The sequence below is a fragment of the Acomys russatus genome, chromosome 20 (genome assembly GCF_903995435.1).
Source record: "Acomys russatus chromosome 20, mAcoRus1.1, whole genome shotgun sequence".
Taxonomy (NCBI): domain Eukaryota; kingdom Metazoa; phylum Chordata; class Mammalia; order Rodentia; family Muridae; genus Acomys; species Acomys russatus.
The window spans coordinates 26,560,935-26,616,306 of record NC_067156.1 but is presented as its reverse complement, the minus strand read 5'-3'; the positions used below and the strand labels follow the sequence as shown (position 1 = coordinate 26,616,306).

Below are 55,372 nucleotides of genomic sequence, written 5' to 3'. Positions count from 1 at the left end.
AGAGACAGTTCCACTTTGGTTTCCATAGGAACACACAGATAACAACCACCTACATATTCCTGCCAACACTTGTGATTGCCAACACTGTAACTATCATCGTGGATGTGAGGCAGTAATGCCATGCGATCTGCACCTCAATAATGACCAGTGATGATGAGCCTCTTTTTATGTACCTATTGGCCATCTGTATGTCTCCTTTGGAGCGATACTGTGCTGGTGTGAATAAGAATGGTCCCTATAGGCTCATATATTTGAATATTTGGTTCCCAGTTGGTGGACTGTTTAGAAAGGATTAGGAGGCATGGGGAGGTGTGTCACTGGGAGTGGGCTTTGAGGTTTCAAAAGGCCACACCAGGCTCAGTCTTGCTTGCTTTCTGCCTCATGAGTGTGGAAAAGATGTGAGCTCTCAGCTACTTCTCTGGCACTATGTCTGCCTGCTGTCATGTCCCCTGCCTTTGTGGCCATGGCCCAATCGCCCAAAACTGCAAGCCCCAATCAAATGCTTTCTTTTATAAGTTGCCTTGGGGGGCTGGAGAGATGGCTCAGAGGTTAAGAACACTGGCTGTTCTTCCAAAGGTCCTGAGTTCAATTCCCAGCAACCACATGGTGGCTCAGAACCATCTGTAATGTGATCTAATGCCCTCTTCTGTCATGCAGGCAGAGAGCACTGGATACATAATAAATAAATAAATATTTTTAAAACGTGAAATGAATTGTCTTGTCTTGTATTTTCTTCCTTTCTTTCTTTTTTCTTTTTTTTAATTTTTAGAAAAGGTTTCTTTGTGTGTAGTTTTGACTGTCTTGGAACTCACCCTGTAGACCAAGCTGGCCTTAATTTAAACACAGAGATCCACCTGCCTCTGCCTCCCAACTGCTGGGATTAAAGGTACCATGTCAATCAAGGTGGAATGCGTCTTGATATATTCTGAATACTAGAAGTTTATTGGATGATACATGACTTGCAGTTAGAGTAGAAATGTTTTTAAATACTTTTTTTGATGTTTATTTATATAAAAGTTTTAAATTTTGATGTAGTCCCACTCTCTTTATATAACTTCCTTTGTTGCTTATACATATATATTTGTACATATATACATGTATTATGTACATAAATGTACTATATATATATATATATTTATTTATAAGTTGTCTTACTATACGCCCCAGCTAACCTTGAAGCTCAGAAATCTCCTGCCTTAGCATCCCAAGCACTGAGGTCACAGGTATGCACTGTCATTCTCAGCTTGTTGCTTGTAGTTATATGTTTTTTTATTAGATTGATTGATTGAAGGGCATGTGTGTGCCACAGCTCAGAAGACAACCTACGGGAGTCAGTTCTCTTCTGCCACCACGTAGGTCATGGAGAGCTCTCAGCTCATCGCACTTGACAGGTAGCACTTCCTTCTCTCATCCCACTGGCCTTGTTGCTTGTAGTTTTAACATCATATTTAAGAAGCAACTGCCAGTTGGCATGCACATGTCTGTGGAAATGGGAGATAGGAGCTAACTTAGGTTGGTGAGAGTTTCTCGAAGGAAAGGAAGGAAGGAAAGACAGAAGGAAGGAAGGAAGGAAAAGAAAGTACTGCTAAACTCAAAGTCATGTTTTAGTCAAAGAGGTTTTCTACTTCTTACTCTTATATTTAGGTCCATTGTGAGTTAAAGTTTTTGTAAATTGCTTTTTTTTTTTTTTAACCACAACGAAGTTGTGGCAACCTGCTACACAGCAATAGGAAACTTACACAAGCACTGAGCAAGAAAAGGTTTTGAAGCTGATGTAGGTACAATACAAGCCACTTTCAGACTCGGTCTTATGATCCACTGTGCTTGCTGGTTTTATGCCAACTTGACACAGGCTAGAGTCATCAGAGAGGAAGGAGCATCAGTTGAGAAAATTCCTCCATAAGATCCGGCTGTAGGCAAGCTTGTAATGTATTTTCTTAATTAGTACAATTGGGGAGGGCTCAGCTCACTGTGGGTGGTGCCATCCGCGGCACTGGTGGTCCTGGGTTCTACAAAAAAGCAGGCTGAGCTGGGCATGGTGGTGCATGACTTTAATTGGAGGCAGAGGCAGGTGGATCTCTGTGAATTTGAGGCCAGCCTGGTCTACAAAAGGAGCCCAGGACAGCCAAGGCTACACAGGGAAACCCTGTCTCAAAAAACAAACAAACAAACAAACAAAAGAAAAGAAAAGAAAGGAAACGAAAGATAGAAAGAAAGAAAGAAGACTAAGCAAGCTATGGAAAAGCAAGGCAGTAAGCAGCACCCTTCCATGGCCTCTGCATCAGCTCCTACCTCCAGGTTCCTGCCGTGCTTGAGTTCCTGTCATGGCTTCCTTTGGAGATGAACAGCAATGTGGAAGTGTAAGCTGAATAAACCCTTTGCTTCTCACCTTGATTTTTGGTCATGATGTTTTGTTGTAACAGTAGAAACCCTGACTAAGATACCCACCAACTCAACAATACTCCAACTGTCTGTTGCAAATAAGGACACTCATGGACCATCTAGGAAGCCCTGATAGGAAGATGCTGATCTCTCTCTCTCTCTCTCTCTCTCTCTCTCTCTCTCTCTCTCTCTCTCTCTCTGTCTCTCCCTCTCCCTCTCTCCTTATTGCAGATATGTTTCCCTACACAAATGTGTTCATACTTTGAGAAACCTACTCCTAAGTTTATTCCCAGACTCTGATAGAAACCAAATGCTTGACCGGGAATACCATATGGATGTGTAATGTTTAGCACTCTATGACTCAGTATTTTAAAGGACACATATGAACAGCTGTATGGAAGAGATAGATAGGTCACACATGTGGTTATAGAGAACACCCACACGCTCTCCAGGTGTGTCCAGCTACCAGGAAGCTTTTTAATGAATTAAGTTTTGTACACTGAGTCAGGTGGTGTGTGTCAGTTACTTCCTAAGACAACGCTGTGGCAAATACTTGACAAAATCTATTTAAGGAGGGGCTTACCCAGGCTCATGATCTGCCCCAGCAGGCAGGGGGTTGCGGCAGGGCTGGGAGGTGGCTGGTCATGTGTTGCCAATTGCCAGTTGCCGGTTAGAGATCAGAGAGCAAAACGCTGTGGCTCTGCTTTCCCTCCCTTTCGTGCAGCCTGAAGCTCCAGCCTGTGGGATGGCATCACCCAGGGCGGGTCCTCCCTTTTCCATTAAGCCTCTCTGAAAACATTCTCACATACAACCCAATTCAACCCATTCAATCAAACTGACAATCAAAATTAACTGTTGCAACAGGGCTAACAACTTCTATGGGATTCGTTATGTGTTCGTTTGTTTTGAAATAAGGTCCTGACGCACAGCCCGGGCGACCGTTAACTGAGACCATCCGGTTTCAGCCTGCCAAGCACTAAGATTATGGGTTTGCTATTAGGTCCGACCTTCAACTTACTTAATTCTTGTGTATAGATATCCAGTTGTCCCAGCACTGTAAGAGAGTCAGTCATCTTGGGCCTTAGAATGTTTGCTAAATACCTGTTGCCACAGTTGTATGAGTTTTTTCCTGAGCCCTCTCTTCTGTCATCTTTTGGTTTTTGTTTGGTTGGTTTTTTATTCATTTGTTTTGTTTTAAAATTTTATTTATTTATTATTATGTATACAGTGCTCTGCCTGCATGCACACCTGCAGTCCAGAAGAGGACATCAGATTACATTATAGAGGGTTGTGAGCCACCCTGCGGTTGCTGGGAATTGAACTCAGGACCTCTGGAACAGCAGTCAATGTTCTTAACCTCTGAACCATCTCTCCAGGCCCTTGTTTTATTTTTAAACTTGCTACGTAAACTTGGCTGTCCTCAAACTCACAGAGATCTGCCTGTTTCTGCCTCTCAAGTGCTGGGATTAAAGGCGTGTGCCACCATGCCTGGCTTCAATTCAAGTATCTTGACAGATATATTTGTCTTTAATCCAGGATTAGACTATTTTGGTAACTGTAGCTTTGAAATCAGTAAGTGTGAGTCCTCCAATTTTGTTCTTTTTCAAAATTGTTTTGGCTTTCCAGGGCCTCTGTAATTCCACATGGATTTTGGAATCAACTTTTTCATTTCTGCACTGAATCAAAAGATCTGCAGACAAAGCCCAGGAGTGATTGAAAAAATAAACATATAAGTTATGAGTAAAATACACATAACTTAAAGTTGACTGTTTCAACTTTAAAAAAACCTGGGAGTGGTGGCACATGCCTTTAATCCCAGCACTCAGGAGACAGAGGCAGGTGGATCTCTGTGAGTTTGAGGCCAGCCTGGTCTACAAAGTGAGTTCCATGACAACCAAGGCTATTACACAGAGGAAACCCTGTCTTGAGAAAAAAACCAAAACTTTTTTCACTGTGTGTGTGTGTGTGTGTGTGTGTGTGTGTGAGTGTGTGTGTGACACTAGCATATATGCTACAGTGCATGTTGGAGGTCAGCGGATGGTTCTCTGGATTTGGTTTTCTTTTTCACCTTTACATGAGTTCCACAGATCAAATTCAGATCCCCAGGTGCCTTTACCAGCTGAGCCAACTTGCCAACCTTATTTATTTATTTATTTATTTATTTATTTATTAAGTTCAGGCCTGATGGCACATGCCTTTAATCCCAGTGCCCGGGAGGCAGATTGCTGTGGGTTTAAGGCCAGCCTGATCTACAAAGTAAGTCCAGGATAGCCAAGGCTAGACAGAAAAAGCCTGTCTGAAAACCACCCCCCCCAAAAAAAAGACAGGGTTTCTCTGTGTAGCTTTGGCTGTTTTGGACTTACTTTGTAGACCAGGCTGGCCTTGAACTCACAGTGATCCACCTGCCCCTACCTCCCGAGTGCTGAGATTAAAGGTGTGCGCCACCACGCCCGGCTTGAGAAACACTGTCTTGAAAAACCAAAACAAGTTATCAAATTATTTATTTATTTATTTTACATCTGATCAGAGTTTCCCCTCCATCCTCTCCTCCCAGCCCTCCCTCTCCCCTCCCCTCCCCTCCCCTCCACCCGTCTTCCCCTTCCCCTCAGAAAAGGGGAGGGCTCCCATGGATATCAAGCAGCCTTGGCATATCAAGTTGCAGTCAGACTAGGCGCATCTTCTATTGAGGTTAGACGAGGCAGCCCAGTTAGGGGAAAGGGACCCAAAGGCAGTGTGGTCAGAGACAGCCCCTGTGCCTGCTTCAGGAGTCCTACATGAAGACCCAGCTGCACACTGTTACATGTGTGCAGAGGGCCTAGGTCTGTCCCACGCATGCTCTCTAGTTAGCAGTTCAGTTTCTACGAGCCCCTGTGGGCCCAGGTTAGTTGATTCTGTGGGTTTTTCTGTGGTCTATTCGAATCCTTTGGCTCCTTCTATCGTTCCTCACCTTCCACAGGACTTCCCAAGCTCCACCTAATGTCTAGCTGTGGGTCTCTGCATGAATTTCCATCAGTTGCTGGGTGAAGCCTCTCAGATGACAGTTAAGCTAGGCTGCTGTCCGCAAATATAGCAGGATATCATCAATAGTGTCGGGGTGGGCTCCCTCTCATGGCATGGGTCTCAAGCTGGCTCAGTCATTGCTTGGCCCTTTCCTAAAATTCTGCCCCATCTTTTACCTCTGCACATCTTGTAAGCAGGAGAAATTGCGGGTCTAAGGTTTTGTGGCTGGGGACAACCCTGGTTTAAATTGTTTGAGGGACTACCATCCTATGTTTTCATAGAAACCATACCATTTAACATTCCTGTCAATCATGCACAAGGTTTCCAATTTCTTCTCATCCTCACTAATACTTGTTATTTTCTGAGGTTTTTTTCTTCTCTCCTCCTCCTCCTCCTCCTCCTCCTCCTTCTTCTTTTTTTTGTATACCTTGAAATACCATGTTACTGTGGTTTGGCACACAATCTTCATTTTAAAATAACCCTTTTAATTTTGGAATAATTTTAGACTTACAAAGAAGTTGTAGACAGTAAGGAAAGACCCCTTTGTGTGTCTCATTCAGTCTCCATTTCTGCAAATGTTATCATCTGATCATGGTGCTTTATCAAGTCTAAGCAGGAGCTTTATTATCACAGGAGTGTATACTCATGCATGTGCATACACACACAGAAATTATTTTCTAAATTTTATTTCTTTGTGTGTATGCTAGTTACCTTATTATTGCCAAGACAAAACACCATGACCAAGGCAACTTATAAAAGAAGGCATTTAATTTGGGGCTCACAGTTCCAGAGATTCAGAGTCCATGACCATCATGGCAGCCAAGCATGGCCTTCTGGCAGTGGTTGAAAGCTTACATCTGATTCACAAGCATGGGGCAGAGAAAGAGAGAGACAGACAGACAGAGACAGACATGGAGAGAGAGAGACAGAAAGCTAACTGGGAATGGCCTGAGCTTTTGAAATCTCAAAGCCCACTTTATGACATACCTCCTCCAACGAGGCCACACCTCCTGATCCTTCCCAAACAGTTCCACCAACTGGGGACCAAGTATTCAAACATATGAGCATATGAGAGCCATTCTTAACCAAGCATCCCATGTGTCTGAGCATGCTAGCATGCATATGCCGCAGTGAGTGTGTGATGATCAGAGGGTGCCCATCATGCAGGTTAGAGGACAACTCTGTGACCCCAGTTCTTTCTTTCCATGTTAAATGTGGTTTCCAGGCATTGACTTCAGGTTACTAGGCCTGTGTGTTGCTTTTCACGTGTGCTAGAGAACTCCTGATCTAGAGGCCAGAAAAGTTTTTCCCGAGAAATACATCTCAGGTGTGACTTGAAAGACAAGTGTGAATGAACACAGGAACCAGGGTGTGATCCAGGCAGATGGAACAAACTGTGTCAAAGCCTAGGGGTAATAAAGAACCGAGGACACTTGAGGATAATCATAATAGCAATGTAGTAATTTATTGACACTTACCATATGCTGAGCATTGGTAAGCACTTTAGAATGTTATTTCACTTAATTTCTCACAACAAGTCTATAAAGTGCGAGATGTTATCATTTCTGTTTTCCAGATGGGGCAACTGAGAGTTGAAAGAAATAAGTTGTCCAAGGTCACCCAACCAGTTATAAAATGGCAGAGGCAAAATTTGAATTGATCTCCCCCACCACAGACATTCTCTCTTCTCTCTCTCTCTCTCTCTCTCTCTCTCTCTCTCTCTCTCTCTCTCTCTCTCTCTCTCTCCTCTCTCTCTCATACACCAACGTATCTCACCACCCACTCCTACATACACAAACACTATCATGCACACACACTCACAGACACTACACATACACACACAGAGCTCATCATTACCACACACTCACAGACACACACATACACACACAGACACACGTCAGACACACACAGCACAAGCGCTCATCATATACACACACTCACAGACACCACATACAACACGCGCTCATATACACACACACACACACACACACACACACAGCGCTCATCATGTACACACACTCACAGACACACACACACACAGCGCTCATCATATACACACTCACAGACACACACATACACACACAGCGCTCATCATGTACACACACTCACAGACACACACACACACACCACTCATCATATACACACACTCACAGACACACACACACACACACCACTCATCATATACACACACTCACAGACACACACACACACACCACTCATCATATACACACACTCACAGACACACACACACACACACCACTCATCATATACACACACTCACAGACACACACACACACACACCACTCATCATATACACACACTCACAGACACACACACACACACACAGCGCTCATCATATACACACACTCACAGACACACACACACACACACCACTCATCATATACACACACTCACAGACACACACACACACACAGCGCTCATCATACACACACACTCACAGACACACACATACACACACACCACTCATCATATACACACACTCACAGACACACACATACACACACAGCGCTCATCATACACACACACTCACAGACACACACATACACACACACCACTCATCATATACACACTCACAGACACACACATACACACACAGCGCTCATCATATACACACACTCACAGACACACACATACACACACAGCGCTCATCATATACACACACTCACAGACACACACATACACACACAGCGCTCATCATGTACACACACTCACAGACACACACACACACAGCGCTCATCATATACACACACTCACAGACACACACATACACACACAGCGCTCATCATGTACACACACTCACAGACACACACATACACACACAGCGCTCATCATATACACACACTCACAGACACACACATACACACACAGCGCTCATCATATACACACACTCACAGACACACACATACACACACAAGCGCTCATCATGTACACACACTCACAGACACACACATACACACACAGCGCTCATCATACACACACTCACAGACACACACACACACACACAGCGCTCATATTCTACACACTCACAGACACACACATCACACAACACACAAAGCGCTCATCATATACACACACTCACAGACACACACATACACACAGCGCTCATCATACACACACTCACAGACACACACATACACACAGCGCTCATACATACACACACACACACTCACAGACACACACTCCTCAGACACACACAGCAGCACATCATGTACACACACCATCACAGACACACAACATACACAACAGCGCTCATCATATACACACACTCACAGACACACACATACACACACAGCGCTCATCATGTACACCCACACTCCACAGACACCACACAGACACAAACACCACTCATGCAATCTACCACACTCACAGACACAAACCACACACACAGCGCGCATCTAGTACACACACTCCACAGACACACACAGACACACACCACGCTCATCATGTACACACACTCACAGACACACACACACCACACACGCGCTAATCATATACACCACTCGCAGACACACCACATACACACACAGCGCTCATATGTACACACACTCACAGACACACACATACCACACACAGAGCTCATTCATGTACACACACTCAAAGGACACACACCATACACCACACAGCGCTCCATCAAACACCACACTCACAGACCACACACATTACACAACACAGCGCTCATCATACACACACACTCACAGACACACACCATACACACACACAGCGCTCATCATGTACACACACTCACAGACACATCACATACCACACCACAGCGCTCATCCATATACACACACTCACAGACATTACACATACACACACACGCGCTCATCATACACACACACTCACAGACACACACATACACACCACGCGCTCCTCATGTACACACACTCACAGACACACACACCACACAAGCGCTCATCATACACACACTCACAGACACACACATACACACACAGCGCTCATCATACACACACACTCACAGACACACACATACACACACAGCGCTCATCATGTACACACACTCACAGGACCACACACATACACACACAGCGCTCATAATATACACACACTCACAGACCCACAACATACACACACAGCGCTCATCATACAACACACTCACAGACACACACATACACACACAGCGCTCATCATTACACACACACTCACAGACACCACACATACACACACAGCGCTCATCATGTACACACACTCACAGACACACACATACACACCACAGCGCTCATCATACACACCCACTCACAGACACACACATACACACACCAAGCGCTCATCATACACACACTCACAGACACACCACACAACACACACACCACTCATCATATCACACACTCAACAGACACACACATACACACACAGCGCTCATCATACCACACACACTCCACAGACACACACATGACACCACACCAGCGCTCATCTGTACACACAACTCACAGACACACACATACACACCACAGCGCTCATCATATACACACACTCACAGACACACACATACACACACAGCGCTCATCATACACACACACTCACAGACACACACATACACACACAGCGCTCATCATGTACACACACTCACAGACACACACATACACACACAGCGCTCATCATACACACACTCACAGACACACACATACACACACAGCGCTCATCATACACACACACTCACAGACACACACATACACACACAGCGCTCATCATGTACACACACTCACAGACACACACATACACACACAGCGCTCATCATATACACACACTCACAGACACACACATACACACACAGCGCTCATCATACACACACTCACAGACACACACATACACACACAGCGCTCATCATACACACACACTCACAGACACACACCACACACCACACACACACCACTCATCATTTACACACACTCACAGGACACACCACATACACACACAGCACATCATGTACACACACTCACAGACACACACATACACACACAGCGCTCATCATATACACACACTCACAGACACACACACACACACACACCACTCATCATATACACACACTCACAGACACACACACCATACACACACAGCGCTCATCATACACACACTCACAGACACACACACACACACACACCACTCATCATATACACACACTCACAGACACACACATACACACACAGCGCTCATCATATACACACACTCACAGACACACACATACACACACAGCGCTCATCATATACACACACTCACAGACACACACATACACACACAGCGCTCATCATATACACACACTCCACAGGACACACACATACACCACACAGCGCTCATCATATACACACACTCACAGACACACACAACCACAACACACCACTCATCATATACACACACACACAGACACACACACACACACACCACTCATCATATACACACACTCACAGACACACACACACACACACACCACTCATCATATACACACACTCACAGACACACACACACACACACCACTCATCATATACACACACTCACAGACACACACACACACACACACCACTCATCATATACACACTCACAGACACACACACACACACACACCACTCATCATATACACACACTCACAGACACACACACACACACACACCACTCATCATATACACACACTCACAGACACACACACACACACACACCACTCATCATACACACACACTCACAGACACACACACACACACACAGCGCTCATCATACACATCACGCACACGCACATATACACAGCATTATCATCTAACCCCCCCCCACAGAGCCCTAATTCCTGCCCCTCCACCAGCTCCATTAAAGTTTATTCACTTAACTATGGAAGAAGCAAGGCATTGAATACATAGCTTTCCCTGCCCAAGTCTACTGTGGCTCTGGCCTTCCCAAAACATTTCACCTTTCAGGGCGCAGAGCAGCACTGTCATTCCAAACCGTCCCTTACAGATATTATTGTTCTCCTATGAATCGATGAACAAACAGAAGCAAAATGCATTGGTAGCAATGTCCAGGTCTCTACTCATCTCTGTGCTGACCTGTTTAGTGCCTGCCTCGCCCACTGAGCTCTGTGCCTTCCAATGCTAAGGAAGGCTAAGGTCACTCTGTTCAGTGACTCTGATACTAGGAGAGTTTTCTGGGGAGTTTGGTGGTGCTAGGGACTGAACTCAGGACCTTGTGCATGCTAGGCAAGCACTCTACCACTGAGCTACATCCCTAGCCCCTTAAATATTTTTTGAATAAATGAAAATAAGAATTTCAGTATCTCTATGATGTCAAAGGAATGGATTAAAAAATATTTATTTATTATGTATACAATGTTGTGTCTGCATGTACACCGGAATGACAGAAGAGGGCACCAGATCTCATTATAGATGGTTGTGAGCCATCATGTGGTTGCTGGGAATTGAACTCAGGACCTCTGGAAGAGCAGTCAGAGATCTTAGCCATCTCTCCAGCCCCAAATGAGAGTTTTGTTTTGTTTTTTAAATTTTTTATGTGATGCTAACAGTTCTAGGAAACTTCTCTGCCACCAAGTACAACCACAGACCTGATGTTAATTTTTGAGGAAAAAGAAATAGATTGGTTTTGGAATCATTTATGATGTCAGCCATAGTTCCCTTTGTCTGCAGCCCCACTTGTCCATTGTCACATCCCATAGAAAGTGCTAGGGGATTTTTACTCTGCAGAAAGAGATACAGGAAATGCCTTGATCTATGCGACAAGAAATATCTCTTGGGGTCTTTGAGATGGCTCAGTAGGTAAAGGCACTTGCCACCAAGCGTGACAGCTGGAGTGAGTTTAATCCCCAGGACCCACATGGTGGAAGGAGAGAATTGACTCCTGTATGTTGTCAGTGACCTCCACATTATGCTACACACATGTACACACACACACACACACACACACACACAGAGAGAGAGAGAGAGAGAGAAAGAGAGAGAGAGAGAGAAGATTTTTAAAGAAATTTGAAGTCAAGCATGGTGGTGCATGCCTTAATCACAGCACTAAGAGGCAGAGGGAGGAAGATCTCAGAGTTCAAGCCCAGCCTGGTCTACAGAGTGAGTTCCAAAACAGCCAGGGCTGCACAGAGAAACCCTGCCTCAAAAAACCAAAAGAGAAGAAAAGATAGAAAGAGAAAGGAATTTTAAAGAAAAGAAACATCTGTTTGACTATTGAGAAGTCCAACTCCAGAGAGAGAGGAGGTCAGTCTCTGGTCAGGAATGCTGCCAACACGCCAGGTATGATGGTAGACACCTGCAATCCCAGCACCTGGGAGGTAGAGGCAGGAGGATCAAAAGTTCAAAGATGAGGCTGAGGAGATAGCTCAATGAGTAGAGTACTTGCTAGACAAGCACGAAGGCAGGAGTTCGAATCCCCAGAACTCATTAAAGACTCGGCCGGCATGGCGGTCTGCCTGTAATACCAGCACTTGGGAGGCAGAGGGCAGAAGCTCACAGGATAAGCTAGGTAGGTATACTAGGTAGAATTGGTGAGCTCTGGGTTCAGTGAGAGACTCTGCCTTAATAAATACAGTGGAGAGCGATCAAGGACAGCATCTGCCATCAATGTTTGGGCTCAACATATATGTACATATATGTGCACATGCACACACATGTGTTTACATAAATGTTTATACACATACACACATTCTCACTCAGACACAACATTGACATACATATATAAAAATGTGCGAGCTATATGAGATCCTGTCTTCAAAAAACATCAGGGAAAGATGGTAGATAACTCATCAGTAGTGTTTGCTTTGGAAGCATGGGACCTGAGTTGGATTCTAAAATGTACATTATGGGGCTGGAGAGATGGCTCAGCGGTTAAGAGTACTGATTGTTCTTCCAAAGGACCTGGGTTCAGTTCCCAGCACCCACATGGCAGCTCACAACTGTCTGTAACTCCAAGATTTGACACTCCCATACAGACATACATGTAGGCAAAACGCCAATGCACATAAAAATTTAAAAAGTAAATTATTTTTTAAAATATACATTAAACAGTCCGGGCATGGTAACATGTATTTTTAATCCCAGAGCTGGGAAGGCAGAGACAGTAGGTTTCCCTGGGGTTCAGACAATTTAGCCTACTCATCAAGCTCGAGGCCAATGAGAGACCCAAAATGAGGAATGACATCTGAAGTCGACCTCTAGCCGCTACATGTACATATGAATGCATGTGAGCGCACAGACTATAAGGAAGATGAAACCAAGCACATCTTCAGAAAGTCAATTGTATTCAAGGAGACAAGGAGGCCAGCGACCTCCCTAGCACTTTTCCTATTTTGGGAGTTGGCTTTCCGGTGCAGAACCAGAGCTAGCTGAAGACCATGCCGCAGGTGAAGGCGTAATTGCTCCTTACTCTCCCTGGCTCCTCCAGTGTTAAATTAGCTTTATGTCGATGCCACATCGGCAGCTGGGATGAATTATTGAAGCTCATTCACTGCAGTGGGCCCAGGCTCCACTCGCTTTATGGGATGGAGGTGGATGTGAGGTTATTATTTTTGTCTGTCTGGTTGCGGTCAGTACATTTTCAGTCTGTCGCTAATATGAGGGGACTTCAGGCCTGATGTGCAGATCATTCATTGGAGGTGGGCGTAAAGGGAGGGCTGAGCTCGTGGGTGGGACAGAGGAGTGGAGGAATGCCAGGGCTGACCATGAGCTCACAGGGGCTCTTAACCACCCTTCACACTGTCATCCCAGGCACCTGTTCATCTACACAGAAACACATACCACCAGCACATGTATGTGCGTGTGTACATTTAGAGTGTTAATAAACTGTCCTCTCCAGGAGTCTGGGGACAAAAATATATAGAGAATGGTCAACATTATAAAAGAATGGATTTACAAAAGATTGCAAATTTTAAAGCCTTCTTCCCTCCCCCTACCTTCAACACCAAAGCTTGTCTAGAAGTGCTTGGCTGGGTAGTGCTCTGCACTCGGCAGGGATGGATGACCTGGAATGCACAGTATCAAGGACATGGAACCCGACTGCTGGAGGCTTCTGTGTGTGTAAGGGGGTGGGGGCAGGCAGCTGTCTCCCTTCTCTGTTCTCCATTCAGCAGCTGGTGTGTTCCTGAATTCCAATGTATGGTTCTGGTGCTTGGTCCAGATAACTATTCTATCTCGGCATATACTCATGCACACCTGCACTGATGTTTACTGTCACAAAGACATATCTACGCGTCTGCTCTCTTACACACACACACACACACACACACACACACACACACACAGGCCATTATGAAGGCTAGACCTTCTGACCACATGATTTGGTTGGAAATCTGAGGATAAGTAATCTCCTGATTCTACCAGCAGGTCACATGCCTCCACACATCCCACCATTAAATATTTATTCCTATGGGAGTTCCCAGTTGAGAATCGAATACCTCTGGTCAAGGCAACACACCGGAAAGTTATCATCTAACATTTTGGCAGGAACTCCCTTCTGCCCAGCGAACTTCCTTCTCCTTGTCGTCTGGCTGAATCTTAGTTGGTCTTTAGGTCTGGCCGCATTTGAACCTCCCTGGTGGGGGAGGGCAAGTGGTCCCATTCTCCACCCTCATTAGTCCCCATCACTTCCCCCGGATGAAGCTATTATAATTGTAATTAAATAAATGCTTCTGTGGCTCTATTCGTTGTAGCTGTTATTCACATGCCTTCAATGTAGGTTAGGGTGTGTCTAACCTAATACTTGCCGCAGAGTAGATAGTCAATAATCTTAGATGAGGTTGGACAGTTTGGGGAAAGGAGAAAAGAGAACAGAGAGGGGATGTGAAAGGTCAGAGATGGTGACTCCAGACCCTGCTAATCTTACTATCACACCCCTCCCGTCCTCACGGCCAGGAAGTCACTATGCCACCCTCCACAAGGCGTGTTAAAAGCCCAGTGGGACCGCAGGGGACTGAGCGAGGGATGAAGAAGAAAGAGTATAAACAGGCTCCAACAGGCATCCTCACCTGGCTTGCATCCCCACTTATCTAGAAAGCGACTGGGCACGCACAGAATGAGCCTCATATGAAGAACGTTCTCTTACAGGTGTTTCCTTGTTATTAATAGGGAAGATATTAGCCAGGTGTGGCGGCGCACGCCTTTAATCCCAGCAATCAGGAGGCAGAGGCAGGTGGAGCTCTGTGTGTTAGAGGCCAGCCTGGGCTACAGAGTGAGTCCAGGATAGCCAAGGGCTACACAAAGAAACCCTGTCTCAGAATAATCATAAATAAATAAATAAATAATAAATAGGTGGCCAAGTGGTGGTAGGGGCACACATCTTTAATCCCAGCACTTGGGAAGCATAGGTAGGTGGATTTTTATGAGTTTGAAGCCAGCCTGGCCTACAAAACAAGTCCAGGACAGCCAGGGCTACACAGGGAAACCCTGTCTCGAAAAAACAAAAACCAAACCAAACCAAAACAAAACAAAAAATGGCCTGTTAGTCATGGCAAACAATACTAGCAGACACTGTCAAAAGCTCAGCATGTGTCAGGCACTGATGTTTTGTATCTATCACATATTAGCCAGCCAATCCTCGTAAGCACCTTGTAAGATAAGTACATAGTTATTTCCACTTTAGAGGAGGAAGAATAAGCCCAGAGAGAAGAAATAATTGACCTAAGGTCACACCACTAACAAATGACAGAACCATTACAACAGAACTGCAAGACTAGGCTTTTTGTTGTTTTTCTTTTTCTTTCTTTCTCTCTTTCTTTCTTTCTTTTTTTTAAGGCAAGTTTTCTCTGTGGAGCCTTGGCTGTCCTAGACTTGCTTTGTAGACCAGGCTGGCCTCCAACTCACTGCAATCCGCCTGCCTCTGGGATTAAAGGCGTGCATCATCACTGCCTGGCTAGAATAGGCTTTTAACCCCAGGATGTGTCGTTTGCCTTAAGCTCTTTAGGAGCCAGGGAACCAAGCCACCCCTTGTCCTTACATTTTCATATTCACTCAACGGACACACACTGATATCATTTAATGAACCTGTGACATATTCGTTGGTGTGTCAGCAGATGCCACTGTTTTCTTACAACCCCTAGGTCCTGTCTCCTTACTCTTGGACTCAGAGGTGAGACAATGCCTAAACACCTGTTATATCAGAAGGAAGCAGACACCAACAACAGCCAGGCATTATTAGCTCCTTGGTGTTCTCCAGCAAGATATTCCTAGACTCCTGGCCCTCCTGCTTAAAAGATGAGCCTTTAAAAACATTCTGAGTGTTTTCCTTCTATTCCCCTTAGGGGAATCCTGGGCCTGGTTTCAGAATGATGGTCATGAGGTAGGTGGCAGGTGGACTGCACAGAGCCACATGGACCCAAACCAGACAGCGGAAAAGAAAAGCTGCCACTATTCCCTGGGGACTGTGCTCAAGGCCCTGGATTGTTATGTACAGCTTGCTCCTTGTGGGGAGCAAGATTGTCATACCTTTGACTTTGAGGCCACAGCCTTATCTGTTCCTTTTTTTCCCCAGCGAAAAGCTTTGAGCTTTGCATTCCCAGGGATCCTCAGAGTCTGATCCCCATAGCTCCAAGTTAGAACTGGGGTCAGTTTGAGATGATTATGGCCCTAGATTTGTGCTGCTAAAACGCGGTAGGAGACAGATACTTTCTTTCACCTTTCACCCAGTCCTGGTCCTAACACTGCCTGCTTAGTCACCGAACTTCCACAGTCCAAAGGCAGGCAGGCAGGCAGCCAGTTCCTGCTTCCTTCTCTGGAGTGTGTGTGTGTGTGTGTGTGTGTGTGTGTGTGTGTGTGTGTGTGTGTGTGTGTGTGTGTTCTGGAGATTAAGCCTAGGGTTCTTCTCCCCGACCCCACCCTGGCCTCAGACAGGGTTTTCTTTTCTTTTCTTTCTTTCTTTTTGTTTTGCTTTTGTTTTGTTTCCAAGACAGGTTTTATCTGTGTAGACTTGGCTGACCTGGACTCACTTGTAGATCAGGCTGACCTCAAATTTACAAAGGTCTGCTTGCTTCTGCCTCCCAAGTATTGGGATTAAAGGCGTGCGCCACCACACCCGCCTAAGCCTAGGGTCTTAAGCTAGTACTATAACATTGAACTAGGTCCCCAGAATTCTCTCTGCCTTTTCTTTGAGCATGGCCTTGAACTTACTCAGGCAAACCTGGACCTCACAGTCCTCCTGCTTAAATCTCCCAAGTAGCTGGAATCACAGGTGTGTGCTACTGTGCTCTGCTCTTGCTTTCTTCCATCGAGAAGCCTAGAGATCTAGTGTTCATTCCTCGGACCCCCTTCGCATTGGTACACTTATGTCACCAAACGGCAGGAAGAAGGAAGAAATCTTTCTGTCATCTCTGGCTTTCCGTTTTCACTACATGCTACCTCTTTATTGTGTGTGCACTCGTGCAGGTCAGTGGACAACTGGCAGGGACCCATCCTCTCCTTCTGCCATGTGGAGGTGGAAATCAAACTCTGGATCATCCAAATGCTCTTACCCACTGAGCCGTCTCCCCGGCTCTTTACTGAGAAGGAGAACCCTAGACATGTGGAATTCTCTTGTAAGAGCCATTCCCGTGTGTGGATCTCTGCTTCCTGATTCCTGGAAAGTAAATTTCTGGCGAAGTGTTTTTTAAATCAATAGTTCCACCAGTGTGGCCTTTTGATTTCTTACCTTGCCAGTCATGGCAAACATACTAGCTCTCCTGGTGCAGCTTCTGGGAGTCCATTCCACAAGTCCTTTCAATTATTTTGGAATCACTAATTCCCTAAATTAACTCCCTCCAGTTTAAAAATACATAGACTCCTTCTGTGCTGAACTGAACCCTCACATAGTTATAAAGTGAAACAAACGGAAACAACAACAAAAACAAAAACAAAAAAAGCCATTGCTTAGGTCTTTGGTCTAGATTGCTATAACAAAAGACAGAATGACAGAAGATATATGTAGTCATTTAGTGTTTTATCTGACACGAGTCTTCATATGGAAATGAAGACCCAAAGAAACAGGGAGACCTGTTTAATAACAATTAAATTTAAGTAATTTAAATATACATTGTTGCTAGGGAAAACCATAGAGCTCAGTGAAATTGTCCTTAACACAAACAAACTGTGGGCCACAAACCCAAAAACGGCTCTCATAAACCTGCTTCCCTTACTGATACATTGTAGCTTTCTCATTCAGAGAAAACAAAGACATCTGAACTCCTCAAATTATATGTACTAAACGTGTGCAATCTGGGCCAGCAAAATGGCTCAGTGGGCAAAGGTGCCTGCTGCCAAATCTGATGATCTGAGTTTAATTCCCAGAACCCACATGGTGGAAAGGAAGAACTGATTCCCCCAAGGTATCCTCTGGCTTCCACATGTGCACTGTGGTGCATGTATACACACACACACAAACACACACACACACACACACACACACACACACACAGGAGATGGGTGGGAGGGAGAGGATAGAATAGAAAATATTTTTTGGAACTTATAAGTTGGACATGATGGCACATGCTTTAATATGAGCACATGGAAGGCAGAGCTAGGCAGAGATCTCTAAGTTCAAGGCCATCCTGGTCTACAGAGCAAGTTCCAGGACAGAGAAACCATGTCTAGAAAAAGCTAAATAAGGCAAGTGTAGTGGCGCACACCTTTAATCCCAGCACTCAGAAGGCAGAGGCAGGTGTATCTCTGTGAGTTTGAGGCCAGCCTGGTCTACAAAGAGAGTCCAGACCAGCCAAGGCTATACAGAGAAAACCTCTTGGGGGGGGGGGGGAGAAAAAGAAAGAAAAAATATCAGCATTTTAATCTCAATTATATCTCCATAAAAATGATTGATATAAGAACAATATATTCTTAAAAGATAGAGGCAGGCACAGAGAAGATAGACAGGTAGCCAAAACAAACAAACAAACAAACAAAAACAACAACAACAAAAAACAACCAACATTCATAATTCAAAGACTTATGGTTCCTATAGGAGACATGCAGACAAATAAGCTTACAGTTCAGATGTTAGCATTTAGAAGCCTGTTATTCAACAGTGAATGTGTAACACAATACAGTCTTACACACACACACACACACACACACACACACACACATCATGATAGGATATTATCTCTTCCTTTGAAAAGTCAACCCTTATTCTCCCCTCTTTTTACTCCCCCTCCCCCCCCCTTTTTTTTTTACTCTGCTGGCCTCAGTGACATGAGGAATGATGGAGAAGAGGAAAAGAGGCATGCATGTTAAGAGGGTAAAAATCTAGGTGACAGCCTGGTCTACATAGTGAGTTCCAGGACAGCCAGGGCTACACAGAGAAAACTGGGGGGTAGAGGAGGAGGGAGGGAGAGAGGGAGGGAAAAGAGAGGGGGGAAATATCCAGGGGAACAATAAAAGAAGAAGAAGACCAGAATGGGAACCAACCACATCATGGCAGAAAGAAGACAGGATACAACAGGAGTGAAGTTAAGCTGAAGTGAGGGATGGAGATGGGTGGAAGGGGTATTTGAGGGAACAAAGAGAGGCCCCAGGAGCAGGTGACATGGTGTGAGGCATACTACCAACAGTTTTGGAGTTTTACCATAAGCCAAACATTCTGCTGAACATTTAGTATTTATTTATTTTGGTTTTTTCAAGACAGGGTGTCTCTGTCCTGGACCAGGCTGGCCTCAAACTCACAGAGATCCACCTACCTCTGCCTCCCAAATGCTGGGATTAAAGGCATGTGCCACCACCACCCAGCTCAAATCTTCACCAATACCCCATGAGCCCATTTAATAGATGAAGAAACTGAGGCTCAGATAGGTTAAGTAACTTAATCACATGGGGAGTAAGTGTCAGAGATGAGTTGAATTCTTGTGCAAGCCACCACTGATGATGAGTTGAACTCTTACTCCATAGGACTTCCACTCTTTCTTTTTTCTTTTTTTAGATTTCTTTATTATTATGTATACAGTGTTCTGTCTGCATGTACACCGGCAGGCCAGAAGAGGGCTTCAGATCATATTATAGATGGTTGTGAGCCACCATGTGCTTCTGGGATTTGAACTCAGGATCTCTGGAAGAGCAGTCAGTGCTCTTAACCTCTGAGCTATCTCTCTAGCCCTTCCTAGGGCTTCTTACCAGCTCCGCTTTGTGTCAAGGGTCAGTCTAGGCTTCCCCCTTTCCTTACTACCTTAAACACCCAAAAGTCTAGAGAGGGCCTCAAAAGTCGTGGTCCTGAAAAGAGGATTAAGAGGAAAGATGGGGTGCCTTCCCCCACTGAGGAGGGACCATATTAAAGCTTCATCTTCAACAACAGAAAGAAAAACAATTTGAAACTTAATCATCTCCCAGAATTATGATCCCTCCCCGCAGCGGGGAGCACATTAGCAGAACTGAGAAATGATAATTCAGCAGCCCCCAACCCAGCAGGGATGGAAAGAGGAGGGAGGGAGGAGAGAGGGAGGAAGGCAGCCACAGGCAGAGAGATGGGGGAAGGGAGGCAAGGCCTGAGCTCCGAGGTTGTTCGCCCACCCCCCCCACCCCCCAGATCTGACTCTGAGTCGTGGTTGGGGGAGCAGTCTGGTAACACTCAATTCCTCAATTATACTCAGAGTAGGGGGCATGTTGCTTCCCTAGTCAATTCTGAGCACCGAGGGATCCCCACACCCAAAGCATTCAAGTCCATCTAGGACAGGTGTAGTCTGCGGTCTTAGCTTAGTCGAGGAAGACCTTTTGGGCTACTAGGGCTGGCTCTCGGCGCCCTCGTCTAAATGGCACCTAGGGGAATTAGCAGCCCATCAGATCTGAAGTGCTGGACAGCTCCCGACTCTGCACTGGTTTCCCTCAGCGCAGAGAGGTGGGGCCAGACTCTGCCCGCCCCTTCTCTGACACCGCAGCAGTCCCCACCCTCAAGGGATGCGCGAAGGCTGCTGGGAACTACTGGGGACCCAACTTAGGGTCACGAAAGGGTCCCGACTGAGAACTGGTAGGGACTTTGAGATTGGAACTACACTCCCCCCTTTGGGGGGGGGGTTGCGGGCCACTTCTCCAGACGCATTCTTTCCTTCTGAGTCGAGACTCCCCTCTCAGTCCCCATGTTACATGCCCCTCCCGCAGGGGGACAATGGTGCCTTCAGCCCCCAGACATGAATGGAGCCTTTGAGAGCTGCAAGCCATGGGGTCAGCAGAGGCCACCGGGTCCCCCGGGGCTGCCCAGCCTTCTAATTCCGGAATCCCTGGGCTAGGGAGGGTGAGGAGCTTGGTCGGGGAGAGACCGTGTCTCATGGTCCCTGTCTTACAGACTAATGGATCCTAGGAAGAAAGTCATTCCCAAGCAGGCAGTTTCTCTTAAAGAGGTGAAGGGGGAATCCCCTTTCCCCGTGCCAGGAGAAGACAGTTCTGTAGCCCCTTCTCAGAAGGCAGCAGGGTAAACTGTATGCAAATAGAATCTAGCAGGCATTTTCTACTTCTTATTTCCTTTCCCAAATCAGGGCTCAGGTCTGGATGGAGTAGAACCCCATCTTCTCTCAGTGCCCATGTTCCGTCATCTGGGGCTGCCCTTGAGGCTTAGTCCCTCTTTCCTTCTGTCTCCCCTCCCACTCCTGCACTGCACAACCTACCAGGTTTCTATGGAAACGGGCTAGGAAGGCTCTGCCAGGAGGCCAAGGCCACTACTGCTCTTGAAGGGAGGGGAGAGAAGGAATTGAAAGTGAAGATCGGAAGACAAGTTCTAACCATTCCCAGAGGGGATGCAGATGTGTTAGGAGTGAGGCTTTCTCCAGGAGGAGGGGGAGGGGGGCCACAGGAGCAGGCAGAGATGTAACTGAATGATTGAGGGGTTCCTTCTCATTCCCCCAACTCCCAGTGCTCTAGACATTTAGACAAGCTTCCTCAGAGGGAACATTAGTGGCTGATAAAGGAAGGGAGGCAGCTAATACCAAGATTTCTTATTCCTCCTCTCTTGCATGAGGCTCTCTTTCTCTCAGAGCACACCCATCTGAGAACATATCTCCAGGGAGCTAAGAAACGAGAGAGAAAATAAAAGTAGAGTGAGAGTATTTGGGATAGTCAGGAACCTCCCCTACGCAGGCAATGCTAGAGGTGTCTGGAGACCTAGGACTGACTGCTAGGTTTTTTTCTGGCATCCTAACCTACTCAGGCACCTTCACTGAGGAGCTGGGGGGGGGGGGGGGGGGGTGGCTAGGCTGGAGGATGGCAGTTTTCTCTCCTTAGTCCATCCCATCAGGATGTTGGGCTATAAAGAGAGGAAAGTGGAGATGACCAAGTGGACTTAGGAGCAGAGGAGGAGGAAGGGGCAAGGGGAGGAGGAAGAGGCAAGGGGAGGGGTGGGCAAGGGGAGGGTGGGCAAGTGCAAATGTATTTGACTAGGGCAGATGTGGAGGCTCTCCTCATATCCTAACCTCAAGAAAAAGCTATCTCTTGACCAGAGACTATTAAAAATCTCAGAGTTGCCGGGTGTGGTGGCTCATGCCTTTAATCCCAGCACTCGGGAGGCAGAGGCAGGCAGACTTCTGTGAGTTCGAGGCCATCCTGGTCTACAAAGTGAGTCTAGGACAGCCAAGGCCACATAGAGAAACCCTGTCTAGGAAAAAAAAAAAAAACCCTCAGAGTCCTAGGAAAGTATGTTATAAGGTCCCTTGGGAAGCAAGCTCCCAGGTTATCAGAAGGTTCGGAAAGCTTCCTTAGAGACAAGGGGGAGTGAAAGAGCTCCCTTGGGAATCTAGGGTGTGCAGGATCTTACCCATCAACCCTTCTTTGGCCGTAGCCCCCAGTATAGCCATCCTAGTGTTTGCTTATTTTGGTTATTTTTTGATCAGATATTTTGGCACTATGCACACTGCCTCCTGTTGCCATGGCAGCCGTGACAGGGGCTGAGGCACCGTGAGAAAAATACCAAAATTAATGAGTGAGCGAAAGTGCAGCCGAGAGAAAAACAAGGTTAAAAAAAGAGTTAAAACAGTAATGAAAACAGGCTTCTGAGCTCCACAGCAGAGCAGCTGCTGAGGCCTCCCTGGAGCAGCAGCTCCTGCCAGACCTTAGGGCCCTGACATCTCCCAGACCTCTAGACAAGACTCACCTGGCCTCCCCCACCCAGCCCGCCACAGACCCAGCATTAGCCACTGGAGGACCATCCTGAGTAAGATCAGCTCCCATCTCCAGTTGCATGCTGCCTCCCAGAACAGCATCTCGGGGAACAACTTCTCATCTCCTAGACAACGGAGTCATAGCGACAGCCCCCACACAACAGTGGTCCAGCTATATTACCAAGAAATGGCGTCCTAGCTATACTCGAGCTTTGCAGCTTTAGCTGCAGGCATAACAGCATCCCAATGAGAGCCGTGCACACGAGAACAGCCCAGTCACAATCCTGGGCAATAGCATCTTAGCTATAGCCAATCCTCAAGATGCTGTCATCACAGCTATAGCTTCAGGACCAATAGCATGCTAGCCACAGTCCTATATACAACAGTAGCTCGGCTCTTATCCCAGGTAACAGCCTGCGTCTCGGGTACAGGCTCCTAGCAACAGCTTTTTTATCTGCTAAGACCGACACGGCAGAATCAGCTACAGCCCTAACTGCATCAAATGAACGCAGAACAGCTCAGCTATAGCCAGCCTCACACCTACAGCTTGCAGAACGGTGACTTTTCAGTTACAGCTCTCTTTCAACACGCACACACACACACACACACACATATATACACACATCACTCCTCAATAGCTTCTTAGGTCATCTGACCATTTGGTTACAGCCTAGGCACACCAGAATCACAGCAGAGGCAACAGCCTTTCTATTAGTTTCAGGTTCTACTGTATCCCAGTTCTTTTAGCTACAGCCCATCCCAGGTAAACACATACCAGCAAGCATCCCAGCCATTTTCATACCTAGCATCACCCTGGCTTCATTCTCTGGACACAGTCCCAGATGGACTCTCAGTCACTGTCAGTTTGAGGAGCCTCCCCCAACACTTCACTTGCCAACTGGTCCTCCTTCCAGTTTGGTACAGGGCCAAGAGGCCTCGCTTCTCTTCTTCAATGCTACCCCCTCTATCTACTCCTCCTCCCCCCAAGCATCCTCCTCGAAGTCTCGGCAAGCTTGCTTGCCTTCCCGGGGTGGGGGAACACACCCAATACTCATACCTACTACGTTGTCCCATCTCAGGTCCCCACGGAAACAGTCTGTCAGCGGAAGTAGGGAGGGCCGTGAAGCAGGGAAGACTAAACACACCCTCCTATTGCTGCCTTGGCCCAGTTCTATTCTAACCACTTGGTGCAGGATTTTGGGTTGATGGTGGTGGAGCAGGGAGGATGGAAGGGAACATCTGGGAGATTAGCATTTCCTGCCCAGCTCGGTGGCTGCTGATCCTGCTCAGCACTGAGCAAAGGAGGAGAACAGAGGAGCCTTTGAATGGCTCCCAGCAAGCAGCCTGGGGAGGGTTTGCTGCAGTGGGCAGCAGGCACATGCTGGGGGCAGGGAAGCTGGGGAAGATTTCTTCTCTCCAGCCCACTGATTTGCTTCTTGGTGCTGTGCTCAATGACGGGACGAGTATGAGCTTTGCAAGAGACAGAGAGAAGCCCCTTAAAGGACAGGCCCTCTTTCCCACCAGCTTTCTGCAGCTCCTGTTGAGCATCCCAGTTGGGCTCCTGGGGGCTGAGGGTGAGCAGAGGGTCCAGATCAGAAAGGAAGATGTGTCGAGGTTGGAGGTGCTCTGGGAGATCTCTGGCAGTTCTCCATTGCTATAAATCTCACCCCTACCATGAAGAATGTCCCACATAAAGAGGCCCAGAGGCTAGGTAGAGGAGAAAGCAGAAGAAAGAAACACGTTACAGAAAAAAGGTAGAGATGAGAAATTAAGGGAGGGACAGAAAGGGGGGGAGGTCAGCAGCTATGGCAGAGACCTCGAGAGCTGTCGTCTCATATAAGAACCTTTTCCACACACAACACCAGGTCTTGCTGGATAATCTTCCACATTTGTCTGACCTGGAACATGGGGCCTTGGCTTATAAAGCGGCACTAGGCAGGAGGTCCTGCTGAATTGGGGCACTTGGCAGCCTGGGTACCAGAACCTGAGCGAGAGGGAGTGCCCAAGCTGCTCAAGCACCTCAAGATGGCGCCAGAGAGCCAGGTCTGAGCGTAAGAAACCAAGTATTGGAGTGTGAGACACTGCGTGTGACACGGTGTGTGACTCTCCGAATGACAGGGAGCTTGTGGCACTGTGAGGGCGTGTGACACACGTCGTGACACTGCGCAGCTTCACAGGGTAAAGACCCATTCCACTCTATGAGGTGTGTTAGGTCACCGCCTAAAGCAAGTGGCAGAAGCTCTACTTCGCCCAGAGGGCAGGTGATCGAGCGACCCTCGAACAGCCTGACACCAGGAGCGTCATTTCGTCCTCACACTTGAATATATCTTCCTCGTCCTCGCTCTCGAGCTCCAAGATCACATCCTCTAACTCTTTCTACGGTCCCCTTTATAGTCTCACTCCCACTGCAGCTCCGGCCGGAGGATGGGGGGGGGGGGGGCGGGGGACAGGGGGGTGGGGGGATGGGCGGACTTCCCCAGCGCTCAAAGAGAGGGGAGGGCCACTCCGGGTGACTCGGGGGTCTGGCTGGGAAAGGGTAGGCCTGGAGGAACAGCTCCTCAGGAAAGATACTGGGGAAGAAAGAGCTAGAGGAGACACTTCCCCAGCTTTGACTTCCCAGGCGACAGAGTCGGGGACAGGTGTTTGAGGCAGAAAAGAGCTATTCCGAAAAGGTCCTAGATGGAGGCTTGGATGGGATGAGGATAAGGTAAAGAGCCGAGAAGGAAGCTTGTGCACGGGGCTTTAGGCAGTGGTGGGGACAGCGTAAGAAGAGGGGGAGCTGGTTTGGGGGCGCGGTGCTCAGGGTCCCCTCCCAGCGGGACCAGAGCGGTCCCAGCTCCACCTCCCGGCCGAAAGGGGGGGGGCGGGCGGGAGGAGGGCGGGCAGGCCGGGAGGGAGGGGGAGGGAGGGGGCGGGCCGGCTGTGCGCTCCGCTCGCTGCTGGCTCCGCCGCCGCCGCCGCCGCTGCCGCCTCACACACTAGCGGAGCGGGAGCGCGGCGCGGACGCGAAGCCGCCGGGCTGCTGTGCCCACAGCCAGTCGGAGCCGGAGCCTGAACCGCAGCGCCAGCCCCAGCCGTGTAGAGCCGCAGCCCGCACCGGGGCGGGCGGCTGCTCACGGACAGTGGGGCCGGCGGCCGGTGCTGCCCCCGAGGCGGGTAAGGATCTGGCGGTGGCGGCTCCCGGCCCAGAGCGGCCATGGCCGGAGGGAGCTGAGGGAGGGGCGCTCGGTGGAGCGAGGAGACCAGGGCTCAGCCGGTGCCCAGCGCGCCGGGGCTGAGGCCGAGGCCGCTGGGACACCGAGTCGGTGGTTGCGGCTGGTCTCCAAGGTCCACTGCAAGATACGGAGAGAAGGGAGGGGGTGCTGGCTTGGACCCCAGCCCCGGCGCCCGCACCCAGGCGCGCTCCAAGCCACTGGGATGAGAGACTCCAGGAGCGCGCGGAATGGAGGTTTGGGGGAAGCGCAAGGCCATCAGTTCAGCCGGGGGCTGCCGGAGGGCCAGGCAAGCTAGAAACAGTATCCACGACACACACACTTGTTGGGCGATTTGCTCAGCTCACTCAGGCGCTTCCAGCTCGTCGCGGACACCTGGAAGAGCCACATCTCACACACACACACACACACACACACACACACACATCCGTACATATGTGAGCACAGACATGCCTCCCGCACACCAGCGCCCACTGGGGCACAGTCACCAGCTCAGAATCTGCTTTGGCGCCTGCATGATCAGCAGCGGGGACACACAACCCGTGGCCATAGATAGCTACAACACAATCGGGTGTGATACTGAGCGATGCCAGACACACACACACACACACACAACCTCGTGCCTTCATGTACGATTATGACTGCTTCAGTTCACCAAATGAACACTCAAAGCCTAGCTCCCTACACATGCCGCTTGAAGGAACACACCCTAACATAAATGGGTGCCCACTCTTTGGTCAGGGCATAGGTATACAACACAGGTCTTGCTTGCCCCTCTCTACTGCACCCACACATGCACAACCCAGTGTCACATAGCACGCCTTGGTAGCACACACCCTAGCACAGAGGTACCGACAACAGCGCCCCACAAACAGAATCCACAGCTTCAAGCATCTTTAACGCTGGTTGTCACACATACCTTACACCAACAGTGTCACATTACACTCCGCAGCGCGCGCAGACACACACACATACACACACACACTCCACTCTCTCTGGTCGGATTCCCTCGGGAGAAGCCTCCAGGCTCTCCTAGAGAGCACCCAGAGCCATGTCACCTCAATCGCGACTTTGTTATTGTAAATATCGGCATAGCCGGAGCCCCCGGGCCGGCCAGACCGGCTTCCCGGCGGCACCTCCCCCTACTTCCACTCCCGGGCCTGACCGGCTAGGTATTCCGGGAACAAGCTGGACCTGACAGGCCGCGCCATGCCGCCACCCTGGGCCCGTGTGGCTCTAGGTCCCTCTGCAAAAGGTACAACACTATAGAAGGTGTTTGAGACCTTTCTCGGGCCATTTAACTGAGTTCTCCGAACCACCTACGTCCCTAGCACACCTACGTCCCGCACACCTGGGTGCCCCTCTACGGAGGCCGGCTCGCAGGCCAGTCCTGTGTGCTGACAAGGCCCCGGGGCCAGAATGGAGCCCGCAGCATGCGCAGAAGAAAAACCGGTAGGCGAATAGGACTCTCGTTCCTTTCTCCGGCCACTCTCTGGTAGTTCAGGCTCCTGGCCTCAGTTTCCCCAGCAGTGAGGGCGACTATTCCTTCAGTAGAAAAAAAAAAAAAAAAAAAAAAAAAAAAACAGGTGACGCCGAGGCCATCGAGGACTGAGTGCAGGGAAGTACCCGGTTTCTGCCGCCTTGAGAGGATCGGTTTTATGAGAATGTCCCCGCCCGGCGAGGCTCGCGGCTTTGTGATTCCGGCGCCGGCTTCCTCCCTGCCCCCCTCCCGGCGCCCGCTGCGCTGCTCCCGCCGGCGCCGGCTTGTGGGGGGACCTAGGCGGAGGCCGGAGATGCGGGAGAGGAGGGATTCCCCGCGGCGGTCCTGAAGGCGAGGGACGCGTGTAGTCGCCTGGCCTAAGAGAGTTCTCACTATACTGCGCCTCACTGAGTCTCACCTTGGGCTCCAAGAGGCCAGGCATCACCCTGGTGGGGGCGGGGATGGGGCGACCAAAACCTTAGGAGCGGCCGCCGTCGCCGCTCCACCCCCCCCCCCCACTCACTACAGACACACACTCGGCCTCCCCTGGGAGGAGGCGCTCGGGCGGGCGTGCTTGGGTGTGTACTGAGAGCGCTCACTGACCAAGATGGTGAGGACTCAGACTGATGCTGGCTAAGCCTAGGACTTAGAGCTGGGAGGTACAGGGCTCCTTCCAGCACCTGCTCTGGGTCAGTCCTCACGAGCTCCCTAGACCAGTACAACCCAGAAGGTGTTTGTGGAGCCTTATGGGTCTAGATGTGTGTGAGAGCGCACCTGGATGCTACTTTCTTGTAGAGGTGGGGGTGGGGGGAATTGGTCCTCCATGGTGGGGCTGAAACCGGTAATAGGCTAGGTCAGAGGATGGGTTCCAGGAGAGAACCTAAGAAACCTCAGAAAGGGTGAGAAGCAGGGTACGGGGGAACAGGCCCGAGTTCTGGTGCAGCCTCGTCTAGGTGTTGTTGTCTGGTTCCATATTAGAAGGGATAAGGGTATCTGGCACCTCTGGGTACTTCTGCAGAGAGCTGGGCAAGAGACATTGCTTGGAATGGGGCCTGCATGGGTGGGGAGGAGCGAAGAGAGAATCCGGGTTCTGATGTGGGGTAAGAGGTGCCCCTGCCAGGAACCAAGCTACTTGGTGTTGCAGAAAGGGATTTTGTTAAACTATGTTGTTAGCATACTGCCCCCCCCCCCCCCCGTTTTTCGTATTTAATAAATGTATTGAGCAGCTACTTTTGGCCAGAGCCCATTGTGGGGGCAATACTAGAGCACACACTGCCTTTTCTTTCATGGGCTGTATATTCGTTCGTTCACTCATTGCGCCACAGAGCACCTACTCTGTGCCTAGTTGGTGGAATAGAATGTTCTATCACAGGACTAGGAGCCTTAAATATCTAATCCATCTTGCAAGGGATCGGATCTCATTTAGTTCTCCTGAGTAACGTCAAGAGGCAGGAATTTTTTTTTTTTAATGTATTACCTTTGTTTATTTAGTTTATCTGTGCACTCACGCTCACAACACGCATTTGGAGGTCAGAGAATGACTTTCAGTAGTTGCTTTTCTCCTTTGACTCTTTGGGTCTCAGGAATCAAACTAAGGTTATCAGGCTCAAAGACAAGCTCCTTTAACCGCTGAGCCATCTTGCATGCACAAGACATAGAGAGTTCTTAGCCCCCCCCCTATTTAATAATACATAAATAGATTCATAAATGTGGATCACCTGGGTAAGGTCACACAACTAGCAAGGATTGGGGTGAGGGTTTGAATTTAGCAATCTGGTTCAAGAATGCAGGTGCCTGGAAGCCTGCAGAGCCTAATAGAAGGTCTGGAAGACAGGGAAGAGGAACAGTGCTGCTCGCTGTGGGAAGCCCCTGAGCAGCTCCACCCCTGCAGCTCTGCTTGCTTACCCTCCCGCCCAGGTTCTCAGATGGTCCCTTTGTCCTTTGGTGTTTTGTGCTTGCAGCACCAGTGGCTACTGTGTAATGGTGCTGGGGCAGGTGTGGGCCTTCAGAGATGACCTGCTCGCTGCAACAGTGAAAGCAAGAAGTGGACTTTGGTCCCAAAGTGGTGTGGAAATGAAGGTTCCAAGTGAACCCTCACCTGTCCTCATACCTTCTCAGATGTTGACGCAAGATGTGTTTTCCCCTCTCGGCCTTTTGGGACTCTTATCCCCTTGTCCCTCATTCCTATACCCCTGATGTGGTTTTTTTTTTTCCTTTTGTGGCTCCTCCATCCTGATGGAGACAGGTCCCTGTGCCTTTCTCTTGCCTGGGTCCTGGACACCCATGTCACTGGGTGGAGAGGCACCCTTGCCTAGGAAGGCAGTGCAGGCAGATAAGGTGCTAATCGCTTCAAAGGCTGCCGCCTGAGTCTAATGACTCCCAACGCTAACGGCCTGGGACAAAGTTCAGCAATGTTGGGGGTAGGGATGTGGAAAGGCCTCTTTACTGCTTCTCCCAGCCCTTCCTGGCAGGTCACATGACTGTCTCTACAGCTGCAAATGGCTCGGAGTTGAGGTTCCCTCCTGGTCAGGTCAGGTTGGCAGTCTATGGTTGGGGGAGAGGTTAAAAAATGTAATAAATACCTTATTTCAGCCTCAGGCTTCCGTTGAGTCTTTCCCCAAATCCAGTCTTTCAGATGAGAAGAGATGCACTCTTTCATAGATCCTGCCTGTTGGTACAGTTTCTGTGTTTAACATAGTTTTGAGTCTTAGAACATCAGTGATGTGAAGGAGATGGGGCGTGGTGGGCACACCTTTAATCCTGCACTGGTGAGGCAGGTGGATATCTGGGTTCGAGGCCAGCCTGGCCTACAGAGCAAGTTCCAGGACAGCCAGGCCAACACAGAGAAACCCTGTTTAAAACCAAACAAAGCCAAAGCTAAAAGGTATGGGGAGGGCACTATAAAAATAGGCGATAGCCATTTCGAATGATTGGGAGAATTCAGTCAAGTGTTTAGCAGTGCACTAATGAAGTTTTTTTGGGATGGTGGTGGTGTTAGCAAAGGTGGCAATGAAACAGTTTGCAGGGCTTAAGCTCTTTTTCAATTCTGTCAAACAAGTCTCTATCAAGTTTGTTTTCCCAGACCTTTGTATCACAATTGCCTAGGGGGGGGGGGGGTTCTCCAGGTCCCACCTTCCAATCAAAATTCCTTAGGGTAGGGCTAGATAATCCTTATTTTGGTAGAACTCTACAAGTACTTCAAGGACCTAAACCCTGCTTAACCCTCCAAACCCCATTCCCATCTCCATAACCTTCCTGGATGGTGCCTTAGCCCCTGTGATAAACCTTTCTTGCTGGAGGCAAAGCAAGCCCTTAAAGGGAGGTGGGACTGGGAGGCCTGAGTGAGTGAGTTGTGATCTCAGGATGGGAGGAGAGCCCCAAGTGAGAGGTGTAGTATTTAGCTGTCAAAGTTGCCATAAATGAAATCACCCCGAATTCGTCAGACCACAGATCCTTCCATTTGCTGCCACATTTTGTGAACAGACATTTTCTTAGAAAAAAATCCTCCTTGATAATGTTGTATAGTTCTCCAGGGGGATGTGACACACTCCCCCCCCTCCTTCATGAACCCTTCATGATCTGGGGGTAGGGGTCATAAATGAGGGAGCTTTTTGAACAGTCCACTGGAGATATGTTTTGGGTTGGAGCTTGGAGTAGTATGGTGGAGGGGGGATCCAAATGGGGCATCGTGATACTCCTCCTTTAAAGATAAATTGTGGCTGAGAGTGGCATGCACACATAGCTGTTGAAGGGTCTCACAGGTTCAAGAGGGGCCTGTGTTTGGGGAAGGCTCCCCAAGAAAAGTGACGTGCTTGAGTTGTACAAGGAATCTGTACATTTGGTGAGTTTGCTGAGCTACAGAGTAGACACTGAGCGGAGATTTACATTGTCCCAGTAGATTCCTGGGGAACTGACAAGTAGGCAAGTGAATACAACCAAGGCCATCATCAGGAGCTAAGCTCAGGGAACCAGAATAACCTCCACTGCACAAGAACTGTTCACTCCAGGCCTACTGTGTGTCGGGTCCATAGGTGATGACACAGTAAACAATTGGGCGTTAAACAATTAGGCAGTTATAAGTGTAATCTCAGCCCTTAAGAGGCCAGCCTAGACTACATTTTGAATTCCAGTACAGCCTGGGTTACTGTGTGTGTATTCGAGGCCTGTCTCAAGGAATGCTGTAGGAAAGATAAACATTAGTCAATTTTCCAAACAGGCCCGTTACTGCGATTGTGCTAAGTGCTTTGAAAGAAAAGACCTTTTGTTGAATGCCTACGTTGTTACAAACATTTAGCTTAGGTGAACTCAAACCCACTGGGAAAGAGATGGTATTGTCTCCATTTGATGGATGAAGAAACTGGTGCTTTGGTTTGTTTGCTCCAGAGCGTTGGCAGCTGGGGCTGCCCTCAAATTATCTGAAGTCACAACCCAGGCTCATCTTCACCCTTCTGCCTTATGTATGCCAGGTAACTCAGCAAACTGGCAACCGTTGAATCACTGTTACAGCACACGGGCCCAATCTTTGCTGCTGTGTTCTAGTGCCCAGGACACAGCCTAGCTCATTTTAAGTGACTAATAAGCATTTGTTGAATATGTAAATAGGCACCTAACATAAACCCAGTTTTACCTTGCTTTGGTCAGTGGGGCAGGGGGAAGAGTGAGTATATATGAACTCTTGCCTCTTTGGAATGTCTGTCATCTTCCTGGGGAGACGAAGAACACACAATAGGTGCCCAATACTATAGTTGAACAACAGGGTGGGGCGGTGTTCGGGGCAGCCCAGTGATTCATTGCCTTAGAATTGGAGTAGAAAATAAGTGGCTGTGACTTGGAGGGGGAGAGGTCACTGTGGGCTGGAGAGGCCTAGGAAGGCATTGTAGGGTTGCAGGCGCAGGCAGAACCTGTCTTCAGTGGGATGGGCACGATCAGTGTCAGGCCTGGGATAGAAATTCCAGGGGAGGGAAGCTCCCTCCCTGTAAAAAATGCTGAACCAAGGACTTGGGATTTGAATAAGGAAGGGTTTGCCATGGTTGTTTGATCTATTTATTTATTTATTTATTTATTTATTTATTCATTTATTGGGATGAGAGAGCAGTGCCTGGGACAGTGCTGGCAGGTCTGATAACATGAGCAGGTGGACAGCCTCAGAACGGGGTGACGAAAGAGGCAGCTATTGTGGTAATGGTGGTGCAACTTGTAGTCACAGCACAGCCCTTCCTGGAAGGCTCTGGGGTGGCAGAGGAAGGAGGGTGTGAGAGACACTGGACCAGTTGGGGACAGGGAAAGAAGGGATCAGTATGCAGCAGGCTCTGGATGCAGGCAGGGATAAAGGTCAAACGGAAGCCAAAGCCAGGTATGGTAGTGTACATCTGTAATCCCAGCATTCTGAAAGCGGAGTCAGGGGTCAAAGGCTAGCCTGGGGTACCTAGTGAGACTTTGTTTAAAAAAAAAAAAAAAAAAAAAAAAAAGGAGGTCTGGGAATGTGGCTTGGTGGTAGACCATTTGTCTTGCACGTGCAATGTGTTGTGCTCAAGTCTCAGGACTGCGGGGTGGGGGGTGGGGGTGGGTGGAGAGGAGAAAAGAAAAGAAAAAGAAACAGGAGGCAGATGATCATCTGGAAGGCAGAGGGGGTGGACCGAGGAAAGGCTGATGGTGTCATCGATGCTCTGTCCCAGTTAGACCTGCTGGGCGCTCTGTTGTTAAGAGCAGGCCAGGGCGGGTCCCCATGCCAATTTGAAGGTCAGTCAGTCCTAACCCTAGTCTTGACCTCTACTCCTTTCTTCTAACACACTTGCCCATGGTTGTGTGTGTGTGTGTGTGTGTGTGTGTGTGTGTGTGTGTGTGTGTATAGATAAATTTGTGGGGAAGTCAGGGAGGGCTAACACATATTAACTTTAGCATTTTTAAAAATAATCCTTTTAAATTATACTTCTTTTATATGTATGTTGAAGGGTGTATGTCACAGAAAATGTTTGGAGGTCAGAGGTCTCCTTCTGATGTATGTCCCAGGGACTGAACACAGGTTTGACAGCAGGCATCTTTGCCCAGTGAGCCATCTCACTGTCCCTGCTGTTAGCAATTTTCACAAGGTATTAGCATTCACTTATGGGAGTAGGCGACACTGGGCACTGTGGACGCTGCTTGTCAAAAACGAAGGATTTGGGATGTTTTGGGATGTAATACCCCATACACATAAGCTTATTTGGCATCTCAGAAGAAAGAGAACTGAAACACTTTTGCACTTTTCCTCCAGCTAGCATGAACGGGAAGCACAGGCAATAACGACTTTCAGGGTCTGGGGCATCTGAGGGGTGGGTATGTGGGGAGGAGTGCTCCAACCGGAGACATCCCTGGCCTAACCCTTCCGCTTGCTTTTGCTCCCTATCTCAGTATCAGGGTAATTACCATGGGTGACTAAGGCAAGATGCTGGTGAGAAGGAGGTGTTGTGCAAAGCACAGAGCTGAAAGCAGACGGGGCGGGGGGAAGAGGGGGTTGGTACCCAGGGAACGTCAGCTGGGTAAGGGTGTGCCATGGGCAGGAGCTGCTGTAGACCTGCCTGTCATCTTACCAAGTTCTCCAGCTGGGTCAGGCACAGCTGCTACACCCCACTGCGGGTGAGACTCGGTTCTGGAATCCCATCTTAGGGCTGGGATTGACTCTCCCTGTGGGAGAATGGTGTTTCAGTGGGAGAGGGAGAAATGAGAGGTTGGCTCTGGTAGCCTTCAGGGTCGATTTCCTCTTCATAGCTGATGGTCTCTACTTTGTGTCTTCTTGTAGTTCTTCTGACTTTGGAGCCTGCCAGGATGGGGCCTCTGAGGCCCAGCCCAGGGCCTGGGGGGCAGCAGCTGCTGCTGCCCCTCTTACTGCTGCCACTGCTGCTCCTATTCACTCCATCTGCAGGCCATACCACCCAGGTAGTATACAAGGTGCCGGAGGAGCAGCCACCCAATACCCTCATTGGGAGCCTTGCCGCTGACTATGGTTTTCCAGACGTGGGTCATCTGTATAAACTAGAGGTAGGTGCTCCATACCTTCGGGTGGATGGCAAGACCGGTGACATTTTCACCACAGAGACCTCCATTGACCGAGAGGGGCTCCGTGAATGCCAGAACCAGATTCCTGGGAATCCCTGTATCCTGGAGTTTGAGGTGTCTATCACGGACCTCGTGCAGAACGGCAGCCCCCGGTTGCTGGAGGGCCAAATAGAGGTGCAGGACATCAATGACAACACACCCAACTTTGCCTCACCGGTCATCACCCTGGCTATCCCCGAGAACACCAACATTGGCTCGCTCTTCCCCATCCCACTGGCCTCAGACCGTGACGCTGGCCCCAATGGCGTAGCATCTTACGAGCTGCAGGCTGGGCCTGAGGCCCAGGAGTTATTCGGGCTGCAGGTGGCCGAGGACCAGGAGGAGAAGCAGCCACAGCTCATTGTCATGGGCAACCTGGACCGTGAGCGTTGGGACTCCTACGACCTCACCATCAAAGTGCAGGATGGCGGCAGTCCTCCACGCGCCAGCAGCGCCTTGCTCCGCGTCACCGTGCTTGATACAAATGACAATGCGCCCAAGTTCGAGAGGCCATCCTACGAAGCTGAGCTGTCTGAGAATAGTCCCATCGGCCACTCGGTCATCCAGGTGAGAGGCCCACTCCATCTAACTTGTCAGGGTGACCTATCTTTAGAAATGGGATCCACCGAAAGCAGGTGGAAGATTCCTTCACTTAGGGGATGAAAAACCCAATAGAAAGCTGTGGGACTGTCCCTTCTCCCCAGCCCCAGCCAAAGGAGAATTTCTCACCAGCTTCCTCTCTTCCACTTCATCAAGTGGTATTTTCTTCCGCTGTCAATCAACTTAGGTGACAGTGGCATAGCATCTCAATAGCATTATCCCTCCCCATCAGATTCAACTTAGGAAAACTTCTGGGAAGTGAAATTACTCCAAGCTCGGGAAGTGTCCTCTGCTTAGCCTAGGTTGGATGAAGGGGCTCACCTTTTATCCAGTAGACACCCACCCCACTACCACCACCACCACCATCACCCCACCCACCTCGGGAGCATCTTCCTACCTAGGGGGCAGGTCCCTTTAGTCAGGTAAGATTTTGCTTCAGCTAAAGGCACAACCTCCATGTGTCCCTGCCCAACAAAGTCATGAGACTGTGTCAGCCAGGAGGCTCCTCAGTTTTGACAAATCTCATCGGACTGTTCGTACCCTCGCTCCTTCCCCTGACATAGGGTGCCATTGGTATGTGGTGTTTACGATGGTTGCAGAGGGGCCAGTAACTATGAAAATTCTCAGCATCCTTCTTCCTGGGAACCGCCTCAGGGGCTGGGCAGCAGACTGGTGGGGCTGGGGCCTGGAAGGGAGCAGAGAAGCGTCCCTGCAGACAAGTGGGTGTATCTCCCGCTGTCATCTCAGCCCCTGGCCTCCTGCCAGCCCCATCTTCTTTCTCCTTCCCCATGGGCTGAAGCTATCTCTGGCTGTGATGTGAGCAAGCTAGAGAGAGTTTAGCTGGCCTGGACAACCGTTATCCAACCTGAGAGACCCTTCGTTCTGGGTCCTGGAGCTGAAGTGAGTGGGTGGCGGTTTTTCATCTTTTCTAGAGGCTTGTGGACTAGAATATAAAAGCAAGGCTGAGAAAGAATAGAAAGACAGCCATTCGGAATGGTGAGTAATAATAGCCTAGGTGCCAGGCACTGTTCTAAATACACTATGTGTATTATATAATTTATTCCTTACAGTACAAAGTAAGTAAGCATTATACCCATTTAACAGATAGGAAGCTGAGCCCTGAGGTCAGAGCCCATCTTAGCTCACGTCCTATAGTTTGGCTTTACATCCTCTCAGTGAGATGACACAGGACATAAAGAGTCCTCAGAGGTTGGTTGGCAGTACTGAAAAGTGCATGGGAAAGGACAGGGGTGGGAAAGAGGCAGAGTTAGAACTAAGCAAGAGTGGAAAAGTAGGAGCCATAGACAGAGACAAGGATGAGCGGTGGGGGAAGGAGGTGGACAAGAAATGAGGTGGCCAATCTAGAGTCAGGGAGGCCATAGCACAGCCAGAGGGCTGGGGATGGACACACTGGGATAGGGTAGGGAATATGGCTATAGATTTGCCAGGTGGTGGTGGTGCATGCCTTTAATCTCAGCGCTTTGGAGACAGAGGCTGGAGGATCTCTGAGTTTGAAGCCAGCCTAGTTTACAGAGGGAGTTCTAGGACACCCAGGGTTACACAGAGAAACTCTGAATCGGAAAAAAAAAAAAGGTGTGAAGTGACACCGGGGTACCTGGGAGCCCTTGTCCAAGAGTCTCCTGTAGAAAAGCCTTGACGGGTATGGACAGAGGTCTCTTCCTAAGGAGAAGGATGGAAGTTCAGCTGTGGTGTGAGGGCCTCAAGCTATAGCGCTTAGCACTGTGTAATTGGATTTCCTAGAAACAGATGGATGGGTAAATGAATGAACTATTGACAGGCAGATCAAAAGGAAGGGGGGATTATTTAAGACTCACTTGCTGTGTTCTAGGCAGTATTAGGCATTTCTTCAAGACAGGGTTTTTCGGTGTAGCCTTGGCTGTCCTGGACTCGCTTTGCAGAACAGGCTGGCCTCGAACTCACAGAGATCTGTCTGCCTCTCTGAGTGCTGGGATAAAAGGTGTGCGCCACCATGCCTGGCTTAGGTATTTCTTCATACTATCCCATTTGACCTTTATCACAATCTTAGAAAATAAGTTTTGTTATTCATCCCCATTTTATATATTTGTAGGGTGAGGCTTAGGAAGATTAAATAATTGTCCCAAGGCCACATAATTAACTGGAAAGCAGTAGAGCTGGGATCTGAACCCAAGACTTTCATTTTGCTCCTTAGAGGCCATGCCAAGTTATGTCTACTATTCCTTCCCACCATCTCCCCCTGACACACACACACACACACACACACACACACACACACACACACACACTTCATTACATTCTGTTTGGCTGTAAATATTTCCAACCCCTCACCTGTGGTACCTCATGGCCATTCCCACCTGGCTTCTGTTGCCCCATTACCACCCATGTTTGTATAGACTGGGTCCCAGTGCAGGGCGGCATTGGTGTGGGAGGGCGTGCCCACTGCAAAGGGACAGGCAGTTCATTGTTTGGTTCTGGAAGCCCAGCCCGCTGCCAGCAGGCTCTGTGGACTGCACCAACCCCTCCCTTCTGGCCCCAGGCTCAGGCTGGATTCCTCACACTGGTGCCTTGCCAACAGCAGACAACAGTCAAGGAGCTCCAGAAACAGGTTTCCCCAGTTTGACAGCAGTGGCTGGGTTGGGCCTGCCGGGCTCTTTCTGACCCTTATCTCTACCTGGCTGCTTTCACTAGAAATCCCCTCATCTGGGGCCTCTAGTTGGGCATGGGGGTCCCCACTGATGCATGCACACGCATGAACAAACATACCTTCTCACACGCAAATGTAATCATAACTTACAGCCACATACTTGTATGTATGTTGCATGCTTGCATACAAGGCATGTACAGAAGTGCATAATGCCTAACATCTCCACTGCTCAAATCCTTTCTCATCCTTTCAGAAGTTGGGCGGCGGTGGTGGTGGCAGCGGGGGAGGGGAGGGCGGGAGCAGCTTATTTGACTGAAAGGGCTTGCTCAGTGCTTGTCAGCCCTTCACCTCCCTGCTTAGGTGGACTGGTACAAATGAAGAGTGGAATATAATTCTGCCTGGTCCTGGTGATGCAGTGTCACTAAGGAGGATTTGCAAGCTGCATCTGGTCTCTTTAGGAAAATAGGTTAGCAGTGTTTATCAGAGTGCCAGGTCTAGGGGAGAGACTATACCGAGGGTGCTGAGTTGGCATCACTGAGGCTGATGTGTTCGTGGGAAAGGACATTGGTAGTGCATACCCCTTCGCTTACTAACCTGTTCCTGTTCCCTGCAGGTGAAAGCCAACGACTCAGACCAAGGTGCCAATGCGGAGATCGACTATACCTTCCACCAGGCACCTGAAGTTGTCAGGCGTCTTTTGCGACTCGACAGAAACACCGGACTCATCACCGTTCAGGGCCCCGTGGACCGTGAGGATCTAAGCACTCTGCGTTTCTCGGTGCTCGCCAAGGACCGAGGCGCCAACCCCAAGAGTGCCCGTGCCCAGGTAGTTGTGACTGTGAAAGACATGAACGACAATGCCCCCACCATCGAGATCCGAGGCATAGGGCTAGTGACTCATCAAGACGGGATGGCCAACATATCAGAGGACGTGGCAGAGGAGACCGCTGTGGCCTTGGTGCAGGTGTCTGATCGAGACGAGGGAGAGAATGCAGCTGTCACCTGTGTAGTAGCGGGTGATGTGCCCTTCCAGCTACGCCAGGCCAGTGAGACAGGCAGCGACAGTAAGAAAAAGTACTTTCTGCAGACCACCACCCCTCTTGACTACGAGAAAGTCAAAGACTATACCATTGAGATCGTGGCCGTGGACTCGGGCAATCCCCCGCTCTCTAGCACCAACTCCCTCAAGGTGCAGGTGGTAGATGTCAATGACAACGCCCCCGTCTTCACCCAGAGTATCACTGAAGTCGCCTTCCCAGAAAACAACAAGCCTGGTGAAGTGGTGGCCGAGGTCACCGCCAGCGACGCCGACTCTGGCTCTAACGCAGAGCTGGTGTACTCTCTGGAGCCGGAGCCAGCTGCCCAAGGCCTCTTCACTATCTCCCCCGAGAATGGGGAGATCCGGGTGAAGACATCGCTGGATCGGGAACAGAGAGACAGCTACGAGCTGAAGGTGGTGGCTGCCGACCGGGGTAGTCCCAGCCTTCAGGGTACAGCCACGGTCCTCGTCAACGTGCTTGACTGCAATGACAATGACCCCAAATTTATGCTGAGTGGCTACAACTTCTCAGTGATGGAGAACATGCCAGCACTGAGTCCGGTGGGAATGGTGACTGTCATTGATGGAGACAAAGGGGAGAATGCCCGGGTGCAGCTCTCAGTAGAGCAGGACAATGGTGATTTTGTCATCCAGAATGGCACAGGCACCATCTTATCCAGTCTGAGCTTCGATCGAGAGCAACAGAGTACCTACACCTTCCAGCTGAAGGCCGTGGATGGGGGTGTCCCGCCTCGTTCAGCGTATGTTGGCGTCACCATCAATGTGTTGGATGAGAACGACAACGCGCCCTTTATCACCGCCCCCTCCAACACCTCTCACCGCCTGCTGACCCCGCAGACGCGTCTTGGTGAGACAGTCAGCCAGGTAAGCGCGGAGGACATTGACTCTGGTGTCAACGCCGAGCTGATCTATAGCATTGCTGGTGGCAACCCTTATGGACTCTTCCAGATTGGATCTCATTCAGGCGCCATCACCCTGGAGAAGGAGATTGAACGGCGCCACCACGGGCTACACCGCCTCGTGGTAAAGGTCAGTGACCGCGGCAAGCCCCCTCGCTATGGCACAGCCTTGGTCCACCTTTACGTCAACGAGACTTTAGCCAACCGCACGCTGCTGGAGACCCTCCTCGTCCATAGCCTGGACACGCCCCTGGATATTGACATCGCCGGGGACCCAGAATACGAGCGCTCCAAGCAGCGCGGCAACATTCTCTTCGGTGTTGTAGCCGGTGTGGTGGCTGTGGCCTTACTCATCGCCCTAGCAGTACTCGTGCGCTACTGTCGGCAGCGGGAGGCCAAGAGTGGCTACCAGGCTGGTAAGAAGGAGACTAAGGACCTGTATGCCCCCAAACCCAGTGGCAAAGCTGCTAAGGGAAACAAGAGCAAAGGGAAGAAGAGCAAGTCCCCGAAGCCTGTCAAACCAGTGGAGGACGAGGATGAGGCTGGCCTCCAGAAGTCCCTCAAGTTCAACCTAATGAGCGATGCCCCCGGGGACAGTCCCCGAATCCACCTGCCCCTCAACTACCCACCAGGCAGCCCTGACTTGGGACGCCATTATCGCTCCAACTCCCCATTGCCTTCCATCCAGCTACAACCCCAATCACCCTCGGCCTCCAAGAAGCACCAGGTGGTGCAGGACCTGCCGCCTGCAAACACATTTGTGGGCACCGGGGACACCACGTCCACGGGCTCTGAGCAGTACTCCGACTACAGCTATCGCACCAACCCCCCCAAATACCCCAGCAAGCAGGTAGGCCAGCCCTTTCGGCTTAGCACACCCCAGCCCCCACCCCACCCCTACCATGGGGCCATCTGGACCGAGGTGTGGGAGTGATGGAGTGAGCAGGTATGGCTTGCCTGCCGTGGTTGGCTAGATCCAGTGGGAGCATCCTGAGCTAGCTGTGGGAGGTGGGAATGCTGATCCGGGGATGCTGAGACCTCAACTAAGGATCCTGATGCCTTGCCCAGATATGGAGGGTTAGGCTGAATGGAAACTGGTAAGGGGGCCTCTATCGTGTCCTCCCCGCTCCTCCCCGTATAGGAGAAGTCTGACTTGTCAGCTCTCCAGATGCTGAACTAGCTACTGGGTCTTTCAGGTGGAGCTGATGGGCAGGTGAACAGGTTTGGAGACAGCCGGGCACAGGGGAAAATGGGAGGAGAGGACTCCAAGCCTGGGTCTCTATTGGAGATCAGCTATCTAGGCCGTCCTTTGGAAGGGACACAGAAGACCTAGAAATTGGGTGGGGACTCAGCTAGGGAGGGGGAAACCTCCCCACTTGTGCCTTCTATATGTACTATGTATTAACTTCTTTCATAGCCCCAGGCCCTGGGGGCTGGCCCCACATCCCCTATCCCAGCCCTATCCATGTGGCCCTACAATAAAGTTCTCTATTTTTGAAGTTTTGGTTTCTTATTTTCCCGGAACTGAGAGAAGCAGTGAGAGAGAGAGACGGGAAGCAGCTTTGTTCTTAAATCCTGCCTCAATTTCACCGTGTCTACCCTCTATCCCTCCCAACTCCCTAGAGTCCTATCTCAGCATGTCATCTCCCGCCCACCCCCACACCCATTTCCATGTCTGGAGAAAATCTCAATTTTCAAATAGAGGAGTATGGTAGCGTGCTTCCTCACCCTATGTCTGTGAGGCATTCTCCTTAGCATAAGACTCTTCACCAACAAATTGTTGGAGGAGAGGCTCTGTCTCCCTGGTCCAAGACAGTCCCCCCCTCCACCTCCCCGCAATCTGCCTAAATGAAGTAGCTTCTGAGAGAACTAAAACCTGTGCACCTGTGTGGGGTGGCTGCCAGCCTTCCTACCTCAGGTGAAGCCAGAGAACCTTTTGATTACACCATCCACCTTCCCTCAGGGCAAGATCTTCCTCCAAGTCCCTTTCCCAGCCTCTTCATCACACCGACACTCAGCAATTAGCTGGTCCCACCCTGTGTCTCCCTGTGATCACCCCCAGCCTGGGCTCCAGAGAGGGAGGGGCCCTGGGAGAGGCAGGGGCTTCTCCAACACTGCAGGGACCCACTTTGCACCCTCATGTGTGGGTGAGCCATTGTTCTAGGATGAGGTGTCCCTGGTCTGCCTCCTGCCCAAAACCACCTCCATCCCCTTCCCTCAGCCCCTTGCTCTAGCCAGGACTGCCAGCTAGCACTTTCTCTCTCTCTCTCTCCCTCCATCTCTCACTTCTTGTTCTCCTAGGTCTCCCTTTTCTCAAGTTGTGCCTGAGGGAAGTTAAGGTGTGGGTGAGGGCCCTCCTGTCCTGGGGGAAGTCTCTGAGGCCAGAGGCAACTTATCTCCATGGTGATCAAAGAGGCTTGAGACACTCCCAGGAGGTCCAAGGCGCCGCCTCTCTTCTCGGCTCCATCTATAAACTCCCCAAAGCCCAGGGGTACCCCCAGTGTGAAAAGACAATCTGAAGAGTTTCTGAGGAGCAGAGTTTGGGGAGGTCATACCTAGTAACAACTTCTTTCTCCTAAGGAGTCAGGATCTGTCAGGTGACTTCCAGAAACACCTGACCTCCGGCACTCTCCTGCATTTCTGCCTTGCAACCATTGTTTCCTCCGTTCTTTGAGTTCACTGATGCTTCCCCCCCCCCCCGCCCCCACCAAGGTCTGAGGGATTGTCCCTCACTGGACTCCAACCCAAACCATCCATGGAACTACACTGAACTCTCCTCCCAACATTTGAATATAACCAAAACACATTACCTGTTGTTATGGTCAGAGCATATAGGCCAAGCATGCATGTACTTGACGTCGATAGAAAAATGGTTACACGTGAAATGAATCCTAAGTGTCAAGTGAGAAGGGCCATAGGCAGCTTTCCCCTATCTATACTGCAAAACTACTTTACAGGTTTTTGTTTGGGGGTGGGTTGTTCGTTTTTAATATTTATTTAGTTAATTTTCTTATGTGTTTGTGTCTGCCTAAGTGTATGTCTGTAGCACATGTGTGCAGAGCCTGTGGAGGCCAGAAGAGGGGCTGGGATCCCTGAAACTGGAGTTACAGGTGGTTGTGAACATTGTGGGTGCTGGGAACTAAACCTGGGTCCTCTGCAAAAACTGTAAATGCTCTTAACCGCTGAGCCATAACTCCAGCTCCTTGTTTGTCGTTGTTTGAGACAAGGTTTCATTATGTAGCCTCTAAGGGCCTGGAACTTGACCTGGCTGGCCTCGAATTCATAGAGATCCACTGCCTTCGCCTTGCTCGTGCTGGAATTAATTCATATGCCACCATGTGTGATTCTGTGAAACTTGCATTACTACTGTTTGTTCCCATTTTGGGAGGCCTTGCTAGGTACAAGGTACTATGTGTGAATTCACTCAATGCTCATAAACTCTGTGACACAGGCCAGTTTATTATAGTCTTTTCACACAAGTGAAAACTAACAATTGATGGAGTCAGAACTGAAGCACAAAGCATCAGGGAATCTGATTTCTGGAGTCTGCCATTATCTACTGTACAATTAAAAGCTGATTCTATGGTTAAGTTAGCAAGAGACTAGCTATCACATTAGCCTATAAAACGTTCTGCAAAACCCTGTGTCGAAGGGTGAACTTGTTTAACTTGTATAGCTGAGTTTCCCACATTCGTGTGACTGTAATGCCTCCTGCTACTTCCAGGATATAATATGGGGGAAATAGGAATGGGCCTTTGGGAGAGGAGGAACACAGAGCCAGCTTGTCAGGAGTGAGTAGGATTTGGGTAGAAGGGCTCCTTTGCCTAGGGTCACTGTCACTGTGTGAGCAGCTCTTGAAAGGAGGTGTGAGCAGGACCAGGTTGGAAGCAAGAAGAGGGTTGAAGGCGACCGTTCTGGTTGTGGTGGAGACCGTAGAGGAGTGACAGGAGCCCGGAAGAACTACGGGTTGTATGGGACAAGGGTGCCTTGCTAAATGTCCCTCAAGAAAAGAAGTCCCTCACATCTCAGTTTCCCAGATGAACTGAATTTTAAAAAGAGCACCTGCCCTGCCTAGCCTGGGTAAAGCCCTAGCTCGATGTCCATCTGTGCTGGAGGGAGGGAAAAAAAAAAAAAAGCATAGAGCCAGTAAGGTTCACACTAAGGATGGCAGTGAAAAAGATGGGCGGGTGGATTTGGCTGAATTTAGGGAGAAAGGGCCAATAGTATTCAAGATCCTAGTTGATAGGGAGTAGGGTAGGGGGATGAGGGAGAAACTCCCAGGATTCCCAGGTTGGATATCAGCTTCCTGAGTGTGGGGGATGGGACAGTGATGAGCTCACAGCCTATGTGAAAGACAATCGATGAAATATAATTTGATTTCAGACATGCTGGATCTGGAGGGGTCTATATGGGTAGGCAGCCCATGAAATGCTCAGCAAGCTTTCGGGACCAGAGACTGAGTGATCTGGGACCGGGTCTCTTACAATTCAATAGAATTGCCTGTGCAGTTAAGGTTGAGAATAATCACCCAGCATTTCATTGGGGGGGGGGGGGCGACAAAAACCCTGGGAAAAGCCCAAGGGACTTACCCATGTGTAGGACCAAAGCCCTTGCTTACCAGATTCTTCAGAGAAGAAGGGCTAATGGTCAGACTGGACAGAAAACAAGAAGCATAAATACCCAGGCTGCCCTGTGCCCTTGAGGACTGTCCTGGAGCCTCTTTATCCCCAAACTAGATGGAGCATCCTTTATACATCTCATAGCCCCAACGGTGCAGGTCAGCTCTGGAGACCTTGTTTCATCACCCAGACCCTGCACTGCTTGGGATCGAACGGGTTCCTGGAAATGTGGGGAGGTAGCAGTGGTTTGCCTTCCTATCACTCCAAAGCTCCTTGTCCTGGTACCCCAACCCCCTGACCCCAGGCCCCAGACATTAATAGGAGGTGGCAAAAGGGGTAGGGAGTGAGAGTGTGGGCTTACAAACCCAAGACCATCTCTCTCTTTGGCTATTTCCTTGACCTTTTATGAAACGGCCACAGAGCTGAGACAAGGTGCTTCTGTCTTGGAAAATTAGAGTCTGTTGATTCAACGGGACCTGGGCCTTGTTGCTCCTCTGGCCTCCAGGGCCCCAGGATCTGTGCCCTCCACAACTCCTCTCATTTCTGGTTGGCAGGAAAACCAGCGGAGGTCCCAGGTGGGTGGCTTGATGGTTGTGCCAAGTGCCAGGCTGAGGTTGCCAGGTTCCTGGTCTGATCATTAACCCGTGGCAGGCAGACAGAACTTCTGGCAGGGAAGCAGGCTGTCGCTATTCCAGTTCGTTGCCAGCACCCAGTCTAAACTCATCTTGGTCCACCAAGCAGGGGGTCCCTCCTAGCTCCTTTCATTTCCTAGAGGGGTCTCCCTGGAGAAGAGCTTTCCATGTGCTCTTCCGTGGAAAGGCCTGTCCTCCACAGCCCCTTTCCTCACAGGGTGCCCCGAGGGGTCCCATTTATGTCCTCTGACACCCACAGGGCTGACTTCTTAATTCCTTTCCTCCCTCCATTTGTTTCCAACCCCCAAAGCCTCTGTGAAAGGATTTGTAGGGTGATGGGGGCTCAGTAGGAGGGGCTCGGTGAAGCCTCAGCACTGCAGACTTGGTCTGAGGAACAAGATGCAAGAGGTTGGTACCTTTTGGATGGAGGCAAAGGGAAGTTACAGAGCAGTGAGACAGGTGAGGAGCTCAAAGAGGTACCCAGCTGTGTGGGAGTGTGACCCTTCCCTTCTGTGCGGAAGAGCCGTTTGGGAGTTAGGAGGTCTGCTTTCAGGAAGCTTGTTTCAGAAGCTTAAGGGAGGCCTGTGCTGGTGTTTGGAGGCCAGGCTGGCACTCGGAGTTGGCTGAGACTATGCTGTTCTGCTCTCGGGCTCTCCTCTATACTGGGGCTCATTCTGTTCTGAACGGCGAGGGCCGCCATGCTTGTATCGGGGCAGCTGGGCTTAGCACTAGGAGGCCTGGGCTGAGATAGTGCAGTTCTGGCCTAGGGTTGTGATGGAAGCCTGGGGGCTGTAATAACAGTGGGACCTATGCTGTGTTGGGACTTCCAATGTGTGGACTTGGCTGTAACTGGGGAGCTAGCCTTGAATTAAGAGGCATCTCTACTAGAGGCTGTGCTTTCTGGGGCCTATGCTGTACTAAGGGGCTGGGCCTCTTCTTGGCTGCTGCTGAGGCCTGGGAGGGTCTTGCTGGGCTTGGGACTGGTGTGGTGTTGGGATCCATGGAGAAGGCCAGCCAGCCAAGAGTAACACTCTCTCTCCTTACAGTTACCTCACCGCCGTGTCACCTTCTCGGCCACAAGTCAGGCCCAGGAGCTGCAGGACCCATCACAGCATAGTTATTATGACAGTGGCCTGGAAGAGTCTGAAACGCCATCTAGCAAGTCATCCTCAGGCCCCCGACTTGGTCCCCTGGCCCTACCTGAGGACCACTATGAACGCACCACCCCTGATGGCAGCATAGGTGAAATGGAGCACCCTGAAAACGGTGAGGAGCCTTAGCATGGCTGAGGCACCCCAGGAACGAGCAAAAGTCCAAGAAAGGGTGATGATGCTTTAAAATGATGCTCCGTGGCTTGAGTTCTGTTTGTGTGCAGGGTAGAAAGCACCTGCTTTCGCAGGTATCTACTCATTTCCTCCTCACACTCTCACCTGAGAACTTTATGGTGCCCACTTTACCGTGGGGGAAATCTGAGACTCGGAGGGGCGGATTCTGCAGCTTGCCCAAAATTACACCTCTGGAAAGGGACAGGCCTGGAAGAGTCTATGTCTTATGTCAGAGTCCAGAGTCCATATCTTTTGGGTTCAGCATTGCCTTACACTGCCTTCCAGGGCACAGGGATCCTGAGAATGGTGGCCAAGGGGCTCAGATAAGAGTGAGGAAACTGGAGGAAGATGGTGGTCCCCAAATGAGTGAGAGGATATGGGATGAGAGCACGATGCTCTCGTTGATGGCACTTGGATGCTATGAGGAATTCAGAGAAGGAAAGACTCTCCCTCCCCCTCCCCCCCCCCAGGAGAAGAGTGGGAGAAGGTTTGGGAAAAGCTGGGAGAAAGTCTGGGAGGATGGGCGTGTGTGTGTGTGTGTGTGTGTGTGTGTGTGTGTGTGTGTAGGGAGGGGGTGTTGAAGGGAGAAGCTGGAGCAGAGGTGAGTGTGGGAATGGATGGTGAGGTATATTGTGAGAGTACATTGGTGGTGCATGTGTGTGTGCACATGAGAAAGATACAAGGCATCCCCCTGTGAAGGGGAACTCTAAATAAGCCAGCCCTTGGGTTAGACAGATTGATTTAGGTCTTATACTTTTCTTAATCCAAAGTCTCCCTCCTCCCAAAAGATGAAAAGTCTCAGGCTTCACCTTGAGTCATAGGGCCCTGTCTAACCTCCCAGGCCCTGGGCCCAGAGCACCCTCTGTCCTGTCTCCTGCCACTCCATGCCTGATCTCATGCTAGTCTCGTCCTTTTTGTGCCCGCGCAGAGCCGGCTGGCCGGAGCAGGCCCTGAGGCAGAGTGCCAGGTAGGTGGGAGCTGTTCTGGGGTCTGGGGTCTATGGGACTCGCCCCAGCCCCCAGCCCCGCCCACCCAGTGCTCTGTGCCATACTGGGTCCCTCAACCCTGAACTAAAAAGCTTTGGCGCTTTGAGGGTTAACAATAAAACTATCCCCTCCTCACCTTAGCTGGCAGGAGGCCAAGCTAGGGTGAGTGGGTGGTACTGGGGGAGCCCCTGCCCCAGGCAGAGCTTCTCAGTCATGTCCCTCAAGGGGGGTGTCACCGCCTGGTGCTGTCCCTGAGTGAGGGAGGCACGGGGGCAGCTGTGACAGGAAGTGCTCATGGCCCAGCCGTTCCCATGGAGATTCTCTCGCTGCCCAGCAACCACACTGGCTACTGCTGATGTCAGGCGGCCAACTCCTGTTCCCGTGGGTGTTCTGGGCAGGGAGCTGGGGGCAAGGCCATGGTGGTTGGATGGTAAGGGGCTGGTGTGAGGTGGGCAGGGGCTGCATGTGTGTGCTTGTTGGTTGTGTGTGTGTGTGCGCGCTTATGTGTGAACATCGCACGCATGTAGAAGCTCGTCTCCTCCCCTTGGCTTTGAAGTAAGGCATTGCTGTGCTGGGGTTGGGTTCAAAGGAAGCTGGGAGCGTGTAAGGCTTGAAGGGATTTAGAAGGTATGTGCCATCTTGGTCTGGGGACAGAGGTGGTGTCCAGTGAGGTAGACTTTTATAACCATGATGAAGTATGTGTGTCGAGGTGGGGCTCTAAGTCACAATGGGGTTTCCTCAATCCTATCTGAAGGTGAAATTCCATGACTGAACCTGCCTAGAGACAGGTGATGGTTTGTGCACCTGTCCGAGGGCAGATTTGGTGGGTGTGTGAGAAGCGTGCAGGAGGGTAGGTGAGGCTGGAAGAATAGCACCTATTTAGGGTGTGTGTGTGTGTGTGTGTGTGTGTGTGTGTGTGTGTGTGTGTGTGTGTGTAGGAGAGTGAGACTAACCTAGAGGGCAGCAGTGGGCCACAGGTTGATAAGGGTGGCTGCGCTTGCCTGTGTGGGTGTGTGTGTGTTTCTGAGCTCTGTGGGCAGGAGGAACCGCACGCACCTCAGCTCAGAAGTAGACTGTGTATGATAATGAGAGGCCATGGAGCAGAGACTTTCGAGGGTGCCATCCCTAATGGCTGTCCTTGCTCTCCTGCAGACCTGCGCCCTTTGCCCGATGTCGCCATGACGGGCACATGTACCCGGGAGTGCAGCGAGTTTGGTCACTCTGACACATGCTGGATGCCTGGCCAGTCGTCTCCCAGCCGCCGGACCAAGAGCAGCGCCCTCAAACTCTCCACCTTCGTGCCTTACCAGGACCGAGGAGGGCAGGAGCCTGCGGGCGCCGGCAGCCCCAGCCCCCCGGAAGACCGGAACACCAAAACGGCCCCCGTGCGCCTCCTGCCCTCCTACAGTGCCTTCTCCCACAGTAGCCATGACTCCTGCAAGGACTCGGCCACCTTGGAGGAAATTCCCCTGACCCAGACCTCGGACTTCCCACCCACGGCCACACCGGCATCTGCCCAGACCGCAGCCAAGCGTGAGATCTACCTGTGAGCCCCCCTTCTGGCCGGTGGCCACCCCTCCCCCTAGTCGCCGGCCAGCTCCCAACTGGGTCTATTCCAGGGCCCCACTCCCTCCCTCCGGCGTGGACTCTGTGGCCAGGGCCCGATCCGCGGGAGTACTGGCTTCAAGACCACGTTGACCCTTGCCCCAATGCAGGGTCCAGATCCTTTCCCCCATTCCTACCCCTTAGCTCCAAGGAGCCCCTTCTTCCCCCTCTATGGGGCTCCACCCAGTGGATGCCCATGAGGGCTCCGCTGTAGTGACTGGGCTCTCTTCCATCTACTTCTAGAGAGCACCCCCTTGCTTTGGGCAGATGGTGGAGTCAAGAGTGGGCAGCACACTTTTAACTCGTTGTTTCCTGCATGGCTGACCAGGGCAGCGTAGCCTTGCAGCTGGGTAAACTGGGGTACTTACTCCCTGGGAACGCTCAGAGGAAACTTTTCCACCACCAGGGGCTCTCTGAAGGGCTGTTGTTACCAAAGGTGGGGTGGGGATTGGGGTGAGAGTACTGTGAAGGCCTTGTCTTCCAGTGCTGCTCCTGGGCTGGCCCACCCGCCTGTCACAGGCTCATGCTGATCCCATCGGGGGCACCCCCTTCCCTGCTGGTCTTGCAGTGTCTGTATATAAGGACCTTGGAATGATGTCCCCATTTCTGCCTGATTTGCAACTTTTCTTGTTGATGTTGTGTTGTCTTGGGGGGCCCTCTGGGGGGAACCTGCCCTGCGCCCCTCCTCCCTGCCGCAGTGCCCCCCAGGTCTCTATTGTTCCATGTTGTAAATACTCCTGGGGCCATGGTGGGATGGGGGTGCAGGCCAGGGAAACAAAGGGTGGGTGGGGTGGGGACAGGGGTAACATTCGCCTATCAGCAGAGCTGGGCTTTTATTTAATTTTTTTTTAAGAAAAAAAAAATACAAATCTCTATTTTTTTGGAACTGTTGCGCTGTGCCCTGGGGGAGGGGGGATCCCTCGCTCAGACTGGCCTCCCACACCCAGATGAGCATCACAGAGGGGCCCTGAGGCTGTGGGGGTGGGGGGCAGCTGGACAGGGATGGGAGGAACTGTGCCTCTGGCCTGGTTGGGTGAGTTGGGAGCGGGAAAGGTTTGCTCAGGGGGTGGCTGGTTGCTGCCTCCTGTGTGGAGGACCTGCACCTTGCCTCCTCCCTGCCCTCCAACCCCCAGCCCCTGCCATGACTGACCCATCAGCCTGTAAAACCACCATTGCCTTGATCTCAGGGGGTGGGAAGGGCTGCCTCAGGGCACCCTGGGCTCCAGGCCCCTTCTTCCTGTTGGGCTTCCCTTCACCAGGGTCAGGGGTCCCATTGGGGTGGGGGCGGGGAGGTTAGGGGGCAGAGAAGCCCAGTCAGCCATGATGAGGTGGGGGGTTTCTTCACCTCGGGGGGGGCCAAAGTGTTAGGGGTATCCTGCGGAGCCCCCCCATCTCCCACTGTGGCCATCTCACAGCCTCAGCCTCTCTTCCTTCCAGAAACCCCCACTGCCTTGGCCCCTACCTCTCCAGCTCCCCAAGGGCCCAGGCTGGGAGGCTGGAGACTCAGGGTATGACCCCCACTTGACTTAGTTTAAGCTTGGGGGGGGTGGCCCATTGTGGGAGGGGTGGATAGGCTGCTGGGTTGTCTGGTGCCTTTGGGAGTTGTGCTGCTGGAGTCTTGACTCCTGTAACCCCAGAGACCCCACTACCACCCCAGAAAGGTCAGGAGCTGTAGAATCACCCTATGCTCTGCCTCTTTACCCCCACTTTTGTTTGGGGTAACAGTGCTGGGGAGGAGTGCACTGTTAGGGTGGTAGTTCTGGCACCCCACAGCCCTTCTATGGAGGGCAGTGGGGTAAGGTGGCTAAGGTGACAACAGCCAGGTCTAGGGGTTGGCCAAAGGCTCCCATCCCTAGGGGAGGCCCAGAAAGTGGGCCAAGGGGCTTGTTAAAGACACAACCCCTTTCCTCTGCACAAATGGGGCAGGTGCAATAGTGGTGGAGCTGGTAGCATGAGGTGCCCAGCTAGTGGGGCAGTGGCCTGGAGGGCTGTCCTGGGTCCTGAAGGGTAGGGTCTGGACATACAAGATTGTATGAGGCCCATCTGCTCAGTGGAGAGGCCAATTCCAGCCAGAGGGGCCCCTGGGGTCAGTAGACTCCCACTGGAAGCCCCTGGTGGCTTGGGTACCCTGACCTGGCCTTGGAGACTCCTGAGTGGGAGGGCAGAGGAACATTTTGCACAATGGAAAAGCCAGAAGGAAGGGGGTAGCCTAGAAGGCTGGGAGGGCTCAGAAGCACAGAGCAGACTTCCTTCCACAGGCAAAGGCCCTGGCCCTGGCCCCCTGGTTGGGGTAAGGGCACTGAGTCTGTCACCACCTGAGCACTCAAGAGGTGAAACCAAAGGTGGGCAGGGGATGGGTGACAGCACTAGGGACTAGCCCTGTTGGTCCTAGGTCTGTAATACCCCTTCCCAATGCCTTGTGTCGCGTACAGTTTTATGTACCAATAGGCGACATTTGGCCAGAGGAGACCCCCTCAAACCCAGCCTGACCCAGTCAGTGTCTTCCTAGAGGGGACCAAGTTGGTCCCCATCTCCCTACTACAGAGCATGTCTGTTAGTAGGGGAAGGGTATGTGGGGACATTTCCTAGGGTCCCCAAAGCATCTCTCACATCAGGAGGGGAGGTGCCTCTAGGCATCCCTAACCTGGGGGCTCCCTAGTCCTTATGTCTCCCTTTGGGAGTCTCTGGGGAACATGAATTCCCACCAGGGACCACGGGAACATGTCTTTCTTCCCAACCCAGGCTCTCTGGGGAGCCTGTTTGCCTCCCAGGGTTCCTGGGAGTACCTAAGACAAGTCAGTCTTGGGCCGGCTCTCTTTCCAGGGAAGCTGTCCCTGAAGCTTCCTGGAAGGGATGTCTCTGGCCCTCCCTCCCCCGCCCCCCACATCTCTCCGGTGGGAGTGTCCCTGCCCTGCAGCAATTGGAAGGAGGCTGAGCTTCTCTGAATTGTCTTTTCGCCTAGAGGTTCTGGGACACCACTCTCTCCTGAGGGCGGCCCCTTGGAGCCATTTCTTCCCTGGGTGGGGCTGTCTCCGGTGTTGGGAGGGATTGTGTTGACCATGAGAAAGTCTCCTAGTGGGGCATCTCCTTGTGAGACCTCTCTAGGAGAGAGGGCCATCTCGCCCATGGGAGTTCGAGGGCGGGTATGTCTGCCTATGGGGAGGGGAGACTGTGTCTCCTCGGGTTATCTGAGTGGGGAGGGGGGCCGTGTCTCTCTCGTGTGTCGGGTGGGGGGGGGGGGGGGGGGTTTGGGCGCGTCGGGTGCCCACTTCGGGGTCGTGTTTCTCTTGGTTCGTGCCACTTCCCACCGCCTCGCTCCTCCCGGGAAGGGCCCCCGCCCCCACTCCATCCTCACCCCCGGCGCTGCGAGCACAATCCCGTTGATTTGTAATGATTTCTGTCTTTTCTGTCTTTCTCTTTCTCTGACCTCCCTCCCCTCGCCGCGAGCATGCGCAGGCACCGCCCCTACCCCCCCCCCGGTTCGGTTCGTTTCCGGTTTGTTTGCTGAGCTGTCAATGAAAGACCCGTGTAATTATTCCCGAGCTTTACAATAAAAGTGTGAAAACCGGACCCCACTCCGCTTCTTCCAGCCCCTCGGGTCTACAGCCCTGGGAGAATAGAGCTATTCTTGGGAGGAGGCCTTGAGCTAGGGGGATGCTCAAGAGAGACCCACACTGGGATCAATGCTACCTTCACGGGTTGAGGGTTGAGGGGCGAGGGAAAGACACCTGGTTTGTGCACCTTAAAGAGACATGGCTTTGGGCTCCAGCACTCCATAGGCCCCTAGCACCGCCCGAGCTCAGGTGCAGGTCAGGGATGGAGGTGTTCTCTGAGGGGATGATGCTGTATTACCTTCTTCAGTGGGGAGCCCTCCTGGGATTTGAGGGTGGGAACTAGGGCCCTGGTGTCGTTCCCTGGTGTATCACTTCCCGCTCCTTTGGCAATGAGTAGGCATTGCGGAACTGGATGGGAGAAGGGGGCGGGAGGCATCTGTGTGTCTGGCGCTTCCTCCCACGCTCAGGAACGAGGGTTGGAAGTTGATTTTGGGGAAGGGGACCAACAAGGTCTTATTCCTGGGCTCCGACTGCGCTCTCCTTCCTTTTTCCGTACCGGAGCGGCCTGGACTCCTCTATCCTGTTCCCGGGTAAACACCGGCTAGAGAGAGGTCGAAGAACAGATACTGGATCTTCCTGTTCCCCCGCCCCGCCTTCGCGGACGCGCCTCCTCTCCACGCTGGGCATGTTTCCGCTCCGCCTACGCGCTCCCTCGGACTCTGGTCCATCCAGCCACTGGGATTAGCCAAGCACAGGGACTAATCCTGGATGAGCCACGGTGTAAACCCGGATTGACTGGAGGGGGGGGGGGGGGAGGGGTTGGGGGGGTCGGTCGCTGCCTCTCCTTCATCCGTTCCTAGACGCGCGCGCGCGCTGCATGATGGGGTATAGAGTCTCGCTCCAGGTCTCTGCTACTTTTGAAAAGACCTGTAGCTAGCTGTGCGTTCGTTGAGGGGTGAAGATAGATGAGGGTGGGGGTGTTGGGTAGTGCGACAGGACATGATGAAGACACATCTGGATCAGGCTGTGGCACAAGCTTGACACACTGCTAGTGAAGTGGAAGAAGAAGAAGGAAACAATGTGCTTGGCAGCCTTGAGTCCACAAGGTTAGGTCAGCTCCCTGGCTGAGTCTGCAACCCTGTACCCCAGCTAAAGACTTAAACCCTCCCTCTACCAGTGGCCATAGTGATGGTCCTCTCCAGTCTTAGATCTCATCGTATCAGGAGTCAGGCTAATCAGTGTGGAGGGCTCATATCCTCCCCATCCTGATTTGATTAGACGGTGGAGGATGGAGAGCCCCTCCAGTTAAGGCCAAACCAAGAGGGGGGGTAAGGTCAAAGGTCAAGGGAGTTGAAGGAGATGAGGCTGAGGCGTGGCCAGCTGGGTACCAGAATCTTGACCCTGTTTCCCTTACTAATTCTACAAACATTTCCTGGGCCTCTCCCTGTTACAAGTCCAGTACCAGATTCTGGGACACCCTAAGAGTGACACATGATCTCTATGGGAAATAAAGGCAGGTAAACAATCACCACATCTTGTGATCAGCCCGGGCCTGAGCCTGAAATTCTAGCTCAGGAACCAAGGGGGTTGTCTCCTCCAGAGGCAAGAAGGCTTTCCCAAAAGGTGGTAAATGATGGGTTTCAAAAGGCATAGGACTGAAAGCTCACAGAGGGAGAGACCAGGCCTTCTCTACAGGCACAAGAAGTCCTGTGTGTGAAGGCCTGGAGGTGGAGTAGAAGATAGAATGGCCTGGAAAAGCTAGAGAGGTTGAGCAGAAATACAAGCCAGAACTACAAGGACCTGCTAGTCAATCTAAGAACCCAGGGAGGAGAAGAGCCTCTAAGAGAAAAGGTCAGATTTACATTTTTTATAGATTCTGTCTTCCTTCCTTCCCTGCCCTGAGTTTCTCTGGGGATGTCTGGGCTGGGAGTAGACACACACACACACGCGTGCGCAGAAAGACAGGACAAGGAAGCAGGTTTTATTTCAGGTTGGTTAAGATAGCCCCATGTCCTTCCATCCTTCATGAACTTAAGTAATAGCAGAACTTGTCTGCACAACTCCAGGCGACCTGGCTTGGAGCAGGTTTCAGCCTCAGTTTCTTCACCTATAAAATGGGGATGGTAATAGGGTGATTATAAAAGTTTGGTGAAGTCATTTGTCTGCTTTTATTTTATAGTGGGTGGAAGGCCCTGTGCCAGGAGCTCACATTTCCGGCACTGAGTCAAGCAGTGTC

The 55,372-nt window shown here is 50.7% G+C and overlaps 1 protein-coding gene across 4 annotated transcripts; it reads left to right on the top strand.

The window, feature by feature from the left end:
- Positions 1-26,422: 26,422 nt before the first annotated feature.
- On the top strand, positions 26,423-50,352 carry Pcdh1 (protocadherin 1). 4 transcript variants are annotated; one of them, XM_051164019.1, is made up of 6 exons: positions 27,641-27,913; positions 34,917-35,779; positions 39,070-41,265; positions 46,713-46,932; positions 47,920-47,958; positions 49,130-49,278. In XM_051164019.1, the coding sequence occupies exons 1-5, from the start codon at positions 27,868-27,870 to the stop codon at positions 47,943-47,945; spliced, it is 3,351 nt and encodes a 1,116-aa protein (XP_051019976.1). In that variant the 5' UTR covers positions 27,641-27,867; the 3' UTR covers positions 47,946-47,958; positions 49,130-49,278. The 4 variants fall into 4 exon arrangements, with proteins under 4 accessions (XP_051019975.1, XP_051019973.1, XP_051019976.1 ...); XM_051164018.1 differs by lacking the exons at positions 27,641-27,913; positions 47,920-47,958 and adding an exon at positions 26,423-26,602 and having other exon boundaries at positions 49,130-50,352; XM_051164016.1 differs by lacking the exon at positions 47,920-47,958 and having other exon boundaries at positions 27,639-27,913; positions 49,130-50,352.
- The last annotated feature ends 5,020 nt before the right edge of the window (positions 50,353-55,372 follow it).

What these genes read in the sequence shown, in the direction of transcription:
- Pcdh1 (XM_051164016.1), top strand. Translation starts at nt 27,868, where the DNA reads ATGCCGCCACCCTGGGCCCGTGTGGCTCTAGGTCCCTCTGCAAAAG. An exon ending in TCTAGGTCCCTCTGCAAAAG is followed by an intron (nt 27,914 to 34,916) that starts GTACAACACTAT and finishes GTCTTCTTGTAG; the next exon opens with TTCTTCTGACTTTGGAGCCT. An exon ending in AATGGAGCACCCTGAAAACG is followed by an intron (nt 46,933 to 49,129) that starts GTGAGGAGCCTT and finishes GCTCTCCTGCAG; the next exon opens with ACCTGCGCCCTTTGCCCGAT.